At 44.5% G+C, this 72,089-nt stretch overlaps 1 protein-coding gene and 1 pseudogene across 2 annotated transcripts; one reads left to right on the plus strand and one right to left on the minus strand.

Moving 5' to 3' along the window:
- The first annotated feature begins 34,896 nt into the window (after positions 1–34,896).
- LOC125522524 (glyoxylate/hydroxypyruvate reductase HPR3 pseudogene) lies at positions 34,897–38,312 on the plus strand (annotated as a pseudogene).
- LOC125529926 (protein ENHANCED DISEASE RESISTANCE 2) lies at positions 38,043–48,076 on the minus strand. Of its 2 annotated transcripts, none has more exons than XM_048694357.2 (22): positions 47,661–48,076; positions 47,025–47,278; positions 46,871–46,924; positions 46,488–46,553; positions 46,056–46,162; positions 44,840–44,913; positions 44,632–44,748; positions 44,503–44,543; positions 44,316–44,416; positions 44,125–44,220; positions 43,670–43,734; positions 43,486–43,557; positions 43,223–43,378; positions 41,118–41,335; positions 41,003–41,042; positions 40,771–40,925; positions 40,547–40,648; positions 39,960–40,004; positions 39,265–39,405; positions 38,995–39,090; positions 38,722–38,823; positions 38,043–38,632 (listed from the first exon to the last, which is right to left on the minus strand). In XM_048694357.2, the coding sequence occupies exons 2-22, from the start codon at positions 47,253–47,255 to the stop codon at positions 38,534–38,536; spliced, it is 2,178 nt and encodes a 725-aa protein (XP_048550314.2). In that variant the 5' UTR covers positions 47,256–47,278; positions 47,661–48,076; the 3' UTR covers positions 38,043–38,533. The 2 variants fall into 2 exon arrangements, with proteins under 2 accessions (XP_048550314.2, XP_048550313.2); XM_048694356.2 differs by having other exon boundaries at positions 47,656–47,846.
- Positions 48,077–72,089: the final 24,013 nt, after the last annotated feature.

Raw genomic sequence — 72,089 nt, forward strand, 5'->3', positions numbered from 1 at the left:
AGCTTGACGATATTCCCATGTGTCTTTGGGAGCGCTTTTCCTTATATAAGAGTTTGTCCAGGCTTGTCCTTTGCTACAAAAAGGATTGGGCCACCTTGCTGCACTTTATTTACTTTTGTTACTTGTTGCTTGTTACAAATTATCTTATCACAAAACTATCCGTTACCACTTATTTCAGTACTTGCAGAGAATACCTTGTTGAAAACCGTTTATCATTTCCTTCTGCTCCTCCTTGGGTTCGACACACTTACTTATCGAAAGGACTACGATAGATCCCCTATACTTGTGGGTAATCAAGACCCTTTTCTGGCGCCGTTGCCGAGGAGTGAAGCGCCTTTGGTAGGTGGAATTTGGTAAGGAACAATTTATATAGTGTGCTGAAATTTACTGTCACTTGTTACTATGGAAAGTAACCCTCTGAGGGGCTTGTTTTGGGGTATCTTCACCCCAACCAATAGAGCAAAGAGTTGCTCCTCAACCTACTGAACCTATTGAAAATGAATATGAAAATGAAATTCCTTATGAGTATCCTTCGGGTATGATAGAAAAACTGCTAGCTAATCTTTTTACAGGAGATGGAACAAAGCATCCTGATGAACACCTAATCTATGTGGATGAAGTTTGTGGATTATTTAAGCTTGCAGGTATACCCGATGATGTTGCTAAGAAGAAGGTCTTCCCTTTATCTTTGAAGGGAGACGCATTGGTTTGGTATAGGCTATGTGATGATACGAGATCATGGAATTATAGAAGATTGAAATTGGAATTTCATCAAAAGTATTACCCTATGCATCTTGTCCATCGTGATCATAATTATATATATAATGTTTGGCCTCGCGAAGGAGAAAGCATCGCTCAAGTTTGGGGGAGGCTTAAATCAATGTTATATTCATGCCCCAACCATGAGCTTCCAAGAGAAACAATTCTTCAAAAAATTTATGCTCGGCTTTCTGATAACAATTGCACCATGCTTGATACTTCTTGTGCTGGCTCTTTTATGATGAAGACTATTGGATTTAAATGGAATTTATTGTATAGAATTAAACGCAACTCTGAAGATTGGGACCTCGACAATGGTAAGGAGTCAGGTATGACACCTAAGTTTGATTTTGTTAAATCTTTTATGGATACCGATATTTTCCGTAAGTTTAGCACTAAATATGGACTTGATTCTGAGATAGTAGCTTCTTTCTGTGAATCTTTGGCTACTTATGTTGATCATCGTCCCATAGAAGTAAAAGTAGTTGCACCTATTAAAGTTGAAGAAAAGGCTGTCACTTATAATGATCCTATTGTTCCTACTTCTTATGTTGATAAACCACCTTTCCCTGTTAGAATAAAGGATCATGCTAAAGCTTCAACTGTGGTTCATAAAAGCAATATTAAAACATATACACCTCCTGAGAAAGTTAAAGTTGAACCTAATATTGCTATTGTTAAAGAGCTCTTGTCTGATAATATTGATGGGCATGTTATTCAGTTCTGCGGTGAAACTGCTAGAATTGCTAAACCTTGTGCTAGAGATAAACATAGACATGTGGTAGGCGTGCCTATAATTTCTGTTAAAATAGGAGATCATTGTTATCATGGCTTATGTGATATGGGTGCTAGTGCTAGTGTTATACCTTATGACATGTATAAAGAAATCAGGCATGAAATTGCACCTGATGAGTTAGAAGATATTGATGTCACAATAAAACTTGCTAATAGAGATACTATTTCAGCAATGGGAATTGTTAGAGATGTTGAAGTCTTGTGCGGGAAAACTAAATATCCTGCTGATTTTCTTGTTCTTAGTTCCCCACAAGATAGCTTTTGTCCCATTATATTTGGTAGACCCTTGTTGAACACTGTTAATGCTAAGATAGACTGCGAAAAGAATGTTGTTACTATTGGCTTGGATGATATGACTCATGAATTTAATTTCTCTAATTTAGTAAACAACACCATGAAGAAGAATTGCCTAGTAAGGATGAAATTATTGGTCTTGCTTCTATTGCCGTACCTCCTAGTGATCCTTTAGAACAATATTTGCTAGACCATGAGAATGATATGTTTATGAATGAAAGAAGAGAAATAGATGAAGTATTCTTTAAACAGGAACCTATGCTGAAACACAATTTGCCTGTTGAAATCCTAGGGGATCCTCCTCCACCTAAGGGTGATCCCGTGTTTGAGCTTAAACCGCTGCCAGATAATCTTAAATATGCTTATCTTGATGAAAAGAAGATATATCCTGTTATCATTAGTGCTAACCTTTCAGAGCATGAAGAAGAAAGATTATTGAAAACTCTGAAGAAGCACCGTGCTGCTATTGGATATACTCTTGATGATCTTAAGGGCATTAGTCCCACTCTATGTCAACATAAAATAAATTTGGAAGCAGATGCCAAACCAGTTCCTGATCCTCAACGACATCTGAATCCTAAAATGAAAGAAGTGGTAAGAAAAGAAATACTAAAGCTTTTGGAGGCAGGTATAATTTATCCCATTGCTGATAGTCAGTGGGTAAGTCCTGTTCATTGTGTCCCTAAGAAGGGAGGTATTACTGTTGTTCCTAATGATCAAGATGAATTGATTCCACAAATAATTATTACAGGTTATAGGATGGTAATTGATTTCCGCAAATTAAATAAGGCTACTAAGAAAGATCATTACCCCTTACCTTTTATCGATCAAATGCTAGAAAGATTATGCAAACATACACATTACTGCTTTCTAGATGGTTATTCTGGTTTCTCTCAAATACCTGTGTCAGCTAAAGATCAATCAAAGACTACTTTTACATGCCCTTTTGGTACTTTTGCTTATAGACGTATGCCTTTTGGTTTATGTAATGCACCTGCTACCTTTCAAAGATGCATGATGGCTATATTCTCTGACTTTTGTGAAAAGATTTGTGAGGTTTTCATGGACGACTTTTCCGTCTATGGATCTTCTTTTGATGATTGCTTGAGCAATCTTGATCAAGTTTTGTAGAGATGTGAAGAAACTAATCTTGTCTTGAATTGGGAAAAGTGCCACTTTATGGTTAATGAGGGTATTGTCTTGGGGCATAAAGTTTATGAAAGAGGTATAGAAGTTGATAAAGCCAAGGTTGATGCTATTGAAAAGATGCCATGTCCCAAGGACATCAAAGGTATAAGAAGTTTCCTTGGTCACGCCAGATTTTATAGGAGGTTCATTAAGGACTTCTCAAAAATTTCTTGGCCTCTGACTAATTTATTACAAAAAGATATACCGTTTGTATTTGAGCATGATTGTGTAGAAACATTTGAAATACTTAAGAAAGCATTAGTCTCTGTACCTATTGTTCAGCCACCTGACTGGAATTTACCCTTTGAAATTATGTGTGATGCTAGTGATTATGCTGTAGGTGTTGTTCTAGGGCAAGGAGTTGATAAGAAATTAAATGTTATCCATTATGCTATTAAGACCCTAGACAATGCTCAAAGAAATTATGCTACAACTGAAAAAGAACTTTTAGTAGTTGTATTTGCTTGTGATAAGTTCAGACCTTATATTGTTGATTCTAAAGTAACTATCCACACTGATCATGCTGCTATTAAATATCTTATGGAGAAGAAAGATGCTAAACCTAGACTTATTAGATGGGTTCTCTTGCTACAAGAATTTGATTTGCATATTGTTGATAGAAAAGGAGCTGAGAACCCCGTTGCAGACAACTTATCTAGGTTAGAGAATGTTCTTGATGACCCACTACCTATTGATGATAGCTTTCCTGATGAACAAATTAATGTCATAAGTACTTCTCGTAGTACCCCTTGGTATGCTGATTATGCTAATTACATAGTTGCTAAAGTTATACCACCTAGCTTCACATACCAACAAAAGAAAAAGTTCCTCTATGATTTGAGACATTACTTTTTGGATGACCCACATCTTTATAAAGAAGGAGTAGATGGTGTTATTAGACGCTGTGTACCTGAGCATGAACAGGAACAGATCCTACGCAAGGGCCACTCCAAAACTTATGGAGGACACCACGCGGGAGATAGAACTGCACATAAGGTATTGCAATCCGGTTTTTATTGGCCTACTCTCTTCAAAGATGCCCATAAGTTTGTCCTATCTTGTGATGAATGTCAAAGAATTGGTAATATTAGTAGACGTCAAGAAATGCCTATGAATTATTCACTTGTTATTGAACCATTTGATGTTTGGGGCTTTGATTATATGGGACCTTTTCCTGCCTCTAATGGATATACACATATTTTAGTTGATGTTGATTACGTTACTAAGTGGGTAGAAGCTATTCCAACTAGTAATGCTGATCATAACACTTCTACTAAAATGCTTAAAGAAGTTATTTTTCCGAGGTTTGGAGTCCCTGGGTATTTAATGACTGATGGTGGTTCACATTTTATTCATGGTGCTTTCCGTAAAATGCTTGCTAAATATGACGTCAATCATAAAATTACATCTCCGTATCACCCACAGTCTAGTGGTCAAGTAGAATTGAGTAATATAGAACTCAAATTAATTTTGCAAAAGACTGTCAATAGGTCTAGAAAGAATTGGTCCAAGAAACTTGATGATGCATTATGGGCCTATAGAACTGCATATAAAAATCCTATGGGTATGTCTCCGTATAAAATGGTATATGGAAAAGCATGTCACTTACCTCTCGAACTAGAACATAAGGCATATTGGGCTATTAAAGAGCTCAACTATGATTTCAAACTTGCCGGTGAAAAGAGGTTATTTGATATTAGCTCTCTTGATGAATGGAGAACCCAAGCTTATGAAAATGCTAAGTTGTTTAAAGAAAAGGTTAAAAGATGCCATGACAAAAGGATACAAAAGCGTGAGTTTAATGTAGGTGATTATGTATTACTATACAACTCTAAGATTTTTTGCAGAAATTTCTCTCTAAATGGGAAGGCCCCTATGTTATCGAGGAGGTCTATCATTCCGGTGCCATAAAACAACAACTTCGAAGGCACAAATCCGAAGGTGGTAAATGGTCAAAGAATCAAACATTATATCTCAGGTAATCCCATAAATGTTGAAACCAATATTATTGAAACCGTAACCCCGGAGGAATACATAAGGGACACTTTCCAGAACGTTTCAGACTCCGAAAAGGAATAGGTATGTGGTACGGTAAGTAAAGCAACTCCAAAACAATTTTTAAGGTAATATTTCTCCGTTTTGGAATATTTAGAAAAATAGAAAAGTAAGTAGCAGTCCGGGAAGGACACGAGGGCCCCACAAGGGTGGAGGGCGCGCCCTACCCCCTGGGCACGCCCCCCTACCTCGTGAGCACCTCGTGTGCCTTCCGGACTCCGTTTTCTTGCACGATACATATTTTGGTCGGTAAAAATTCACTATATATTCTCCCAAAGGTTTTGACTCCCGTATCACGCAATTATCCTCTGTTTTTGTTTTGAGTTGTCCCGCTGCAGATTAGATCAACATGTCTTCCCAGGATTCGGAGGGAGAAAGCTAGGATGATTACTTAGCTAATCCTAAGGTCTATGGAGATGTGGAGCATGATGGTTGGACCACGGAGGAAGAAAAGGACCATGAACCCTATGGGAAGGAGGAGACGAGCTTAGATGAAGATGAAGCCCCATTACCTCAACCTGGGGATATGCACGTGGAGTTCAAAAAGTCAAGTCTCCCTGATAGGGTAAAGAAACCAAAATTCAAGTTTATCCCTTTTCGTCTCTTGCAGGAAAATAAGCAGGACCTATGCAAAAAAATATTAACCCTGGAGTGGGAGATTGATGATCTGAGGGATCAAAATGTCATCCTCAAGCGTAAATTAAGGGAGAAGTCTATGCCATCAACTAAGCCAACAACACCTCCACCTTCTTCACCAACCAAGGAGATATAATCACATGGGTATGGGCACTCCCCTTAGCAACTGCCAAGCTTGGGGGAGGTGCCCCGGTGTCGTATCACAATCAAAACTCCTATCTTTACCGTTTTTCTTAGTTCGATCCTTTTGGTAATATTTTTATCTAGTAGAATAAAGTTTATGGCATGATCTAGTTTTAAGTTTTGCTTTATGATCTCTCTATGTAATCGAGTCCGTGAGCTATATAATAAAGTTTAGTGCTGAGTCAAGGGCTTGATTTTCTTGCTATGATCTTGGGTGAATAAAAGAAAAGAGAAAAAGAATAAGAAGAAACAAAAGTTCATATTGACCGTATTGATAGTAATGACTTCACATAGAAAGAGTGTGATGATTAAAAGTTGTTGGGAGTTGGCAGACATAGCTTTGGTCATCGTTGCAATTAATAGGAAGTAATAAGGAAAGAGAGGTTTCACATATAAATATACTGTTATTGACATCTTTTATGATTGGGAGCACTCATCAAAATATGACATGCTAAAGAGTTGATGTTGGACAAGGAAGACAATGTAATGGGTTATGTTTTCTTATATCTGAGATAAAGTATGTTGTCATGGATCATCCAACATGTTGAGCTTTCCTTTCCCCCTCATGCTAGCCAAATTCTCAGCACCAAGTAGAGATACTACTCGTGCTTCTAAATACCCTTAAACCAGTTTTGCCATGAGAGTCCACCATATCTACCTATGGATTGAATAAGATCCTTCAAGTAAGTTGTCATCGGTGCAAAGCAATAAAAATTTCTCTCTAAATATGTATGATTGATTGGTGTGGGAGAAATAAGCTTTATACAATCTTGTGATGTGGAAGTAATAAAAGCGACGGACTGCATAATAAAGGTTCATATCACAAGGGGCAATATAAAGTGACATTCTTTCGCATTATGATTTTGTGCATCCAACCATAAAAGCGCATGGAAACCTCTGCTTCCCTCTGCGAAGGGCCTATCTTTTATTATTATCTTCCACCTTATGCAAGTGTCATGGTGATCTTCACCTTGCCCTTTTTCATTTTATCCTTTGGCAAGCATAGTATGTTGGAAAGATCCTGATAGATATATCAAATTGGATGTAGGGGGGCATGAGTTATTACTGTTGACATTACCCTTGAGGTAAAAGGTTGTGGGGCAAAACTATAAGCCCCTATCTTTCTCTGTGTCCGATTAAAACCCCGTAACCATAAGAATTGCGCGAGTGTTAGCAATTATGAAGGACTAGATGATAGTTGAGTATGTGGACTTGCTTTTTAGCTCTGACATAGACTCTTTCTGATGTTATGATAAATTGCAATTGCTTCAATGACTGAGGTTATAGTTTGTTGGTTCTCAATAAGGTTTCTGATTCATACTTTTGCATTGTGAATAGATCATCACTTGAACATAAGTAATCATATGACAATATCTATGTATGTTGCTGTTACGAGAATAATCATGATGCCCTCATGTCCGTATTTTATTTTTATCGACGCCTCTACCTCTAAACATGGGGACATATTTATTGTTATCGGCTTTCGCTTGAGGACAAGCGAGGTCTAAGCTTGGGAGAGTTGATACGTCCATTTTGCATCATGCTTTTATATCGATATTTATTGCATTATTGGTTGTTATTTCACATTATGTCACAATACTTGTGGCTATTCTCTCTTATTTTACAAGGTTTACATAAGGAGGGAGAATGCCGGCAGCTGGAATTCTGGGCTGGAAAAGGAGAAAATATTAGAGACCTATTCTGCACAACTCCAAAAGTCTTGAAACTCCACGGAATACCTTATAATAAATAATGAAAAATCCTCGCCAAAGATGAAGACCAGGGGGCCCACACCCTTCTCACGAGGGTGGGGCGCCCCCCTAGGGGGCGCACCCTACCTCGTGGGCCCCCTGGTGGCTCTCCGATGACCATCTTCTCCTATGTGAAGTCTTTCCTCGAGAAAAAAATAAGAAGCTACCTTTCGGGACGAAACTCCGCCGCCACGAGGCGGAACCTTGGCAGATCCAATCTAGAGCTCCGGCAGAGCTGTTCTACCGGGGAAACTTCCCTCCCGGAGGGGGAAATCATCGCCATCGTCATCACCAACGCTCCTCTCATCGGGAGAGGGCAATCTCCATCAACATCTTCATCAGCACCATCTCATCTCAGAACCCTAGTTCATCTCTTGTATCCAATTCTTGTCTCCAAGTCCGGGATTGGTGCTAGTAGGTTGCTAGTAGTGTTAATTACTTGTAGTTGATGCTAGTTGGTTTAATTGGTGGAAGATCATATGTTCAGATCCTTTATGCATATTAATACCCCTCTCAACCGAAGGGTTGTAGTCCGTAGGCAATCAACTCCATATACAACAATCATACCATAGGCTAGCTTCTAGGGTTTAGCCTCCTTGATCTCGTGGTAGATCTACTTTTGTACTACCCATATCATCAATATTAATCAAGCAGGACGTAGGGTTTTACCTCCATCAAGAGGGCCCGAACCTGGGTAAAACATCGTGGGTAGCGGCCTGCACTTCGGGTAACCTTTTCTCTTACGCCGCCGCCGACGCTGCACCGCCCACGCCGCCCCGCCCACGCTGCCACCGACGCCGCCCCGCCCACGCCGCCGCCGATGCCGCACCACCCACGACACCGCCGATGCCGGACTCGACCTCAGCCCCGACCTTGACACCGGCCACCGACCCTGTTGGGGATATTACTACTGGAGGTAAACCGGCCTTATGTAGCCGGGTTAACTCCTTGAAGATTAGAAGCCCACGAAGATGCAAGGATGATGGCGCTTCACGAAGGCCCAAGGCCCAAAGGCGGGTTACAGCCTGTAAATGCAAACCGACCTAGTCATGTAACTTGTATTGTAAGATAGGAAGAGTAGAGACCGAACCGGACACGTTTATGATCCGGCTTCGGGACTCTGTAGCCCGGCGGGCGTCAACCTATGTATATGAAGGGACGACCTGGCAGCGGTTTAGAGACAGACAACAACTCGAGAGCCAGACAAAGCGGATTCGCTCCCTGGCCTTCAAAACCCTAGCAATACCAATCACAACTAGATGTAGGCTTTTACCTTCCTTGAAGGGGCCGAACTAGTATAAAACCCCCATGTCCCCTTGTCCGGTTTAACCCCTTTGAGCTAACCCGTAGCGATGGCTCCACGACTAAGTCCTTTCACAAGGACATCTGCCGTGACAAACCCACGACAGTTGGCGCCCACCGTGGGGCTATCGCACGATGGTTTTGAGTTCTTAAAGGACAGCTTTGATGGGCTTAAGGGATACGTTGTGGGCCGGATGACGAAGATTCGTCTCGGCAAGCTCTAAATCGACAATACAGGATGGGGTCCCGACGCCGATTGAATCGAGTACGGGTACCGGGTCCCCTTCGGTGGGATTCACGTCTTCATCGGCAAGATCGGCGAACCGGCCCCTGAGCCGGACATGTGCATCGACATCATCGAAACGGCTCGGCGTGCAAGTTCTTCGCCGGTTCAACCTGAGGCAAGGCATGTTTTCGTGGGTGTCATCCATGAATCGAGATACGAGGACGGGCCGGTGTCCGACGGAGAGACCGTGGTCTGTTCTGATGACGAGTCTTCTGGAGAGACCGAATCGCTTTATCGGTTGTAGGACGGCCGGATTGATGGAGGATCCGAGGGCAAAAGTATTCCGGATTCCCCTGATCTGCCAAACCGGGCCGCCATCTTCATGGACGGCACACAATCAGCGCCTCATTCATGGACCACCGCAGCAATACTCTCCGGTTCAACGACGGCTACACCGGTAGGGGCAGGAAGCTCTGCGCCGCCTCTAGCCCAAGTCCTGTCTGATTTGTTCGACGCTTTGGCAACGTTGATGGCCGCAGAGGTGGATGCAGCAGCCAAGGATCAGCACAATGCAGATATTGAAAAGGTGAAAGATCATATAGCTCAGGCTAAAGCGGACCTGGCGGCAGAGAACGTTAGGATGGCTGTAGCGCGGGCTGAATTGGAAGCACGGGCCTACCGGATTAGGCTGGATCAAAATGCTTCAGAGGAAGTCATGAGAAGAAGGTACCGATCGCGTCTCCCATCGGTTTATGAACCGCGGAATCTCTTCAACACACCAGGAGCAGGAGCTGGTAACCAACCCATACTAAACCGGGCGGAGGCACTGGGAACAGGAGCACCAGTTCAACCGCGCGCGATGGACCCTCCTCGCCAGAACAACGTTGTGCCACAGTATGTACCAACACCTCCCGGGCATTATTCCAACCCGTTGGACAATATTGTGGCCGCCGCTTCACGCCTAGCAGCCCTCCCAACCAACGGAGAGTCACCAATTGTGGTGGAAGCATGTCGGGCCAGGGATCTCCTTCAAACAGTGCTAAATCAACAGCAGGCATATTCACACAGTCGTGAGAGGATTCATTCCACTCCCCGTCTAAGCCGGAGCTATAGCAGACACGTGGAGGACGAACCGGCTGTGTCCAGCAGTGCACGTCGCCAAAATTCGCCGCGAGGAAACAACCCGGCAGGGGGAGGCACTAATGCGCAGGATGTTGTGGACCACGGCCGCGCACGTCGGGAGGCCGAGTTGGCAGCTCGACACGGAGCACGACAACATACTCCGGTTCACCCTACGGCTTCAGTAGAGCCAGGTGTGGTGTTTAGTTCCTTAGGGGTGCTGTGTCTCACCCCCGCTTTGCGTAACGTGAGACTGCCCAAGGACTTCGAGGGACCCCGTAAGGTACCAAATTACACCGCCGACTTGCAACCAGAGGCGTGGGTGGAGAGCTATGAGATGGCAATGGAGATGTTAGATGTGGATGAGGCAGTGTGTGCTAAATATTTCACCATGATGTTAGAAGGAACAGCTCGTACTTGGTTGAAGAGCTTGCCAACTAACTCTATCGGATCATGGGCCGAATTGAAGCACCGGTTTATCCAGAATTTCAAAGATACTTGTAAGCAGCCAATGTCAATCGTTGATCTGGCCGCTTGTGTCCAAGAGGAAGGGGAGTCCACGACCCATTGGGTTAAACGAGTCTCTGCGATTTTGCACTCATCAGATCGTATCAATGCAGACACCGCAGTGTTAACATTAGAGGGCAATTACCGTTTCAAGCCGCTCAAACAGAAGTTAGGAAGGCTCAAACGTCACTGCAACGATATGTCAACGCTCATGGCCGCTTTGGTTAAATACGCCGATTCAGATAATACCAAGGACCTGGATTCAGAGGAGGACAAACCGGAGAAAGGGAAAAAGAATGCCAAGGGTCAGCAGCCTAATCCGGCAGGCCATGGGAATAGCGGTAAGCGCAAGGCCGACAGCAGCTTGGACTTTGTTGCTAACACCAATGCTCAGGAGAATGGCCAGCGCCATAAGGGCAAGCAGCCCCAGAGGGGAGGAGGTTTAGGCCCCAATTTGGAGCGCCTGTTAAATCAGCCCTGTCCAAAGAATGGATCCAAGGAGAAGCCAGCATTGCATCTTTGGAAGGACTGTTATATCATGCGGGATTTCAAGAATTCCAATATGTTCCAGTATGGTAATGGCCCGCCCGGCGGTTCAGGAGGTGGTTTCCACGGGCCGGGTTACGGAGGTGGTGGTTCCGGTTCAGGGTTCCAAGGCAACCAAACCGGACACATCAATCAAGGGCACCAAAGCACCCAGGGAGGCTACAACCATCAGGGGACACTAGTAGAAAACGGGCCTATTGTCCCGGTTCGTAAGGGCCTTTTGTCCCGGTTCCTGAACCGGGACTAAAGGGTCGGTACTAATGCCATGTCCCTTTAGTCCCGATTCAATCCAGAACCGGGACAGATGGGCCTCCACGTGGCCTGTGCGCGGAGCCCAGGCAGGAGGGCCTTTGGTCCCGGTTGGTGGCACCAACCGGGACCAATAGGCATCCACGCGTCAGCATTTCTGTGGCTGTGGTTTTTGTTTTTTTTTGAACGAGGGGGGGGTTTGGGGGTTTTGGGGGGTTAATTTAGGTGTTTCATATATTGTGTTAGCTATATATAATTAATAGAGAGAAGTGTCCTCTCTTATGTCCATGCTTGGTCGACGCTACGTACTATACATACGTATAGAGAGGACTAGACACGCCAGCTAGCTAGTAAGCAAATGAAGGAAACAGAAGATCGTCATGAACATATATGCATACAGAGAGAAGTGATATCGACCACCTCTCCTTCTCCGAGAGATTGGTCGAACAACAAGTTCTCGTATATCTATCCGACACTACCGGCTACATATATACAATAATTATCTCTTACAAATATAATCTCCTAACATACGGACTCATGGTCCACATAGTATTCTCCGTCTTCAGCGATCACGTGGTTAAGAAAGAATGCCGCCAATTCCTCTTGAATTGCTCACATGCGAGCTGGTGCTAGGAGTTCATCCCGCTTCCGAAACATCTAATTTGAAGAAGGGGGTCAATACATATATATATGAATGAATGAAACTCAACACAAATGATGGTAATAAAATAAAATTGTGAATGTTGTTATTTACGCACTTCATATTGTTCGTCAGAGTAGCCCCGCTCACAGGTCATGTGGCGGATGGACTCGCAAACGTAGTATCCACAGAAATCATTCCCTTGTTCCTGCCTCAACCACTTTACAAGAAATAGAGGTCAATCAAACTGATAAGCAAGAATGCCAAATGGTATTGATGAAACTAGCGCTTGAATCACTAGGAGATGCGCGGAACATGCTACTATAGTACTTACTTTTGGGTGTCTAAATTGCAGCTTCTTCGGGAGTCCCGGAGCTTTTTTGGTGAATTTTCTCCAAACCCTGCCAGACAAAGAAAACAATTAATTGATATATCAGGAAATGAACAAAGTTGCTGATATGGTGGATAATGATCGATTTAACTTACTTCTCGAGCATTTGAGTCATGTCCGCATAGTCCTGGGGATCTTTTCGTCGTGAGTCTAAGACGGTTACTAGTCCCTGCTCAAGCTTAATCTCTAGGAGAATATAGTGGAAACTGCACACGCATGCATAACACATCAATTACATTACTATAACCTTGACTAATATATAAGGGAAACCGAATATGCACAAGACAGTAACACTCACTTGAAGTTGTAAGGAAAGAGTATTATATCTTTGTTTTCATTTATTAACAACGATCGTAGCAAGTTGGCCTCGGTATCTGCGGCATGAAATTTAACCTGAGTTGCATGTATGAGATTTGTGTTAATGAACCCAATATCACCGATTTGTCTTTTCTTCAATTCGACGATCTTCAATCTGCATAATATAGTGAGGATAATTATAAATACATGGAATGAAAGAGCTGAGCTATATAGAGAGACTTAATGACAGAAGTAGTACTACTTACAGACAGTAGCAGGTGACCGTTGCTTTATCGAGGGCCAATTGATTGGAAAACTGAAAGAACTCCTCAAATGGAACAGGCAACAGTTCAATTCCAACGAGGTCATGCTCCTTTTTAACTCTCACATACAAAGTACTCCTCCCCCCAGACTCTCTGCAGATTTTCAAGTACCAATCATGCAATCTTCGCATCATCGTTGATAGAGATCTTTCAACTTTCACGAGAGGCTTCCCGTACTCGTATCTTTGTATCTGCACCTCCATGAAATCATAATGTACATCGTCGGGCAGGTAATCTCCAAGATTGCTATAACCGGGCACCATCCTCAGATCATTAGCGACGATGTCGCTAGGCACCTTGAGCGGGGGGGCACGATTGCTTCGCTTGTTCGCCGAGCTGGGCAATTTGTTTCCCAGCTCGTCGTTCTTTCAGCCTTTGATCACTGACAGTACTTCCCGACCGCTCCACTTCGGCAAATTCCTTTCCAATAATGCGCTCATAGTTTCCTTTCGGCGGAGACTTGGGTGGTTTTGTCAGGGCAGCCAGAGTGCGCTTCGCTTTCACCGGATCTACCTTCTCCCCCGGAGGTGGATGTTTCTTTGCTCTCACCCCTTCAAAGAAGTTCCTCACTTCTTCTCACGCAATCTCGGCATTCTCCTCCGGGGTCCTCTCGTATGGTAACTTCTCTGGAGTCTTCAGAGAAGGATCGAATCTGTATGTCCTCCCGCCTCTGGCTGTACTGCTAGATGCCGACAGAGCAGATGGAGCGGTTGTCTTCTGTACCTGCTTACGAGGCAGAGGAGAAGGACTACGACGTGCCGGAGCAGCCAGAGCGGCGGCAGGTCTCTTCCGCCCTTGCTGACGAGGTGGAGAAGGATGAGGTTGGCTGCTCAGGTGCGCCGGCGCAGGCGGAGAAGGAGGCGGAGTGCCGCCACGCGCTGGAGAAGGAGCCGGCCGAGTGCCCTGATCGTCACTCGCCGGAGGAGGAGGCGGTGGAGGAGGCGGAGTGCCCTGACTCGCCAGAGGAGGAGGAGGCGTCCAGTTCGGAAGGTAGATGAGCTCCTTCCGCCATAGGCATGGAGTCTTCAGAGCAGAACCCAGCCGAATCTCCCCTTCACCGGTAGGGTGGTCAAGCTGGAGGTCCTCAAATCCCTCCGTTATTTCATCGACCATCACTATAGCATATCCTTCTGGAATCGGCCGGCAGTGAAAAGTTGCGCCGGGTTCAGTAGGAAAAACAGAGCCAACAGCCGCCTTGACCTTCATATTAATCCATTGCGTCATAAGGTGGCAATTTCGAGACTCCGTGATAGCATCCACGGGATAGCTAACAGGAGCCGTCAAGACATGCTCCGGCTGAAGCAGCTCGGTGGAAGCCATGCTGCTTCTCCGCTGAGAAGGCGGGGTAGCTTCGGGGGAAGCTTCGGCAATTCGTTTGCTGCGATTTGCTTCTCATTCCTCTATCCTTGTACCCTAGCGTGCAGCGCCTGCAGTTGGGTCTGCTCCACTTTCTTTCTCCTCTCGTGGCATTTGTAACCGCCTGCGTCCGGAAACCCAGCCTTCCACGGAAAGGAGCCTGGCATGCCTCGTGTCCGTCCAGGGTGCTCAGGATTCCCGAGGGCCATTGTGAGCTCGTTGTTCTCTCTGTCTGGAACGAACGTCCCTTGCTGCGCTGCTTTGATATAGTGCTTAAGCCTCTTGACTAGTATTTCCATTTGATCGTCCGTCCAAATGCACTTTCCTGATACAGGGTCCAAGGTTCTGCCAGCCCCGAAGAACCAAGTCCAGCAACAGTATGGCCAGTTAATTGTCTCCGGTTCGATCCCTTTATCAACCAGATCATTCTCAGTCTTGGCCCACTTAGGCCGGGCTGCGAGGTAGCCACCTGACCCCGTGCGATGGTGATGCTTCTTCTTCACAGCATTTTGCTTGTTTATCGCCGACATCTTCTTACTCTTTTCCGATGTCTTGTGGGCCACAAATGTGGGCCAGTGATCTCTGATCTTCTCATATCTGCCCTTGAATTCTGGTGTCTCTTTATTTTCGACAAACTTATTCAGCTCTTTCTTCCACCTCCTGAATAGTTCTGCCATCCTCTTAAGAGCAAAAGACTTGATTAATTGCTCTTTAACTGGCTTCTCCGGATCATCCTCTGGCGGTAGGGTGAAATTTGACTTCAGCTCAGTCCAAAGATCATTTTTCTGCATATCATTGACATAAGACACCTCAGGGTCTTCTGTAGCCGGCTTTAACCATTGCTGGATGTTGATCGGGATCTTGTCCCTAACCAGAACCCCGCACTAAGCAACAAATGTGTTCTTTGTCCGAATGGGTTCAATCGGTTGGCCGCCGGGCGCGATTGCTATGATCTCAAACCTTTCATCCGAGCTCAACTTTCTCTTCGGGCCTAATCACTTTACCGAAGTTGTGTTCGATCCGGAGGGCTAGAAAAAAGAACAAAGATTTAATTAATATGTGTACAAACCAAAACAATGAATGCATCAATTAGCTAGTCAGCACAAGCTTAACTAATATATATACCTGGCCGGACTCGATTCGGTCACCGGAGACGTTATCACGGTCTCCTTCTTGCATCGGCATTGGGTCACCGGAGCCGTCCTCACGGTCTCCTTCTTGCACCAGCATTAGGTCACCAGAGCCATCATAATCATAGCCAGTTGCTTCCAGACCATCGGTGTTGTTGAGAAACAACGAGCAGACGGCATCACTTCCTCGTGCGATTATGTCCCCCAACAACTCTTCTTGTACTTCGTCTCGGGCGGTGTCCATAGTTTCTACAAATATTTACAACATGGCAATTATTATTCAAACATGACAGATGGATATATTAGTGGCAAATGTAGAACTAATATTAATTAGTGGCCTCGACGCTGCTTCTCTAGGGTTTGGGGTGGCCTCGACAACGCTTCAAGGATAAAAAAAGAAGAGGAAGAAGAAAAAAAAGAGGAGAAGAAAGAATAGAGGTGTAAGAACTCCTCTATTCTTTCTTCTCCTCTTTTATTTTCTTCTTCTTCCTCTTTTTTTTATCGGGAACGAGGGTCGTCGAGGGTCGCCGAGCGGTAGAGGAAACCCTAAATAGCAAGTATCGTGGGTGTGAGATACATGTGGCCGTCGGTGTCGGACACTACATCCACGTCCCACAAGTGATGTGGGCGTCGAAGCCCGCGTCACTTGTGGGACGTGGATGTAGTGTTCGACACCGACGGCCACATGTATCTCACACCGACGATGCTTGCTATTTAGGGTATATCGACCCCCCCCCCCCCTCGTGTTGAAGTTATCGGGAGGTGGTATATATATCGACCCCCCCTCGTGTTGAAGTTATCGGGAGGGGGTATATCGACCCCCCCCTCATGTTGAAGTTATCGGGAGGGGTATATCGACGACGACAGACCCGATAAAACATAAGAATATGAAGAAGAAATAAAAAGAGGAGAAGAAGAAAGGAATAGAGGAGAAGATCGAAGAAAAAAAAGAAGAAAAAAAAGAGGAGAAGAAGAAAGGAATAGAGGAGAAGAAAAAAATAGAAAAAATTTCTATTTTTTCTTCTTCTCCTCTATTCCTTTCTTCTTCTCCTCTTCCTTTTATTCCTCTCCTCTTCTTCTCCTCTTCCTTTCCTTCCTCTCCTCTTCTTCTCCTTTTTCCTCTTCTTATTTTCCTTTTTCCTCTCCTAAATATATAAAAAAATTCTAGAAATGAAACTAACCTAAAATGTACTAAATCAGAGAACATATATAGATAATCCTTTTCTAAATATTTAAATCTAACTTTTGCATATATGAACATATATACACAAAGAACATACAAACATATATACATTTTTATAAAAAAGCAAAATATAAAATACAAACATATATATGAAAAAAATCTGAAAAGAAGCAATATACACAATATATATACTGACATAAATACATAATATACACAAAGAAGCAATATACACAATATACACAAGCATATAATATATGAAAAAAACAGGGGAGGGGCGCTAGCCGGACCAACGGAGGGGCAGGGCGACGGCGACGGGCGGGGCAGGGCAACGGCGACGGGCGGGGCAGGGCAACGGCGACGGGCGGGGCGGGGCGGGGCGGGGCCACGGTGACGGGCGGGGTAGGGGCGACGGCGACGGGCAGGGCAGGGCGACGACGACGGGCGGGCCGGGGCGTGCGACGCGCGTCGGGGCAGGGCGGCGAGCGGCGACGGCATCGGGCGAGGGCACGGCCGACGGCGAGCGGGCGGCGACGGCGACCTCGGGCGGCTAGGGGAGGCGACGGCGACGTCGGGGCAGGGGCCGGCGTCGAGGAGCAGCGCAGCAGCCTGGCGGCATTGGAGAAGAATGGCGGGTGGTGGGAAATTTCCCAAGTGTTTGGTTATATAGGAAAGGCTTTGGTCCCGGTTCGTGGCACAAACCGGGACCAATGCCCCCCTTTAGTCCCGGTTGGTGCCTTCAACCGGGACCAAAGGCCTCTTTTCAGCAGCCCAAAGGGCGGGAAGCGGCGGCCTTTGGTCCCGGTTGGTGGCACCAACCGGGACTAAAGGGGGGCATTGGTCTCGGATGGAGCCACGAACCGGGACCAATGGCCCCCTTTAGTCTCGGTTGGAGCCACCAACCGGGACCAAAGGCCTGGCACGGTGCGGTGGGAAGTTTAGTCCCACCTCGCTAGCTGAGAGAGCTCAGCACCTGTTTATAAGCTGCGTTGCAGCTCAGGTGCTGAGCTCCTCTCTAATATGCAGGCAGTACTGGCCTACCCTTGTCACTGCCTTGTTGGGCCTATTGGGCCTGCGGGCCTGCATCCTGGCCCATGTACAGATGGGTTTCTAGTCGTATGCAGGCCGTGTGGCCCAATAGGTGGCATTTTTTTCCAGTATTTGTTTTCTTTTTTGAATTATTTATTTTCTTTTGATTCTTGCTTTATTTTTTTATTCTTTTTGCTTTTAGTTTTAGAAAAATTATAAACTTTCTATTAGTGCCATTAGTTTTCAAATTTGAATAGTTAAAATTTGAATTCTATGAAATTTATGTGAATCACAAGTTTGTGATTAACTTTACTAGAAAAATAGTTTTTTTTTGTTTTGTTTTCTGCATTATTTATTTTCTTTTGTTTTTTGCTTTATTTTTTAATTCTATTTTGCTTTTAGTTTTAGAAAAATTATGAACTTTCTGTTAGTGCCATTAGTTTTCAAATTTGAAAACACTTTTTTTGTTTTATTTCTTTGTTGCTTTATTTATTTTATTTTGTTTCTACTTACAACAAAATACTTATTGTTTCTATTTTTCCAGTTTTTTTGTTTTGTTTTCTGCATTATTTATTTTCTTTTGTTTTTTGCTTTATTTTTTAATTCTTTTTGCTTTTAGTTTTAGAAAAATTATAAACTTTCTGTTAGTGCCATTAGTTTTCAAATTTGAAAACACTTTTTTAGTTTTTTTGTTTTCTTTGTTGCTTTATTTATTTTATTTTGTTTCTATTTACAAAAAAATACTTAATGTTGCTATTTTTACTTTTTTCTAGATTTTTTGTTTTGTTTTCTGCATTATTTATTTTCTTTTGTTTTTTGCTTTATTTTTTATTTCTTTTTGCTTTTAGGTCAGCAAAATTATAAACTTTCTGTTAGTGCCATTAGTTTTAGAAATATTAATAAACTTTCTGTTAGTGCCATTGGTTTTCAAATTTGAATAGTTAAAATTTGAATTCTTTGAAATTTGTGTGAATCACAAGTTTGTGATTAACTTTACTAAAAAAATGAACATAGATGCACCTATAGAGAAAATTCGACCTAAATTCATAGTTTTCAAATGAACTCTGAAAAAGTTGGCATAGCATACTCGTGTGTTACAAAGTTGGCATGGTATCATCATAATAGTTGCGGGAGAAAGTCTTCACTTTTTCTTCGCTTGTGTCATTTGCTTATTGCACCGTAACCATGGATAATCTTCATCGTTTATCAGGATGCTTGGGTCAGCCTTGACATTGAAGGGAGGAATTTCATGAAACTTTTCATAATCTTCACACATGTCTGTCTTGCCCTCCACTCCCAGGATGTCCCTTTTTCCTGAAAGAACTATGTGGCGCTTTGGCTCATCGTATGATGTATTCGCTTCCTTATCTTTTCTTTTTCTCGGTTTGGTAGACATGTCCTTCACATAGATAACGTGTGCCACATCATTGGCTAGGACGAACGGTTCGTCAGTGTAACCAAGATTTTTCAGATCCACTGTTGTCATTCCGTACTGTGGGTCTACCTATACCCCGCCTCCTGATAGATTGACCCATTTGCACTTAAACAAAGGGACCTTAAAATCATGTCCGTAGTCAAGTTCCCATATGTCCACTATGTAACCATAATATGTGTCCTTTCCGCTCTCGGTTGCTGCATCAAAGCGGACACCGCTGTTTTGGTTGGTGCCCTTTTGATCTTGGGCAATCGTGTAAAATGTATTCCCATTTATCTCGTATCCTTTGTAAGTCAATACAGTCAAAGATGGTCCCCTGGACAACAAGTACAGCTCATCACAAACAGTGTTGTCACCTCTGAGACGTGTTTCCAACCAACTGCTGAAAGTCCTGATGTGTTCACATGTAATCCAGTCGTCGCACTGCTCCGGGTGTTTGGAGCACAGACTATTCTTGTGTTCATCGACATACGGGGTCACCAAGGTAGAGTTCTGTAGAACTGTGTAGTGTGCTTGAGACCAAGAATATCCGTCCCTGCATATTATTGAGTCACTTCCAAGAGTGCCTTTTGTAGTCAGTCTCCCCTCATACCGTGATTTAGGGAGACCTGTCTTCTTAAGGCCAGGAATGAAGTCAACACAAAACCCGATAACATCCTCTGTTTGATGGCCCATGGAGATGCTTCCTTCTGGCCTAGCGCGGTTACGGACATATTTCTTTAGGACTCCCATGAACCTCTCAAAGGGGAACATATTGTGTAGAAATACGTGCCCCAGGATGACAATCTCGTCGACTAGATGAACTAGGATGTGCGTCATGATATTGAAGAAGGATGGTGGGAACACCAGCTCGAAACTGACAAGACATTGCGCCACATCACTCCTTAGCCTTGGTACGATTTCTGGATCGATCACCTTCTGAGAGATTGCATTGAGGAATGCACATAGCTTCACAATGGCTAATCGGACGTTTTCCGGTAGAAGCCCCCTCAATGCAACCAGAAGCAGTTGCGTCATAATTACGTGGCAGTCATGAGACTTTAGGTTCTGAAACTTTTTCTCTGGCATATTTATTATTCCCTTTATATTCGACGAGAAGCCAATCGTGACCTTCATACTGAGCAGGCATTCAAAGAAGATTTCTTTCTCTTCTTTCGTAAGAGTGTAGCTGGTAGGACCTTTATACTGCTTCGGAGGCATGCCGTCTTTTTCGTGCAAACGTTGCAGGTCCTCCTGTGCCTCAGGTGTATCTTTTCTCTTCCCATACATGCCCAGGAAGCCTAGCAGGTTCACGCAAAGGTTCTTCGTCACGTGCATCACGTCGATTGAAAAGCGGACCATTAGGTCTTTCCAGTAGGGTAGGTCCCAAAATATAGATTTCTTCTTCCACATGGGTGCGTGTCCCTCAGCGTCATTCGGAACAGCTAGTCCGCCGGGACCCTTTCCAAAGATTACGTGTAAATCATTGACCATAGCAAGTACGTGATCACCGATACGCATGGCGGGCTTCTTCCGGTGATCTGCCTCGCCTTTGAAATGCTTGCCTTTCTTTCGACATTGATGGTTGGTCGGAAGAAATCAACGATGGCCCAGATACACATTCTTCCTGCATTTGTCCAGGTATATACTTTCATGCACATCCAAGGAGGAAGGTTATACATACATAGAGTCACGGGCCAGGTGCTGTGATTGCTGCTCTACTCCCCGAAAGGATTAATGCCATCCGCGCTTAAAGCAAACCATACGTTCCTTGGGTCCTTTGCGAACTCATCCCAGTACTTTCTCTCGATTTTTCTCCACTACGACCCGTCAGCGGGTGCTCTCAACTTCCCGTCTTTCTTACGGTCCGCACTGTGCCATCGCATCAATTTGGCATGCTCTTCGTTTCTGAACAGACGTTTCAACCGTGGTATTATAGGAGCATACCACATCACCTTCGCAGGAACCCTCTTCCTGGGGGGCTCGCCGTCAACATCACCAGGGTCATCTCGTCTGATCTTATACCGCAATGCACCGCATACCGGGCATGCGTTCAGATCCTTGTATGCACCGCGGTAGAGGATGCAGTCATTAGGGCATGCATGTATCTTCTCCACCTCCAATCCTAGAGGGCATATGACCTTCTTTGCTGCGTATGTACTGTCGGGCAATTCGTTATCCTTTGGAAGCTTCTTCTTCAATATTTTCAGTAGCTTCTCAAATCATTTGTCAGCCACAGCATTCTCTGCCTTCCACTGCAGCAATTCTAGTACGGTACCGAGCTTTGTGTTGCCATCTTCGCAATTGGGGTATAACCCTTTTTGTGATCCTCTAACATGCGATCGAACTTCAGCTTCTCCTTTTGACTTTCGCATTGCGTCCATGCATCGACAATGACCCGGCGGAGATCATCATCATCGGGCACATCGGCTGGTTCCTCTTGATGTTCAGCAGCTTCACCCGTTGCAGCATCATTTGACACATCTTCTGATTCCTCTTGATCTTCAGCAGCTCCCCCCGTTGCAGCATCACCGTATTCAGGGGGCACATAGTTGTCATCGTACTCTTCTTCTTCGCCGTCTTCCATCATAACCCCTATTTCTCCGTGCCTCGTCCAAACATTATAGTGTGGCATGAAACCCTTGTAAAGCAGGTGGGAGTGAAGGATTTTCCGGTTAGAGTAAGACCTTGTATTCCCACATTCAGTGCATGGACAACACATAAAACCATTCTGCTTGTTTGCCTCAGCCGCATCGAGAAACTCATGCACGCCCTTAATGTACTCGTAGGTGTGTCCGTCACCGTACATCCATTGTCGGTTCATCTGCGTGCATTATATATAATTAAGTGTCCAAATTAATAGAAGTTCATCATCACATTAAAACCAAAGTGCATACATAGTTCTCATCTAACAACATATAGCTCTCCAGAGCATCTAATTAATTAAACCATACATTGAAACTATGTAAAACATTTCAATGCGAAAACAAATGCGATCATAATCGCAACCAAGGTAACAATTGATCCAACGACATAATGATACCAAGCCTCGGTATGAATGGCATATTTTCTAATCTTTCTAATCTTCAAGCGCATTGCATCCATCTTGATCTTGTGATCATCGACGACATCCGCAACATGCAACTCCAATATCATCTTCTCCTCCTCAATTTTTTTTATTTTTTCCTTCAACAAATTGTTTTCTTCTTCAACTAAATTTAACCCCTAGACAATAGGGTCGGTTGGCATTTCTGATTCACATACATCCTACATAAATAAAATCTATGTCACGTTGGTCGGCATAATTTTCATAAACAATAAATGAACCAATTGTTATAAAGATAATATATCTACCACATCCGAATCATAGACAGGACGAGGGCCGACGGGGGCGGATACCAAAACCATCGCACTATATAAGATGCAATAATAAAAGTAAGAAAATAATACAACTATCTATGTAAACATACAAGTAAGTGTTGGGGATCGTAGCAGAAAACAAAAAAATTCCTACGTTTCACCAAGATCAATCTCTGGAGTCAACCAGCAACGAGAGGAGAGTGCATCTACATACCCTTGTAGATCGCGTGCGGAAGCATTCAAGAGAACGGGGATGATGGAGTCGTACTCGCCGTGATCCAAATCACCGATGACCAAGTGACGAACGGACGGCACCTCCGCGTTCAACACACGTACGGAGCGAATGATGTCTCCTCCTTCTTGATCCAGCAAGGGGGAAGGAGAGGTTGATGAAGATCCAGCATCATGACGGAGTGGTGCTGGATGTAGCAGTGAACGCAGCAGGGCTTCGCCGAGCTTCTGCGAGAGGGAGAGGTGTAGCAGGGGAGAGGGAGGCGCCAAGGCTTGAGGTGCGGCTGCCCCCCCTCCCCCCCCTTTATATAGGCCCCCTAGGGGGTGCGCCGGCCCTAGGAGATGGGATCTCCTAGGGGGGGCGGCGGCCAAGGGGGTGGAGTACCCCCCAAGGCAAGTGGAGGCGCCCCCTCCCCTAGGGTTCCCAACCCTAGGCGCATGGGGGGCCCAAGGGGGGGCGCACCAGCCCACTATGGGCTGGTTCCCCTCCCCACTTCAGCCCATGGGGCCCTCCGGGATGGGTGGCCCCACCCGGTGGACCCCCGGGACCCATCCGGTGGTCCCGGTACAATACCGGTGACCCCGAAACTTTCCCGATGGCCGAAACTACACTTCCTATATATAATTCTTCACCTCCGGACAATTCCGGAACTCCTCGTGACATCCAGGATCTCATCCGGGACTCCGATCAACTTTCGGATTACTGCATACTCATATCTATACAACCCTAGCATCACCGAACCTTAAGTGTGTAGACCCTACGGGTTCGGGAGACAAGCAGACATGACCGAGACGACTCTCTGGTCAATAACCAACAGCGGGATCTGGATACCCATGTTGGCTCCCACATGCTCCTCGATGATCTCATCGGATGAACCACGATGTCGAGGACCTAATCAATCCCGTACTCAATTCCCTTTGTCAATCGGTACGTTACTTGCCCGAGACTCGATCGTCGGTATCCCAATACCTTGTTCAGTCTCGTTACCGGCAAGTCACTTTACTCGTACCGTAATGCATGATCCCGTGATCAACCACTTGATCACATTGAACTCATTATGATGATGCATTACCGAGTGGGCCCAGAGATACCTCTTCGTCATACGGAGTGACAAATCCCAGTCTCGATTCGTGCCAACCCAACAGACACTTTCGAAGATACCTGTAATGTACCTTTATAGTCACCCAGTTACGTTGTGACGTTTGGCACACCCAAGGCACTCCTACGGTATCCGGGAGTTGCACAATCTCATGGTCTAAGGAAATGATACTTGACATCCAGAAAAGCTACAGCAAACGAACTACACGATCTTTGTGCTATGCTTAGGTTTGGGTCTTGTCCATCACATCATTCTCCTAATGATGTGATTCCGTTATCAATGACATCCCCATGTCCATAGCTAGGAAACCATGACTATCTGTTGATCAACGAGCTAGTCAACTAGAGGCTCACTAGGGACACATTGTGGTCTATGTATTCACACATGTATTATGATTTCCGGATAATACAATTATAGAATGAATAATAGACAATTATCATGAACAAGGAAATATAATAATCATTTTATTATTTCCTCTAGGGCATATTTCCAACAGTCTCCCACTTGCACTAGAGTCAATCATCTAGTTACATTGTGATGAATCGAACACCCATGGAATTCTGGTGTTGATCATGTTTTGCTCTAGGGAGAGGTTTAGTCAACGGATCTGCTACATTCAGGTCCGTATGTACTTTACAAATCTCTATGTCTCCATTTTGAACACTTTCACGAATGGAGTTGAAGCGACGCTTGATATGCCTGGTCTTCCTGTGAAACCTGGGCTCCTTGGCAAGGGCAATAGCTCCAGTTTTGTCACAGAAGAGAGTCATCGGGCCCGACGCATTGGGTATGACTCCTAGGTCGGTAATGAACTCCTTCACCCAGACTGCTTCGTGTGCTGCCTCCGAGGCTGCCATGTACTCCACTTCACATGTAGATCCCGCCACAACGCTTTGCTTGCAACTGCACCAGCTTACTGCCCCACCATTCAAAATATACACGTATCCGGTTTGTGACTTAGAGTCATCCAGATCTGTGTCGAAGCTAGCATCGACGTAACCCTTTACGACGAGCTCTTCGTCACCTCCATAAACGAGAAACATTTCCTTAGTCCTTTTCAGGTACTTCAGGATATTTTTGACCGTTGTCCAGTGTTCCATGTCGGGATTACATTGGTACCTTCCTACCAAACTCACGGCAAGGTTTACATCAGGTCTGGTACACAGCATAGCATACATGATAGACCCTATGGCCGAGGCATAGGGGACGACACTCATCTTTTCTCTATCTTCTACCGTGGTCGGACATTGAGCCAAGCTCAATCTCGTACCTTGCAATACAGGCAAGAACCCCTTCTTTGACTGATCCATTTTGAACTTCTTCAATATCTTGTCAAGGTACGTACTCTGTGAAAGACCAATGAGGCGTCTCGATCTATCTCTATAGATCTTGATGCCTAATATATAAGCAGCTTCTCCAGGGTCCTTCATTGAAAAACACTTGTTCAAATAGGCCTTTATGCTTTCCAAGAATTCTATATCATTTCCCATCAACAGTATGTCATCCACATACAATATGAGAAATGCTACAGAGCTCCCACTCACTTTCTTGTAAATGTAGGCTTCTCCATAAGTCTGCATAAACCCAAATGCTTTGATCATCTCATCAAAGCGAATGTTCCAACTCCGAGATGCTTGCACCAACCCATAAATCGAGCGTTGGAGCTTGCACACCTTGTCAGCATTCTTAGGATCGACAAAACCTTCCGGCTGCATCATATACAATTCTTCCTTAAGGAAACCATTAAGGAATGCCGTTTTGACGTCCATTTGCCATATCTCATAATCATAGAATGCGGCAATTGCTAACATGATTCGGGCGGACTTCAGCTTCGCTACGGGTGAGAAAGTCTCATCGTAGTCAACCCCTTGAACTTGTCGATAACCCTTAGCGACAAGCCGAGATTTATAGATGGTCACATTACCATCCGCGTCTGTCTTCTTCTTAAAGATCCATTTATTTTCTATGGCTTGCCGATCAACGGGCAAGTCAGTCAAAGTCCATACTTCGTTTTCATACATGGATCCTATCTCGGATTTCATGGCTTCCAGCCATTTGTCGAAATCCGGGCCCGCCATCGCTTCTTCATAGTTCGAAGGTTCACCGTTGTCTAACGACATGATTTCCAAGACAGGGTTGCCGTACCACTCTGGTGCGGAACGTGTCCTTGTGGACCTACGAAGTTCAGTAGCAACTTGATCTGAAGTTTCATGATCATCATCAACAACTTCCTCTCAAGTCAGTGCAGGCACCTCAGGAACATTTTGTTGAGCTGCGCCACTTACCGGTTCAAGAGGTAATACTTCATCAAGTTCTACCTTCCTTCCACTTATTTCTTTCGAGAGAAACTCTTTCTCTAGAAAGGACCCATTCTTGGCAACAAAGATCTTGCCTTCAGATCTGAGGTAGAAGGTATACCCAACAGTTTCTTTAGGGTATCCTATGAAGACTCATTTTTCCGACTTGGGTTCAAGCTTTTTAGGTTGAAGTTTCTTGACATAAGCATCGCATCCCCAAACTTTTAGAAAGGACAGCTTAGGTTTCTTCCCAAACCATAATTCATACGGTGTCGTCTCAACGGATTTCGACGGAGCCCTATTTAAAGTGAATGCGGCAGTCTCTAAAGCATAACCCCAAAATGATAGCGGTAAATCAGTTAGAGACATCATAGATCGCACCATATCTAATAGAGTGCGATTACGACTTTCGGACACACCATTACGCTGAGGTGTTCCAGGCGGCGTGAGTTGTGAAACTATTCCACATTTTCTTAAGTGTGTGCCAAATTCGTGACTCAAGTATTCTCCCCCACGATCTGATCGCAAGAACTTGATTTTCCTGTCACGTTGATTCTCAACCTCACTCTGAAATTCCTTGAACTTTTCAAAGGTCTCAGACTTGTGTTTCATTAAGTAGACATACCCATATCTACTCAAGTCATCAGTGAGGGTGAGGACATAACGATAGCCACCGCGAGCCTCAACACTCATTGGACCGCACACATCAGTATGTATGATTTCCAATAATTTGGTTGCTCGCTCCATTGTTCCTGAGAACGGAGTCTTGGTCATTTTACCCATGAGGCATGGTTCGCACATGTCAAATGATTCGTAATCAAGAGACTCTAAAAGTCCATCTACATGGAGTTTCTTCATGCGTTTGACACCTATGTGACCAAGGCGGCAGTGCCACAAGTATGTGGGACTATCATTATCAACCTTACATCTTTTGGTATTCACACTATGAATATGTGTAGCATTATGCTCGAGATTCATTAAGAATAAACCATTCACCATCGGAGCATGACCATAAAACATATCTCTCATATAAATAGAACAACCATTATTCTCGGATTTAAATGAGTAGCCATCTCGTATTAAACGAGATCCTGATACAATGTTCATGCTCAAAGCTGGCACTAAATAACAATTATTGAGGTTTAAAACTAATCCCGTAGGTAAATGTAGAGGTAGTGTGCCGACGGCGATCACATCGACCTTGGAACCATTCCTGACGCGCATCGTCACCTCATCCTTCGCCAGTCTCCGCTTATTCCGCAGCTCCTGCTTTGAGTTACAAATGTGAGCAACCGCACCGGTATCAAATACCCAGGAGCTACTACGAGTACTAGTAAGGTACACATCAATTACATGTATATGACATATACCTTTTGTGATGCCGGCCTTCTTGTCTGCTAAGTATTTGGGGCAGTTCCGCTTTCAGTGACCACTTCCCTTGCAATAAAAGCACTCAGTCTCGGGCTTGGGTCCATTCTTTGGCTTCTTCCCGGCAGCTTGCTTACCGGGCGCGGCAACTCCCTTGCCGTCCTTCTTGAAGTTCTTCTTACCCTTGCCTTTCTTGAACTTAGTGGTTTTATTCACCATCAACGCTTGATGTTCCTTTTTGACTTCTACCTCTGCTGATTTCAGCATTGCAAATACTTCAGGAATGGTCTTTTCCATCCCCTGCATATTGGAGTTCATCACAAAGCTCTTGTAGCTTGGTGGAAGCGACTGAATGATTCTGTCAATGACCGCGTCATCCGGGAGATTAACTCCCAGCTGAGTCAAGCGGTTATGCAACCCAGACATTTTGAGTATGTGCTCACTGACAGAACTATTTTCTCCATCTTACAGCTGAAGAACTTGTCGGAGACTTCATATCTCTCAACCCGGGCATGAGCTTGGAAAACCATTTTCAGCTCTTCGAACATCTCATATGCTCCGTGTCTCTCAAAGCGCTTTTGGAGCCCCGGTTCTAAGTTGTAAAGCATGCCGCACTGAACGAGGGAGTAATCATCAGCACGTGTCTGCCAAGCGTTCTTAACGTCTTGGTTCTGTGGGACGGGTGCGTCACCTAGTGGTGCTTCTAGGACATAATCTTTCTTGGCAGCTATGAGGATGATCCTCAGGTTCCGGACCCAGTCCGTATAGTTGCTGCCATCGTCTTTCAGCTTGGTTTTCTCTAGGAACGCGTTGAAGTTGAGGACAACGTTGGCCATTTGATCTACAAGACATATTGTAAAGATTTTAGACTAAGTTCATGATAATTAAGTTCATCTAATCAAATTATTCAATGAACTCCCACTTAGATAAACATCCCTCCAGTCATCTAAGTATAACATGATCCGAGTTGACTAGGCCGTGTCCGATCATCACGTGAGACGAACTAGTCAACATCGGTGAACATCTTCATGTTGATCGTATCTTCTATACGACTCATGCTCGACCTTTTGGTCTTCTGTGTTCCGAGGCCATGTCTGTACATGCTAGGCTCGTCAAGTCAACCTAAGTGTATTGCATGTGTAAATCTGTCTTACACCCGTTGTATGTGAACGTTGGAATCTATCACACCCGATCATCACGTGGTGCTTCGAAACAACGAACTGTCGCAACGGCGCACAGTTAGGGGGAACACTTTCTTGAAATTATTATGGGGGATCATCTTATTTACTACCGTCGTTCTAAGTAAACAAGATGAAAAAACATGATAAACATCACATGTAATCAAATAATAGTGACATGATATGGCCAATATCATATAGCTCCTCTGATCTCCATCTTGGGGCTCCATGATCATCTTGTCACCGGCATGACACCATGATCTCCATCATCATGATCTCCATCATCGTGTCTCCATGAAGTTGCTCGCCAACTATTACTTCTACTACTATGGCTAACGCTTTAGCAATAAAGAAAAGTAATTACATGACGTTTATGTTGACACGCAGGTCATAAATAAATAAAGACAACTCCTATGGCTCCTGCCGGTTGTCATACTCATCGACATGCAAGTCGTGATCCCTATTACAAGAACATGATCAATCTCATACATCACATATATCATTCATCATTCATCACAACTTTTGGCCATATCACATCACAAAACACTTGCTGCAAAAACAAGTTAGACGTCCTCTAATTGTTGTTGCAAGTTTTTACGTGGCTGCTATAGGTTTCTAGCAAGAACGTTTCTTACCTACGCCAAAACCACAATGTGAATTGCCAATTTCTATTTACCCTTCATAAGGACCCTGTTCATCGAATCCGATCCGACTAAAGTGGGAGAGACAGACACCCGCCAGCCACCTTATGCAACTAGTGCATGTCAATCGGTGGAACCGGTCTCACGTAAGCGTACGTGTAAGGTTGGTCCGGGCCACTTCATCCCACGATGCCGCCGAATCAAGATAAGACTAGTAGCGGCAAGCAAATTGACAATATCGACGCCCACAACTACTTTGTGTTCTACTCGTGCATAGTAACTACGCATAGACCTAGCTCTGATACCACTGTTGGGGATCGTAGCAGAAAACAAAAAAAATTCCTACGTTTCACCAAGATCAATCTATGGAGTCAACTAGCAACGAGAGGAGAGTGCATCTACATACCCTTGTAGATCGCGTGCGGAAGCGTTCAAGAGAACGGGGATGATGGAGTCGTACTCGCCGTGATCCAAATCACCGATGACCAAGTGCCGAACGGACGGCACCTCCACGTTCAACACATGTACGGAGCGAATGACGTCTCCTCCTTCTTGATCCAGCAAGGGGGAAGGAGAGCTTGATGAAGATCCAGCAGCACGACGGCGTGGTGGTGGATGCAGCAGTGAACGCAGCAGGGCCTCGTCGAGGTTCTGCGAGAGGGAGAGGTGTAGCAGGGGAGAGGGAGGCGCCAAGGCTTGAGGTGCGGCTGCCCTCCCTCCCCCCCCCCTTTATATAGGCCCTCTAGGGGCGTGCACCAGCCCTAGGAGATGGGATCTCCTAGGGGGGCGACGGCCAAGGGGGTGGAGTACCCCACAAGGCAAGTGGAGGCGCCCCCTCCCCTAGGGTTCCCAACCCTAGGCGCATGGGGGCCCGGGGGGGGCGCACCAGCCCACTATGGGCTGGTTCCCCTCCCCACTTCAGCCCATGGGGCCCTCCGGGATGGGTGGCCCCACCCGGTGGACCCCCGGGACCCATCCGGTGGTCCCGGTACAATACCGCTGACCCCGAAACTTTCCCGATGGCCGAAACTACACTTCCTATATATAATTCTTCACCTCCGGACAATTCCAGAACTCCTCGTGACGTCCAGGATCTCATCCGGGACTCCAAACAACTTTCGGATTACTGCATACTCATATCTATACAACCCTAGCGTCACCGGACCTTAAGTGTGTAGACCCTATGGGTTCAGGAGACAAGCAGACATGACCGAGACGACTCTCTGGTCAATAACCAACAGCGGGATATGGATACCCATGTTGGCTCCCACATGCTCCTCGATGATCTCATCGGATGAACCACGATGTCGAGGACCTAATCAATCCCGTACTCAATTCCCTTTGTCAATCGGTACGTTACTTGCCCGAGACTCGATCGTCGGTATCCCAATACCTTGTTCAGTCTCGTTACCGGCAAGTCACTTTACTCGTACCGTAATGCATGATCCCGTGATCAACCACTTGATCACATTGAGCTCATTATGATGATGCATTACCGAGTGGGCCCAGAGATACCTCTCCGTCATACGGAGTGACAAATCCCAGTCTCGATTCGTGCCAACCCAACAGACACTTTCGGAGATACCTGTAATGTACCTTTATAGTCACCCAGTTACGTTGTGACGTTTGGCACACCCAAGGCACTCCTACGGTATCCGGGAGTTGCGCAATCTCATGGTCTAAGGAAATGATACTTGACATCTAGAAAAGCTACAGCAAACGAACTACACGATCTTTGTGTTATGCTTAGGTTTGGGTCTTGTCCATCACATCATTCTCCTAATGATGTGATCCCGTTATCAATGACATCCCTATGTCCATAGCTAGGAAACCATGACTATCTGTTGATCAACGAGCTAGTCAACTAGAGGCTCACTAGGGACACATTGTGGTCTATGTATTCACACATGTATTACGATTTCCGGATAATACAATTATAGCATGAATAATAGACAATTATCTTGAACAAGGAAATATAATAATAATTTTATTATTGCCTCTAGGGCATATTTCCAACAGTAAGAATATTTTACCTTTCAGAAAGAAGATAAGAACAAGAGGCTCACCACGGTGGTGCCGGCGATGAGCTCGGCGCGGGTGATCGAAGGCGGTGAAGACGGGGACGGGGCGTGACGGACCGCTAAATCTAGACAAATATTGAGGAAAATGGAGCTTGGAGGTCGAGCTTGGAGAGGAGAAAGCTTAAGTAGTGTGGCTCGGGCATTCCATCGAACACCTTGTGTGCATAGGAGGTGAGCTAGAGTACCACCAAGCCCTCTCCCCCTCGGCCAGAAAAAAACAGAGCAGTGTGATCCGCTCTTACGCGAGGGGGTATATATAGGCACCTCATTGAACCGGGACCAAAGAGGGTCCCGGTTCAAGCCACCAACCGGGACCAATGGTGGTGGGCAAGGAGCGAGGCCCATTGGTCCCGGTTCGTCCCACCAACCGGGACCAAAAGGTCCAGATGAACCGGGATCAATGGCCCACGTGGCCCGGCCAGCCCCCTGGGCTCACGAACCGGGTCCAATGCCCCCATTGGTCCCGGTTCTGAGCTAAACCGGAACTAATGGGCTGACCCGGACTGGAACAAAGCCCTGTTTTCTACTAGTGACTATTTTGATCAAAAATTTGTCTTTTTTTAAAACGAAGTCAAAGGGGGATTTTATTTTTGTGAAAATTTTCTCACAAGTACAATGTAAGGTCAGGTTTATTTCAAAAATATTTTCAGAATTTTTTAACTTTTTGTTGAATTACTAAATTATTTTCTCATATAGGGTGTATATGTCCCATAGACCAAAAGGTCATCTCTCTCTCTCTCAACTGGTCCATACAAAAAAATTAGTGGTGCACAACGGGCACACAACACATTTATGTCAATGTGACGGAGCGGACAGTTGTGGGAATCAGAACACAACAGTAATGATAAGCAGGATTGCAACAGCGAGTGGCGGAAGTTGTAGTTGGACTGGGTACGATGTGGTGTTTATGTGACGATGATGCACAACCACCATCTCCAGCACCTACTCTTACTTATGAAGCTTTGTGTGTGCGCGCGCGTCGGTGTGTGCCAAGCAAAGTTTGTTACTCCCTCTGTCTAGGTGTATAAGTCATCTCACGAAACCAAATAATCCTAAAACACTTAGGCATGATGTATTAACTCTCATCTCGTTTCTTATTTTTGACATATCAACCAATAAGTGATGTGGGATGTGCATGTTTTCAATGACTCAAGACTACCAAACACGACATGCAGTGGTTAATTCATTGCATGCAATGCTATTAATTAGCAAATAAACATTAAGTTCTCTCGTTTTCCCTTCCTTCTTGGTCACGGTGTACAATCTAAGATGACTTATTCACCTAGACAGAGGGAGTAGCTACTTTCTGTCGTACTCCCTCCTTTTCAGTTTATAGGGCTTATCTCAAAATTTTAGTTTTTCCATTTTATAAGGCTCAATTTGGTTGTTCCCCATCACAAGTTTAGATTCCAAGGTGCATTCAATCATTCCATGCAAGTATTAAGAGAAAATTGACCAATGCATGTACTTTATGCATGCATGCATTGTAATTAATGCATTGGTAAATATAATTTTTTGAGAAAAACAAGATCATTAATTGAGTCCTTTTGCAAACTACAAAAAGTATTCCACCACTCACCATCTACCTTGATTGGATGAGATTTTTGAGTTGAGCCCTATAAACCGGAAAGGAGGGAGTATACACAATAATCTCATTTATGGAGTACTTAATGTTGCAAATTTTGGCCAATCAGCAATTGCCAGCAAATCCTGTTACGCTCATTCTGATAATCAATCTATATGCTCTAAGTAGTGAGGGTGGACAAGGTACATTGTGTGTTTTACACAAACTAAACTCGTGTTTGTTGTAGCATGGTCAAATTGCCACGCACCACACATCAAATATGTGGAATTTGTTGTGCACACAACCATCACGCTGGCCACCCGCTATTTCAGCAAAACTAGTATGGCCTGCACAAATGGGCGGGCATTTGTTTTTTTGATCTATTATCTTTTTGAAATAATTCCATGACTCCTCAAAATAATGTAGTGTTTTAAAAGCTGTTGTGAAGAAACTCTTTTCTAAACCAATAAAAATATGAGTTTCACTTGCCCCAGTCAATCAAGATAATCCAAAAATATTGATCATGTTGATAAAACAAGGTGGACCTTGTGCCACGTAATCCCTCATGTGCTAATTTTTCGTCTAGTTGCATAGTCACCGTGTCTCAAATTCTATTCCATTCTCTTTTCATGTTCCATTTAAAACCTATGTGGCATCCAATGGTGGTCTGTGGGCCGGGGGGGGGGGGGGGGGGGGGGGGGTGTTATACCATGTATTTCTTGATTTTATGTTCATCTGAAGTGAATGACATGCAATTCATGTTTTATTCATCAACTAAAATTAAGAATCGCCTACTTACTAACATTTGTTGCCCATTATTTTCCATTTCTCTTATGATTTTTCTTCTCGCTCCAAGGCTCTTCCTTGTGATATTATATACTTATGATTTAAATACTATTGCATCTCTTTGTTTTGACCTCTACACCACAACATCATCTAATTGACAAAAAAATACCATGCCAATGAATAAGTATTGCCCCAACTACCACCATTTCCCTCTCATTAGAATGCATTGTAAAAGTCGTGAAATGCGAGAAGCCATATCCACACTTTTGAGTCCTTTTATCACGCCAAATACTACACGCGTTCATACATTTGAGTCTTTAACCATACTAAATAGGACACATACGTATTTTTTAGTAGGTTTATCACACACAATGGAAGGGCTTCATCTTTAGTGTGTTGAAAGTGCAAATTAACTATTTTTAAATGGTGCAAAGTGGAACAATCTCCTAACTTAAACATGCATGAAAACAAAATGACAGCATGTGATAAAGATACGGTTCATACTAAAATTTAGTCCCTACACAAAGTAAAGTCGTGTGTTATAGCCACCGACACTTCTACAGAGTAACATGTAGGCATGGCATTTGCTGTCCCCACAATGTGCAATCATGACGCTGGGCCACAAGTTAATTTACCGACAAAAGTTTCCTTGCATGGAATGGTATCTTGTAAGTTTTTTACAAAAGAAGTGTAAATAATAGGCACTCGCATCCCCGAAAATGTCTTTGGTGACCGAGCTCACTGGAGGTCACCAAATTCAAATTTCAAATTTTATCAAAATTCATATTTTTACATTTCAAAAAAATCTGAAAAAAAGTACAGATATACATGAAGGCATAACACACATGTGCGTAATTTTTTATGGCAAAATACTTTGAGGGCTGTGCAAAAAAGATAAATCTGATGATGTTTAACACATGATACTATTCATCCTCATAGACCATGAATTTGTCTTTTTTATGCAGGTCATATTTCAACGTATTTCATCATGAAATTTTACACACATATGGTTACGTCCTTACATACACGCATATTTTTTCAGAATTTTTTGAAACATAAAAGTTTGAATTTGAATTTTTCAAAAATAAAGGCCTCCAAAACGCCATTCTCCTCGCATCCAACATATACAAGCTAGGGACAGCATGGACGGCTTTAGTTCCCCCGCCATGGCACCCACAGTCCGCAAACCAGCGGCCCACCCGGCCGTCCTCGTCCTCCGCCGGCTGGACGCGCCGTTCGCCGCCGCGCTGCACGAGCACTTCCTCCTCCTGGACTTCCACGCGTCCGGCGAGCCCCTCCCGGCTTTTCTAGCCGCGGCAGCGGCAGCCCCCGAGCCCCCGCGCGCCGTGCTGGTGGTGGGCGGCGGAGCCATACGCGTGGACGCCCCGTTCCTCGACGTCGTCCAGTCCGTCCGGTGCGTTGTCACCACGGGCACCGGCGTCGACCACATCGACCTGGCCGAGTGCGCGCGCCGCGGCGTGGCCGTCGCCAACGCCGGGAAGGTCTACTCCACCGACGTGGCGGACCACGCCGTGGGCCTGCTGCTCGACGTGCAGCGGCGCGTGTCGGCGGCGGAGCGGTACGTCAGGCGCGGGTCCTGGCCGGCCCAGGGCGACTACCGGCCACTCGGCTCCAAGCTCGGCGGCAAGCGCGTCGGCATCATCGGCCTGGGCAACATCGGCTCGCTCGTCGCGAGGCGGCTCGAAGCCTTCGGCTGCGTCATCCTGTACAACTCGAGGAGGCGCAAGGAGGAGGGCTCGTCCCGCCGCTACACCTACTTCCCGGACGTCCGGGGCCTCGCCGCCGCGTCCGACGTGCTCGTCGTTGCCTGCGCGCTGAACGAGGAGACGAGGCACGTCGTGGGCAGGGAGGTGCTGGATGCCCTGGGGAAGGACGGCGTGCTCATCAACGTCGGCCGAGGGGCGAATGTCGACGAGGCGGCGCTGGTGGCGGCGCTCAAGGAGGGGAGGATCGCCGGCGCCGGCCTCGACGTCTTCGAGGACGAGCCGAAGGTGCCGGCGGAGCTCCTGCCCATGGACAATGTGGTGCTGACCCCTCACGTGGCGGTTCTGACGCAGGAGTCCAGGTCGGACCTGCGCGCGCAGACCATCGGCAACCTCCAGGCCTTCTTCTCCGGCCAGCCATTGCTCACTCCCGTGCCCTGCCATCGTGCCTAATGTTTTGATATAACTTGCAAATTTTCATAATAACCAGATGACATTGGTGGAAAACGTGACAAAAAAAGAATCGATGATCTAAAATGTTATTTTCAAACGCATTTTGGAGCATCGATTTTTCTTTTTTGCCATGTTTTCCATCAATGTCATCTCATGATGAAATTGTGCAAGCTATCTGGACATTTGTCAATGCTTCATAAAAAAAAAGTCAGACGTCTAGATCTGCATCTCGATCTGGTGCACCTGTACAGTGGTGTGGCCCCGAAACGGCTCATTGGCAGATTGGGCCAAGCCGTGTGTGGTGTCGGTGGCAACTGTATGCGACGGGTTCTGCTCAGCATGTTGTGGCTGTACGACATGCATAACGGGCGTCACGCGTAGCCGGGCTTGGTGGATGTCTGTGATGGCGCACGACGGTTGCAAGGTGTAGATCCATCCATGGCGTCCCCCGGGCCGATGAACCTGGGTAGGGCTATCTCCGATGGGGTGGTAGTCAATTGTGGTGTGCTCCACCGTCAGTGCTGGTTCATGTAGTAGGACTAAAGTGTCACCCTCGCTGCGGATTACGATGATCACTGAAAGGTCTATGCTGATGGTTCCTCCCTCCAGATGCAAGCAGAAGGCTTCTTTATGGATTTTGGTAACTCCCACTCCAGCTAGTTTGCCTTCGGAAGTGAATTCGAGCTATGTACGATGGCTTGACGCGGAGGGAAAAGTTATCCAATGATGATGGTGTTATTTCTAGCCCAGCGCATGTAGCTGCTGGGATCGTAGAAAAGTGGTGGCGACAACACATGTTGACTTCGAGTGGTGCTTCTCGATACCTGGTTTTGAGCTCCGGGGTGAAAACCATAGGTATGACCTGAGTTGGTTATATCTGGCAATGGTGATGTTTTTGCTACCTTATTGAAGGCATTGCTCGGATATGTTCAGACTTGTTTTTTTAAGGTGAAGATCTAGAATTTTACCTTTTATGGTCGAATTTGGTGAGGGTGGTGCTTCGGCGTCGCTTCCTTCCTTAAGGCGTTGTAGTTGAAGAACCAGCGTTGTCGTTCAAGAACCTCGTGGTCCTTATGGTGTTAAGAAATGGTTGGTGCGAATATGATCGTGGTAATAATTTCTCGATCGCTGTTTTGATCACTTTGGGGTTTCTCCCCTCGCTTAGGCATCACTTTGGTCTTGTAAGACTTTGCTCTTTGCCGACGTGTTTTATATATGGATGCATTACTGTTGGTTGTGGGCATCCTAGCTATGTAGAGGTCGGGTGTATTCTCATTTTGAGTAATTAAAATGTGAAAAAGAACCCTTAAACCACACACGACACAAGTGTAATCAGGGATGAAAAAACTTTTGACGCTGCAAGAGCTCCCTAGTATTCATTCTGCTATCTATCTTGGAGACCCAAATAAGATCTTGTATTGTCGCTACAAGACCCAGCAGCATGTGCGCCATTTGATAGCAGGAATGGCATCTACTCGTCCAACTATAGAGGTACCTATAATTACAACAAGAAAATAAAGATATATGGATCAGTGATCGGCTCATAACAAACCCAAATTCCAAATGAATAGATGAATATTTTTTTTGAGCATCAGTACAGACACAAGCGCTCATATACACGCGCATACACTCACCCCTATGAACGCACACACGCATACCCTATCCCTATGAGCACCTCCGAGAGACTGAGCCGGCATATCATTTTGAGATTTACGAAGTCACCGTAAGCGCCTCGTCGTCGACAGGAACGTCTCCTCCCACTGAAAGCGCATCGCCGAAAATCCTGAAATAAATCCAGGAATAATGCAAGCCCGATGGGTTGGGAATACCACTGTCCACCTAACCAACTCAACCATAGGTTGATTCGCATTCCAAAGGAATAGACCACGTAAGCATCCTGCAAATCAGTGGCACGATCTTATATTGCAGTCTCAAGTTACATATTAGTACATGAACAATGGCTTGTGTGGTTTCAACTTTGAACTTGGAACTGTCATCTCAGCCCCTTTCCTACAAGTTCCAAACAAAGCAAACACATGGCTTTTTTATTCGCGCTGAACTGGCCCTCACCTGGGCCTCGCCCAGTCTCCTAGCCCTAATTTCGGTATCTTCTTTTTTTCTTTGCTGACACAATTCTAACACCTACGAGATTGCCATCACATCACCGAATTATGATGTGCAATACATAATTACATACACATAAAAATTAATTGCTTCTCCGCGTTCAGTATGTCGTTGGCATGGCACGAGCGCCAACCCTTGGTTCCCTGCCTGTATATATGTATACCCTACTGTGTCTTGTCAAGACTGAAATAGAGGAGATGGATGCCGACGTTGCAAGCATCACTTGGACCAAATGAGCAATAGTAGTGTAATTTGGTTAATCCTCAAGCACAGGAACAACCGCAGATGATAGTTCTATGTGCGACATCCGAACGGCACCGATCAGTCGTTCCGGGAGCTCCTCGTATGTGTGGCCCTGCCAACAATAGTCAGTTTAGCCAACGGTTACATCCTGCATCAACGAAGTGATTGAGAGAGCATTTCTTAGATGGCAAATGTATGTACCTGGACAAGAAAAGCCATGTCCACAACTAGCGTCGTGATCACGCCACACACAAGCCCCAAGACTCCATTTGCCACCGTAGACGAACCTATGTCCACATCTATCTGCACGGGTCAATCATCACACTGTACCGTAAGACACCAATCAATTTAGCCAGATCATGATCCAGCTCTTTCCCTAATCTTTTAAGAAACACAGGGCAAACTCATGTCCTCATTTTCACTTAAAAAGAAAGGAACCCTAAGGGAGAAATAAAAGATACACTGCAATCTTACTTCCAAATAATTTGCACCACGGATATAGGTGATGTCAACTGCTTTGCCCAGGAGACACGGTGTGCTGCCAACACTTTGGCGGACAATCCATGAGCCCTGAAATGCAAGATGTGTAGTTAGACACACGGACTATAACCCACCACACCAGCAAGGGATCAAGACACATCTTACCCTCCCCTCTGTTCTACTAACTCTTCTACCAAATAGAGCGTTTCTTATTTATGTTTCGCATCAAACCTCATAGAGCGTTAAGGATGGCGAGACCCATACCTTCGGTACAGATGGGATCAGCTTGAACCTACTATTGCGGAATTCATCATCGCCATCAACAAAACGTTGCAACAAGGAGTTCGGTATCAGTTTCTTTGATACAAAGTAGAAAACCATACTATAGTTCGTTGTGCCAGGAACCTGCAATAGCAACCTTAATCAGCAACAGACTATATGCGAAATGCAACAGTACGCAGCAAATTGGTATGCAGTATCATCTACAGTTGCTGGGTCACGGTAAGGACAAACAATGATGGTACAAGACATCAGTGGCAGTGCCAGGAGCAAGGAGATGTGGTGCCACTCCCTTTAAGGTCCATGATCTACTGAGTCCAACTTATTGGAAAGATATTTATGTTTTTTCCCATGGCGTACTAAAATAAACTGTGGTGAAATTCCTCTGGCATTTGATCCTATAGGATTCGAGATGACATGATTTTGTAATATATGTTTTTGCTATTCCTGCATTTTCAGAATCATGCGAACCAAAGAAGCCCTAATAAGAAATGACCATGCATACCTCTATTATATGGCATACTATATCAAACTTAATCCATCTGACAGCATTTAGGCAAGAATATATGCAATAAGCCGAACCCTTGGTTCCCTGAATACACAGGTATTCTGAAACAGACTACTGAGGGTGTGAACAGTTATAGTGAAAAGGGAGGGGGTAATTTTATAGGAATTCTTACTTGTAGATTTATTGCCAATGAAAAAAGACCCTTCTCGGCAGCAACCTACAACAGAAGCAAAAAGGTTATAAAGAAGAAAAGGATCAACTAGCAGGTTATAAAGAAGAAAAGGATCAACTAGCAGGTGACTGGTGACATGCTTCACCTCATTAAACATATTCATGGTTAGACAACATAAGACATCAACAAAACGAAGAGTCTGCAACAGAAAATCTTTACCATATACATACGAAAGGTATACATTTGTACAGTGTTATAGTAATGAATAAAGTATGGCTCTTTGACTTGGTGTTCTTATTTTTTAACCTTTTTCGACAACATGCAAAGCTGGTATCTTCATCCAAAGAAGCAACCACAATAGAGTGTTTGCCACCGAATAGAAAAGGATGAAAAAAGAAATCCTGGTGTTAAAAATGACTCCCGTGTACAACCCTGGCACACAATATGCACAATATAACCATCAAAGACTGCAATGTTTTGTCCTTGACATGCTAATCACATCAACAGTCCAGTTTCACAACCGTATGGTTATTTACTTTCTTTACTGCAGGCTGATCAATAATATCAAGCATGAAATATGAACTCACTTGAACAGCGCATCCTTTTCTTTTAGCAACATGATCCATTCGTTTCACGTCTTTAAACCAGTCAACAGCAACAAGCTCCATAAGAGGCTTTCCAGCAGGAACCTATAAACAAATAGTAAATATTCATAACGAACAGAGTCTAGAAAACAGCCAAAATGATTAATGATTATGGAACACTCCTAGCAAGATGATGAGTGCAGTCTACTGCTGCGAAAGATCAGAACCTTGCTTTTATCATATATGAAGTTCTTGCTTCGCACTCTGAAGTTATTTCCATCAGATATTCTCCAACAATCACGACTGTTATCACGGTCATCCCGGCGTAAATTTCCAGAAAATCCAGAAAAATCAATCTCACCTGAATCTTCCTCATCCAACCCTGTAATAAAAAACATGTTATATGCAAACTAGTCCTGTTGTATACATAACCACACGGCAGATGGAATTACAGTATACCTAGTAGTTTACCATCTGCATCGAGCTCACGAGTTGATGGCTGCATAAAAAATAAAAGATTATTTTAATATTGCAAGGAGAGAGGAACCAGAAAAATTATAAGCAAGTCATTAACCTCTAGCTCAGATTCAGGTAACTGGAATTCTTCATCTTCGTCAGACTCCTCCTCAACCGTTGAATGTCTACTTTCATCCGCCGGAAGGCTGGTTTGCACAGTATTATCCTGTGTTTTTGTGCCTTTCTTAGAAGAAACCGATAGGGCCATATTGTCCATAACAGGAATCCTAGGAAGTATTTGACTTTCATCACTTTGTGAAAACCATTCCCTGAGCCCTGGCAGCAGTAAAAAGGAGGCAAAATGTAAAGCATATATCAACTACCCAGAATATCATAATTCATGTTGGACATCTGTGTAAAAACAAATGAAAGGGGGTACCCAAAGTAGCACCTGAGACAATAAAATATATACAAAAATCTCTTCAAAAAATATATACCAAGGTACATCTTATATGCTAAATGGTTCCAAGGTTAGACAACAATTCGAGTTAATCATACAGCACAAGTTTCTTATTGCAAATATCTAGCAAGCATAAATAGTACTTCCTCTGTTCATTAATATAAGACGTTTTAGAGACTTGCATGGTCAGTCTAAAACGTCCTATATTGGTGAACAGAGGGAGTAGGCTTAATTATTGGTTCTCGAGATAAAGAAAAGGCCACAGATGCCGTGGCCGGCGAATGTTAGTCTACCACATGATGCAGAATGAGAAGGCTACGAAAGCTGTAAGAATCCTACAGTGATGACCTGGTAAGACCTAAGGTAGAAATAGACTTAACATGATTTATCGCAAACATCGCCACTTCATTCACCCAGGACAGAAGAGATTTTATTGACACCTTGCACTCACTTAAGTAGCAGGGAGTATAAGTTAAATATAGCCATCCATACAAGGGTATTATGAGGAAAGTAATAGTGTGGACCAAGGCACATGTGCTCCCAGTTCTTTTAACCAAAGATTAACTAATCTAGATTACTGTAAACTCTAAAGAAACCAAAGTTATTTGCATTTTGCTGTCATCTAACTTTACCATTTTTCATGGAATACATTAAAATGTCCCCTATGTAAAAAAAACATTGTTATGCAAGAAAACATCACAGAAATCTAACTTCAGTCTAGCACAGGACAAGCAGTGGTATATCCATACTAGCACAATGCCCATACCCACACTGGCACGCACAATGCCTGTGCATTACTAAAGTTTTAAAAACTATTCTACATGTTTAAGATCTTTAATTGTACCACCCATGCAATATCAAAAATATTCATATCCGCTCTCATCGCAAACATATGTGGTGTAAACAAAAGGTGAATGGACCACCACTACCAATTGCATCTTTATAGGAGTAAAGATACATTGAATAGGAACTGAACATTTGGCCATTATTATAGAGTAAACTAAGATGTCGCATGTGTGAAAGATTGTTATCATGGATGAGAAGATGACAGTCCAACTTCTATCTAGCACAGGATGACAAAAAATTGTACCCTAGAACAAATATTCAATATTTGGCTGTAGCGTAAAATTTAGTACTGCTTCTCCAAGAACTAGTCCTATACTATAAAAATGTCAATTCCTTGTGCAAAAATATGCTTAACATGATGACGTGCATACACAGCATCAAGGAATTAACGCAGGGAGGAATGCATGGCGTCATTTAGGCAGGATCAAAATTCAAGTGTTCTTTATAATCTGACAATTGTGAGAGAGACGGCTCGCTCAACTCCAAGTCAATTAAAATGAATTACCCAAAAGTCTGGACAGCACTAGCAGTCTAAAATAATAATACCATCTATACCAATATAAAAAGACCCAAAGGGGCAGATCCAACAGATCTCGACCATCGAACTAAGTTAATCCAACGACCTAGACTGCTCCAATGGCGAGCGTTAAACGTGTTTAACGTGCAATTAATATCATACCAAATATTGCACTAATCACAGAATTAACACACAAATAGCATACCTACTATCCGCGTGGAATTAATATATTGCCTAAATATTAACGTGCGTTGCACGTGCGCATTTACTAGTTCCAATCAAATGACACTCAGATTTATTTGGAGACTGCACTACTGCTTAGGAATTAAGGCACAGAAAACTAATAGGAATATATTAGAAATGTTGTCCAGAAGGTTATTCCAAACACAAAAAATTGTACCGGCAACGCTGTTCAACATATGAAGGAGGCTATGTTGTTGAAATGAAGGTAAGTAGCCAACCCCCCAACCCTTCAAATCAATCTGCATAAGATGCTGTACTTGTGTTCGGACTCTCCCATTACGGGATTTCAGTGGAGAAATGTTGAAACCACCACCTAAATTAAAATTAAAAAGAAAATGTTACACATCAGAAATTTGATACCTACAGTAAATCAACATACATGCAAATGATGTATTGAATTCATCAGAGTCGGTTCATTACTCTCAATGTGTGCCCTAACAAATCCTGGTTGTGGACCACAGTTTGGGTGCTCTCTTGATTGAAATAGCACAACTGCAAACAAAAATTACAAGATGCGATCATCAATAGGACTCATGAGAAAAGGTTTACATGTGTCCAGTGCATGTACACATGATGAGATGTGTAGAACTACAAGAATACCAACCATAACTTCCATCGTCATTACGCCGCCAATATCGTACATAACAAAGATCACGAGGCCAAGTAAATCTGTTAAGATGTTCATCAAAGACGTGACTTCAGTAATTAAATAAATGGCTGGAATTCATCAAACTGAGATATCTGGTTTAATGATGAAAAAAATAATAGTTACTCTGTATCTTCAAGGCACAATATCAGAAAATGTTAAGTTGTATTAGTCTGTGTTCCACTGGGCTACATTTCAATTAATTTAGACCAATAAATTGACATAATTAGCCTAAATAAGAGTTACAAGTATCATCTGCAGAACAAAGTAAGTAGGCATATGTTAAGAATATACGATAATGACATCTTTGTTTGTAAATCATAGAAAGATATCTTGTGGCTTCCATCTTTCCAATGGGTTCACACTTATGCAGCACAGAAAGAAGGAAGGTTCTAACAGAAGATAAAACATACGCTGAAAACCAATCCAGTTGTAGCCTATGGTACAGTATTGCTGTGTGGCCATCGACCTCCTCCACTAGACTGCCATACTGGAAACTGCAGTCCCACCTTAAATAACAAGAGAAAAACAGTAAGAAAATTTTTGTAAGGAAAAAGGAACACATAATTGATGAGTTGATTTATCAAAACAACAGAAAATGTACTCAAAGCGGGTGGTGTCCATGCTCATCACAAGCTGAAATATAGCCTCACACGAAGCCTCAACAACTCCAACAGCCTTCATTGCTCTGCTACAGCTCCTTGCCTATGAAAGGTACACAAGCATCAAGCACGAATGGTCAAGGCCAAAATATTCAAACTACCAGTTCATGCCCACAACCACCAACTTACAAGGTAATCAACATCCTGGAGCTCCTCAAAAATGCGGAGACCTGAAGTAAAGTTCAAATTTAACACCCCATCAAACAAGCAGCCTGGTTACAACAGAGAACCAAAGCAAGGGACAAAGAAAGTTCTTGCCATTCTGGCATCTGACAAGGCGCCAGTGTCCTCTAGAGAAAACTTGGGCAGGGCTTCCCTGATCAGATATTCCTGTATCGTTTCCACGAGTCCAATCATGCAATGATTCCGGAGGACCTACAAATGCCAAGAATATAGCAATCCTTTAAGTACTGGAACGAAAAACATATATGGACGGAACAATTAACAAACAGACCATGTCACTGACCATTCCCAATTGTTGTTCTTCGCATCAATGATCGGTGATTGTCCTCCTCCTCTTCTTCCTCTTCATGACTATACCTGATAAAAGAAATTAAGGGAACCGTCATTTTACAACAAACAATATTCTACCATGTTACGATCGAACAAATGTAAACAAAGTTACTCAGAAGAATCACCAGACATGCATGAGGTGTATCAGTTATACAAACTTGAAGAGTTCAGATTTTTTTAGAACAGGGCTACAAAGGGTTTATCGTGAATATTTTATAAGCAAATTATTAAGGCATTTAAAACGGTTCCAAATCATGTTCCCTTCTTTCTTCAGACTTGATTAAATCCTAGGTTCATAGTGTCATAAGTTACAGAAATAACCAAATGGTCCCTCCGTTCCAAATATAAGGTGTATTTTGACTGTCCAAATTCATACCTTGACCATAACTATCTCATACAATATTTAGTCGATGGTTATAAAATCACTATCATATGAAAGTGCTTTTGAATATAAATATAATGGTGTCCATTTTGTGGAGGATAAACTACATATTACTGGACTAGTTGTTGATCAAAAGCATGAATTTGGGCAGTCAAATAAACCTTATAGTTTGGAACAGATGTAGTAAATAACTACGACCATGTAAAATGTTGACAAGGTAGAACATGCAATAGGATTTCAGAACAGATATCATGTAAATATACCACGGAAGTACAGAATCAAATTCCTCAACCACTAACAAAAACTATTAACAACGAAGAAAATTATCACAGTGAATCATGTGCTGGCTAGAATACTCCTCCCTTAGTGACCTAAAAAGTCTTATATTAGTTTACAGAGGGATAGTAGTGATCTAAAAAGTCTTATATTAGTTTACAGAGGGATAGTAGTGATCTAAAAAGTCCTGTATTAGTTTACAGAGGGATAGTAGTGATCTAAAAAGTCTTATATTAGTTTACAGAGGGAGTAGTTGTCAACTGACAGGAAGACAAGTGACACATCCATAGCATTTTAAAATTAGTAAGAAGAAAACGCTGGCAAGTTTGTATAAGAATATCAACACATGAGTTCTCAGGAGAAAGCTAGTTATATTATAACAACAGAAAGTATACATAGAAGTGCACAGAAAAACTAGTGTAAAGGAACTAAATGGACGAAGTGTACAACACACGTAGAGTGCAAACAGAAGGCGTAACTGGAAAATGAAACGCAGTTATCTGCCACTTACTGACTGTCACGATCAGAGGAAGAAGATTTCCTTCCATTTTCTACACCAGCATTTTGCTGCGATGAGCTAAAGGCTGTATTACCATCGGGCGACACTACACCTTGTTGCTGCATCAGTTTAGATTAGAAGAATCAATTTAGGTGCATTTGTGCGTATGCAATGAAATAGATTATTCTCAAGCTGTGAAGGAAAAATAAGTACTCCTCCAATCCATAGTAATTGTCTTTGTACTAAATCAGCGACAAATAATATGGATCGGAGGGAGAAGTGGCCTTTGTCATAGACTCCTGATTAATTTCATAAGCAGTAATAGGGGTGCCAATATTGTGTATGTTTGCATATTTTTAATTGGTGATGCCTTGAGCAACAAAGAACCTCGGGCGGTTACTATAACCATTTATATGCGAGATTTAGGATCTGCAAATGTTAAACCTGATCGATGACCATCTCAATTTTCTCCTTCCAGATTAGAGCCTCCTGGATATTGAATGCCGCCATCTGGTATAAGTTACAGAAAGGTAGCGTCAACTTAACATCAAGGACATGAATTGTAGGATTATTAAGGATTCACATTTGGAAAACTCAGCAGACTTGCAGGGCATGTTTCTTTTTCTTGCCAATAGAAGAAGTTCCTCTAAATGAATAAATCATACAGCAGCGGCAAATAAAGTAGTAATAGTCTAGTGGCATTTCAACAGCAATTGCAATAACAGTAGGTTGATAGCTTAAATGGATGTGCAATAACAAAACAAGCTGATTATTATGGTTAAGTGTATGATGAGAGGAATAAGGAATAGAATGGATGGCTTTGGTACCGTGATGCGATGGTGCTTCTCCCTTTTGTTGTAGACACTTAAGACATAAAGCATCTGCAGTATAATAATTGATCAAGGGAAATAATCAGTGTGCAACGCCAAAGATCATACTGAGAGGAAGGAACTGCAAGCATGTGACAGAGGAGATGCATACATGGCCATGGTGCATCTTGAGGCCCCTGTCCTCGACCCTGCAGTTGCCATCGATGTGGAGGGACTTGATGGGGAGCTTGGGCATCTTGTGCTGAGGCTTGCGCTTGAAATACGAGAGAAGCCGGGTCTCCAGCACAAAGTAGCGCATGTGGATAAAGGAGCGGCCGATCTTGCGGCGGCCATGCCGGACCATCCACCCCTCATAGACCACGGTCGAAGAAGACGACGACATCCCTGACACCCTCCCAGACAGCACTGCACAGACAGACATAAAACAGCATTCCATAGGTCAGTCAGCACTCAACAATAACATCAGTGAATAGAGTCCACCTGGATCAACCACTGGCCTAAATGGCTTGCCCAGCATTTCATCATTCACCTTGCGCACCATTTGCTTGCAGACACTATGCTATAGAGCCTTGTTCCAGATCACCCAGGTTGATCAGAATATTACAATTCACCTTGACCATAGCCTACTATACTTTGTACTAGCAATTAAGCATTTCAACTGGTAGGAACAGACTGGAAGCGGTCGCACAGTCAAATTGGCACGCGGTCTAACCTCCAATCACTAATCGACGCCGAACCAGGAACCGTCCAGCATACACACGCTCCGGGTGGGGGAAACTAACCTTACCTTGCAGCCCGGCCGCGGCGAGGCGAGGAGCAAAGGGGCAGCTCCCTCGGGGACGAGGACGGCGAGGCGGCCCCTGAAGACGAGGGGGGGCGCCTACGAGGGCCCGACGACGCCGGGGCACCAGCGGGGCGGGACGCCGGGATCCGAGGTGGGGCGGGCGGCGGCAAGCCGAAGGGGAGAGGGCGGGGCCGCGGGCGCCGAGGTCGCCCAGATCCGGAGATCCGGGTAGGTGGGGGCGAGGCCGCGCGGCGGGGGAGGACGCGGCCGGCCGACGGCACGGGGAGGAGGAGCGGGTGGGGGTGGAGAGAGAGTGGGCAAGTCCAACCCGGGAAAGGCCGGGGACGGGGGAGGGGAAGCACGTGCCTCCGCTTTCTCGGCGCGGCCTTTTTTCCGGCTTTGGCCTGCTGCGGCTGCGCCACCAAAGCGGCCGCGGCGACAAAACTGATGTAAGCGGTTTGTTTGGCGAGAGCGGCTCTCTAAGGTGAGGAAAAAGTCTAAAATGCCCCTGGAGTGTCAAATAAAAGGCATGAAATGCCCCTGGGGTCTCCGTAGGGTGTCGCAGCGGTGTGTTTTGAAATGAAAGAAGGGAGAGAACGCCCCGGTGCTTGTCGTGTGCTTGGGAAGGTGAATTTGCGGTGGTTTCCACGAGAGGTTAGGGGCGACGTCGCGATTAGTTGCGGCTCGGGTACCGAAGTGCCTTGGGAGATGGTTGTGGGCTATGTAACTAGAGGCGGCTTTAGATTGTGGCCCCGCGGCCGGTTGAACGGGTGTTTCGTTGGGCTTTGACTCCTCGACTTAACGTCTCCTTTGTCGGCCTTGGGATACGATTGAAGCATCGTTGGCGATAAAGATTCTGCGATGGCCGGGGCGAGTTGTGAAAGATGTGGACTGTGGTGAAGAATGTGACGACAGATGGTAGAGTGTGGTGCAATCGGAAGGTGGGAGCGGCAACCGAAGCTCATACTAGAAGATGATGGAGACGCAGAGGCAACGACCGAAATTGGGGAGAGGCGAGCGGTGATGGAAGATAGGGATGTTGGGGAGAGGATCAGGTCAAGGTGGGTGAACGTTCGAAATACGGTGGCAATTGGCTTGTAAATTAAACAAAGAATGATTTTTTAAAGGGTATAACTAATGGAGAAGCTCAGTAAGCATCTTTCCCCTGGAATAAAGGGGGTCTTCAAAATTAAGTTGAACTAAACTTAAAAAAAATGTTTGCTTTGATTATTTTCAAGAAAAATCTCAAAAGAACTAACCCTTAGATAGAAGGAAAGCTCGTCGTATCTTCTTTCTCAATGAGATCAAACTAAGCTAAAAACTTGGCAGAAACAACTCGGTGTTTGGACTGGGCTCGGGCTCCAGATTTTCGTCGAAAGGCTAGGCTCAGAACCCAAAAGTCTGAATATGAAATTGAATTTTATTTTGAAAGGAGGAGCATTTTTATTCTAGAAATGGTTATGCTAATACATTAAAATAAAAATTGATGTTTTTTCCTAGACCACTAAAATAAAATGTCATCACGCATTAATTGAAAAACGTCATGTAACATGCACCCATGAGGGACAAAAATGCATCATTTAATATGGTCCAGAAAATTGTGAAAATTGGCATGGGCTCATATTATTTTGACTTCATAAAACTCGGAATGTACATTGTTTTGTTGTTTGATACATCTCCAAAGATTCATCATCTCTGCTATTAAAGGATAGCTAGTCGTTGTATGTTCACCTTCATCTCCACACCCCCCCCCCTCCCACGTCCCCTCTTCTCCCACGTCCTGAATTAGTTCAATCAAATCAAATCTTACAAAAACCTCAACTAAATAAAAAAAATACCTTCCCCTAGTCCGACCTGAATTAAATAAAATCTTACCAAAACCTCACCTAAATCAATACGTTCCTTCTTACTCATACTCAATTCAAATCAAATCTTATCAAAATCTAGAATATGAATGATGTAAGATTAGGTCGAACACGACTGATGTTGAACAACTAGAATATGTATGCCCCTATTGCAACGCACGAGCAATTAGGTAGTATCATTTAAGGCAAACTATGAAGTTTACACTTTATAAAAAAAAATTAGCTTTACTTTAAATTTAGATTGCAACTTTATTGATCATGAGCATTCACAAATATACCTTCATATTCCATCTTGATATGTACTAATTTGTATTTTTCCTACTCTGGTGGTTTGGAGGGAAGTGGGTTGTAGTTTGAAAGAAAATAGGAAAAACACTAGTATACACACACTCTTTGGTGCGACCGGTCCTTTCCAGGGCCTTCCTGAGCTATTGTTGCTACTTGTTCTAAAAAAAACTGCGGCTAGTTGTTGAAAACCTATATACCTCATCCGTTCCTTTATGTAAGGTGTATTTGTTTCGGCATGGTGATCAAGGGACAAAAAATTAGAGAATTTGGGATGAAATTATCCTTGGCTAATTCGTTGGTTAGCGGCAGGTAAATCAATTAGGCCAGAAAGGGAAGAGATCCATCCAATCGGGAGAGATATACTTTTCTTCTTTTCGTAAAAGGAGATATACATCCAATCAAGAGAGAGATATTTTCCTTCTTTCCAGAGGGTCAAAAAAGGAATTACGAGATATTCGAAGAAATGCACCTTCTTTTGTGTTTAGTATGCAGCATTCAAAGCGACGTCATCAATTTCCAACATGTTCTGACATCATTTGTTGTTTTTCGGTCATTTATCTAATTGTTTAGAGAGCTAAATGACCGTGAAATTGAAAATCACTACAAAATGAATTCTGAAAATGTTGAAACTTGGCATGGTATCACCATTTCACCCGCATAGCATGTGCGAAAGAGTAGAGAGGGTCACGGCAAAAACTGGACGCACTTCGTGTACAAACTGGACAAACTCTTTCGGAGTATCAGGGTTTCGGACGAGAACTCATCTGTTACATGGGCACTTCAATGTTTTTTAAACTTATTTGAACTCTGGACTTCTTTTGTGTTTAGTATGCAACATTCAAAGCGACGTCATCAATTTCCAACATGTTCTGACATAATTTGTTGTTTTTCGGTCATTTACCTAATTGTTTAGAGAGCTAAATGACCGTGAAATTGAAAATCACTACAAAATGAATTCTGAAAATGTTGAAACTTGGCATGGTATCATCATTTCACCCGCATAGCATGTGCGAAAGAGTAGAGAGGGTCACGGCAAAAACTGGACGCACTTCGTGTACAGACTGAAAATAGAAGAAAAGAAATAATGCAGAAAAGAAAAAAATTATACAAAAAAATTACTCAAAAATAAATAGAAGAAAATAAATAATTCAGAAAAGAAAAAACTATATAAAAAATTACTCAAAAATAAATAGAAGAAAATAAATAATGCAGAAAAGATAAAACTATATAAAAAAATTATTGGCGCGCTGCCCAATGGGCCTGCCAAACCTAGAGTGTGCAAATGCAGGCCCAGAAGGTCCAGCAGACTCACAGGGCAGCGCGCCCTAGTTAGGCCCAGAAGCCTGCTATATAGAGAAGCTCGAAGGAGCAGCTGCGGCTGGGTTTATAAACCAGTGCGGCTGCCCTTCGCTCGGCGAGGTGGGACTAAACATTTGTGCACCGCCGGTGGTAGCGCACAACCATTAGTACCGGTTGGTTGCTCCAACCGATACTAAATGGGGGGTCTTTAGTACCGGTTCGTGGCACGAACCGGCACTAAAGGGGTCGTTCCCCGCCCCTTGGCCTGGCGAAAATTGGCCTTTAGTACCGGTTGGTGGCTCCAACCGGTACTAAAGACCCCTCCTATATATATTTCATCGACCACCAGTACTTATTCTCGATCCAACTTCTTTGCCGCGCCCGTCTCCCATCGCGCGCCGCCCTCGCCGCCCCCGCCGCCCGTCGTCGCCGTCACCGCCGTCGCCGACGCCACCCGTCGTCGCCGTCACCGCCGTCGCCCCCGCCACCCGTCGTTGCCGTCACCGCCGTCGCCCCCGCGCGCCGCGCCTCTCGCCCCCGCCGCACCCGTCCCCGTCGTCGCCCACCGCCGCCCGTACACCACCGCCCCCCGCTCGTACACACACACATACACACACACAGACACACACACACACACCACACACACCACACACACACATACACACACACATTGTTTTTACTTATTTTCTATTTTCTGTTGTTTAGATTAATGTTAGATAAATTACGTAGATAATAATGTTAAATGTTAATGTTAGATGAATTATATGGAAAAGATGTTAAATATTAATGTCAAATATATTTTACATGAATTAGAACAAGTTGAACTAGTTGAATTAGTATAGCTAGATATTAATTAGGTATATATATGAGATTTGAACTAGTTGAATTAATATAACTAGTTTATTTTTAGTATGAAAATTAATAGAACAAGTTTATTTTTAGTAAGAAAATTTAGGTATATGGGATTTGATGATCTAATCAAAATATTACTATATAGAACTACCTACTTTATTTTAGTAAGAAATTAATAGAACTAGTTTATTTTTAGTAAATGTTTAGTTGAATTAATAGAACTAGTTTATTTAGTTGAATTAATAGAACTAGTAAGTGTTTAATGTTTCACCTATATATGAACATATATGTTAGATATTTGATATAAATTATATGTTAGATATATATTTAATTTAGTTATATGAGATTTCATTATCTAATTAACATTTTATTATATAGAACTAGCTACCTTATTTTTAGTAAGAAAATTAATAGAACTAGTTTAGTTGAATTAATTAGTTGAATTAGTTCAATTAATTAGGTATATTCTTCGTAAGTGCTTAGTTGAATTAGTTCAATTAATTAATTGAACTAGTTGAATTAACAGAATTAGTTGAATTAATAGAACTAATAAGTGTTTAATGTTTCACCTATGAACATAGGAATGTCGTCTGACGACGAATACGATTTCATTATGTGCGAATACTGCAAAGACCAGCGCGGCCTGTGCGACAGAAATTTTCTAATTAATGATAGACGCTTCAACATCAAGCTGGATGAAAACTTCGAAGTGGATACAGTAAGTCAGAACGACAAGTCTTTTTTCGTAATTAAGCATGACTTATGCTTCATTTGCTTCACATTTTAATTTTAATTTTTCACTATTCTACTAGCGTATCCCCTGCCATGCAAGAATTTTTGTCTTGGATAAGATAGGTTTCAGTCCTAAAGAAACTATGGAGGTAAAAAGAGTTTACTTGAAGACCGAGCATGGTTATACCTTCAACGTCAAATTATATAATGCAGACACATACACCTATTTTGAATGCAAAACTTGGCAAGCACCATGCAAGGCTTATGCATTTGAGCCTGATATGGTTATCACCTTTGATATTCATCCGGAAGATGATATTGAAGGTAATAGAGACATCTGGGTCGATGTGCAGACGCCTCTAGTTCTACCATTATGTGAGTTTCTCAACCATATTTATGTCTTCGATATGAGATTATTTGAACCAGTTGAATAATTAATAGATCTCAATTTATATTGACAGCTTACTTCCAATCAAGCAAACATGTCTGGCGCTTGGTAGACAGGACCGTCCACTGTCCCGGGGCTGAACTAAACAGCGAGGAGACAAGTCATTATGTTTCATGGCTTGAGGATCTTGATGCTGTCAAGACAAATTTCTTTCCTGCACTTAGAAATGTTAGTACTCAAAACGTGCGACCAATAGTGTTTGTACTGAACTACGGTCACATATATTTAGGAAAGATGATAAGATTTCTATTATTTCTCCTCAGTGCATCTTTTGCATACATTATTTTTTTAAGTTAAACTTCATTGCTAAGTATGTTACTATACGATGTTCTTCAACAGGGACTCCCGATGAATGTTGTGCCTGATTGGATCGAGACTAAAGGTACCATGAATATTGTTAGCTTACGGCCAAGATATCCTACAATACACTTTAGTGCATTCAGGATTTCTAATAGCGAGGAATGCTTAATAGTAAAAGATTGGAGCAAAATTGTGAACAATCATAGATAAGTACTAGGGGGCAGCAATCAGAAGCGCAACCCACGATTAGGAGACAGGTTCATCTGCATGCCCCAATATGATGAATCAGCAAAGCTATACATGTTCTATGCTATTTTACCTGAGAGAGAGCAGCATGAGTGATTAATTAGCTAGTTCATGCTCTTAGTACTTGTCCTCTCATGTCCGTGTTCTTCGTCCTGAACTTAATCTCAAAGAGTGATTTGCTTTTGTGGTGTTATGAACGCTTATAATATCATTACCATGTTCAACTCGATGATATCTTTGCTATGAAAACCGTTGGTGATGATATATATGATGCAAGAGTTTTTATATTAATTAATATGATGATGATGATGAGTTATTATATCATTTATGAAAGAAATTGCATATTAGTTTCAACTGGATGGATTCTAGCTAAGTGATCAAGTATATGCCATATCCATATTACCTCGATCACTTAAGTAGGTGATCAAGTATATATAATATGGATATGACATATACTTGATGACTTAGCTAGGATCCACACGCATCCAGTCAAACTAATCACCTAATGATTTAACAACTCATTATAATATAAAACAATCACTAAATTAAATTGAAAACACAAAATTAAAGTAAAAATAAAAAATAAAACCAAAACACACCAAAACATTTAGTACCAGTTGGTGTTACCAACCGGTACTAATGTCCTACGCGCCCACGGAGCTGACTCGTGCCACGTGGTTGCCCTTTAGCATCGGTTCGTGCTGAACCGGTACTAAAGGGGGGGGGGCTTTAGTGCCTACAATTTAGTGCCGGTTACCGAACCGGCACTAAAGGCCCTTACGAACCAGTGCTATTGCCCGGTTCCGCACTAGTGACATGTCACCTCCTCGCATATACCACCTCATCAACTCAACTATTTTTATTTCTCTCAACATGCATGCTTGAAAAATGCTAGCTAGACTAATTCTCTCAACACGCACACATCCCTCTTTTTCGATATATTGCTCTCCTACACTGACACATGGTCCCACATTTCAGCGGGCCTCGCATGCCAGACGAAGAGCATGTGAGCGAGTCTCCTATGTCAGCATCGTAATATTTATCATTTTCCAGCCTACGATGGTTGTCGAGAGTTCATTCATAAAACGTCACTCCTCTGAAGCTTTTAAGCTTATCGCTCATCCTTTTCTTCCTAATTAATGAAAGGTATGCATGCTATGCGTATTCGAGAAAGCTTGTTGCTCATCCATGACAAAAATATGGGGATCATTGTAGATGATACCATATGCATGGCAACGTTTGAAAATGTTACTGATATTCCATCATGGATCACCATCTTTGTTGTAGCGGCTTGGCATTTCAAGGTTGGGCTTAGCATTGTGCGGTTGAAACGCAACCCGTCCCTAGGTATGCCCATTTTTAGTTTGAACAATGGGTGCATAGAGTGTGAGTGTGACAAGTCGTGTTGCAAGCAAAAAAACATCATTTATGTTGCTAGATGTCAGAAGAAAAAAACATTTTGGTTGAGCAAAATGTGTCTACAATCTTTCAACTTATGCTTGATGTCCAAAACAGTTCTCCGGCCCAGAAAGTGCACCACTATTTGTCTCTAAACTTGAGGGGGTCCATGGTGTCATTTTAGTCTAGTCACGATATTTAATTACATGGCATCGTATGTGCTCCAATGTGAGGGGGTATACAATGGATTTGCTCAAACTCGTGGGTATGAGTTAGCACAAGCCTATGATCTTTCATGTGTCATGTACCAAAAAACTTTGTGCCATCAAGGGAGAGGTTTTGGGGCGAATGATTAAACATGATACATAAGCTCCCTAGGGATCTTTTAGTATATTACCATGACCTAGCTAGATATTTCCTTCTCGGTGAACAAGGTTTGTCAACACTTGCATTATTCTACTACCTCGCATTGGCCGGTTGTGAAAAGGATCATGAGGTACCTTTCGCATACCATAATCCTTGGAATGAAGATCATGAAATTACCATCAACCTTGGTTAATGCTTCCCCTTATTAATGTCATGGGCAAAATTATTTTTGTGCGGTGATTTCTTCGAGAGATTGATATTGCATAGTCCACGACCGCAGATGGCTTGACCAAACCTCTTCCAGTCAAGCAACTCGAAGCATTCGAACACAATCGCAATGTAGATGAACTGTTTGTGCAGGAGTCGTACATGGTTTGGATTCATAGCTTATCATTAGGTTTAAAACCATGTGGATAAACTTGCGTCTCACATTTAGATGAACTGTTCATAGTTGTACGTATCAATCTGATATGATATGCTTGTAACAACATGTCCCTAGCAGCTCTTGATGCACAGTTGATTGCCTAGAGGTTCTAACAAGGTAATTCAACCATGGACCTTATACACATTGCTGGAATTGTCATTCTCCGCATCATACGCCATTGATCAAACACTCCCATAGTAAATACATGACGACATGTGGAACAATCTCTACTTGGTAGGCCCCGATAATTCCGCTGTGAAACCCCAAACCCTAAATGTGGGCACTCTACGATTCAAATGATTAACCTGGTCAAAAATTTCTGCAAATGATTCTCCAGAGATGTAGCAATTACATTTCAGGCTAAAATAAACAATTCATTTTTATCACAAAGGAACAATGCACTATCTATAATTGAACAAATGAATTAGTGAGGATGGAACCAATCATAGGATGACATATAGATATTGATGCTGGTAAATCAAGAGATTCCAGAACTATCATATGAACAAGCACATTAATTCACACGTGACAAAGTTTCAAATTAACCAGTAGTATTAATGGTACAAAGTAGGAATTGGTTTCTTGAAGTCTAAGAAAGACATATATAAGTCAACAGATCCCCTCCAGATCTTCACGAAGACTCGGACTGATTACCCTCTTCGCCGTGTCTAGGAAACTGCCGTTCTTCGAGAGGCTTGAATCCAAGCTGAACACATACATATCAAAGCAAATACAAAACCACATATAAGCTATATATATATATATTCAAACCATGCTATACAAATAGTGTCATTTGAAATATCACCAATTATATCTCAAAAAAATATATCACCAATTAATTAAAAACTCACCACTACTCGAGTAAACCAAGGAATATATCGAGGCCCACACAAATCTAGCACAAAAGCCCCAAAAAGTGTAAGCTTAAGAAATAGAAGTGATGCTCGAAGAAGACGCAAGGTAACCCGGTCATACACCTGCGCCCAAATACATTATATTCCAGTCAGCAGGTTCGTCCCACCGAAATATACTGGGCAACAGATTATGTAAAGTATGAAAAGCATACATCGATAGCTTTCTTCGCCTTCTCCATCGCCTTCTCCCCAAAGGTCATTAGATAACTTATACCATTCTGAAACAAAATAATTAAACACACGTTAACTAAGGATGTAAACCGGGTCACACTTAATCCCCTTTAAGCCCACTTATAGTCTAACAGTTCAATAAAGCTTTTTATAGGAAAATGAAATATCGAGCTAGCTAAAGCTAACTAAATGTGACCTTTTTGAAAAAGGAGGATGAACCCCGGCCTCTGCATTTGGAAGATGCATTCGGCTATCTTATTAATTATTCACAGAGACCATACAAAGTAATACTTCAGTGAGCCTGAAGCCACCATCTAGGCAACACCTGTTGCTACTCCTATCCCATTGATGAAGGTGTGTCGAATATCCGGGCCTAATACCAAACGGACATCGCACCAAACCCTAACATCTAAAGCCGGATGCCCTAATCCAGCCACATACCGAGACTGGGTCCCATACTGGACTGACACACTGTTAGAGGCTGCCGCCGCCATCTTCCACCAGTCCATCTCCAGAGCGGCAACTAACCCATCGACCTTGCCTAGCATGCCGTCGACGCTACCACGACGCCAGACAACTCCACCATCCTGCACGAATCCGTCCACATGCGCCCGTCGCCGAACCTCCGTAGCACCATGCCACCGGGATCCGCCATCGGCCTTGGGGTGGATGAGACACCGCTCTTCCACTTGTCCACAACTAAACGAGACTTGTGGGTGCCGTAACATTAACACAATAGCTCTAATCTAAAAAGAAACATAGCAACACTAACCCTAACTATTTGGCAGCCGGCTTTGGCTGCTTAGTAATCTTGTTAGGTGCAAAAGGGTCTTTTATATTGTATACTCCAATAAAGTCATACAATTGTGGACAATGCTGATTTCTCTTGTCTTTATTTGTTGTATAGTATTCCTCAAAAAAGATTGTTTTCTTAGCTTGCTTGCACTCCTTAATTTCTCTTGTATGAACGGACACCATCTTTATATTAGACCCTAGATCGAGCTATATGCACGCATCACAGCATGCTTAGTCGGGCGAATCAAGGGTAAGGCGAGAGAAAGATCTGATTTTCTTTTTATACTACGAGCGAATCACTTACATGGTAGTAGGAGGAAAACTGGCGAGGACACGTGCGCCCTGCCATGAGCAGCCGCCGTTGCTCCTCCGCGAGAGGGAAGGTGCGGCCTGCCGCCGCCGACGAACCGCCGTGCAGCAGCCGCCGCAGTGGCTGCTCCGCGACGGCCGCCCTACGCGTCAACGCCGGCGGCCGCTGGCTTGCGAGCCTCCTTGCCGCGTGTCGCAAAGCCGCCGCCGCCATCGCGATTCTTCTACGGGAATACGATCGGCACCAGAGAGGTTTCAGCTTTTGGGTCGCGATCGACTGGTTATCAGTTTTCGGGCTCACGGGGCAATAGGTGGGCCTAGGTTTTTCCAGCGGAAAACCCGGTGCCTCCAGATTGGCGATTAGGGTTTCACGCGTGGACTTGGCGGCGCCCGGCGATCTCATCGACGGTGCGAGCCCTCATCGTCGGGAGAGGATGGCCTCGTCATCATCAACCGGCGGGCATGGTGCTGCTGGCCCCCTATCACCCAAGTCCGCAAGGGCGAGGCTGGCGGAGGCCCTCGGGAAACTTGATATCACTGAGGAGGAGGCTACACCTTTGGTGATTGACGATCGGGAAGAAGGCGACAATCGGAGATGGATGCTGGCGGGAAAAATACTGAATCGCAACACGCTACACATACAGACCATCTCCAATGCTCTTTGTCCCGCTTGGGGAAACCCTAGAGGACTCGAGTTTCGATTTGTTGGTACCAACACGTTCGTCGCCGAGTTTGCTAATGTAACGCCCTGGATGCGGCTATATCTCCTACGTGTCGAGGCACGACTTAGAGGCATAACCGCATTGAAAGCAATGTCGCAAGTTAGGCAATCTTCACAACATCCCATGTAATATATAGATAATAAAAGGGGAGAAACATAGTTGGCTTACACTCGCCACGTCAATCAAAGTACATAAATAGCATTACATCAATCAAACACTCATGGCCCGACTACGGCGCCAAAATAAAAGATCAACCCAACATGCGACATGGTCCCGATTGTCCCAACTGGGCACCACTACTGATCATCAGGGAAAGACACATAGTAACGGTGTGAGTCCTCGCCGAACTCCCACTTGAGCTCAAGCATGTCATCTAGAATGGAGTCGTCAGGCCCTGCATCTGGTTTGGAAGTAATCTATGAGCCATAGGGACTCAGCAATATCGCACCTCGCGATCAAGACTATTTAAGCTTATAGGTAAGGCAAGGTAATATGTGGAGCTGCAGCAAGCGACTAGCATATATGGTGGCTAACCTGTTCACAAAAGAGAGCGAGAAGAGAAAGGCAAAGCGCGAACGAGTAACTAGAGAACAACCTGCGGCAAGCATTACTCCAACACCATGTTCACTTCCCGGACTCCGCCGAGAAGATACCATCACGGTAACTCACACAGTTGATTCATTTTAATTAAGTTAAGGTTCAAGTTATCTACAACCGGACATTAACAAATTCCCATCTGCCCATAACCGTGGGCACAGCTTTCGAAAGTTCAAATCCCTGCAGGGGAGTCCCAACTTAGCCCATGACAAGCTCTCACGGTCAACGAAGGAATAGACCTTCTCCCGAGACATTCCGATCAAACTCGGTATCCCGGTTCTACGAGACACTTCAACAAGTTAAAACAAATCCAGCAACACCGCCCGAATGTGCCGACAAATCCTGATAGGAGCTGCACATATCTCTTTGTCAGGGCACACTCAGATTGTCCTAGGTACGGGTAGGCCAGCCCAGAGTTGCCCCTGGTGGCCACCGGCAGCTGACAGGTGGACCAACACTCAGAGGAGCACTGGCCCGGGGGGGGGGGGGGGTTTAAAACAAGATGACCCTCGGGCTCCGGAAACCCAAGGGAAAAAAGGCTAGGTGGCAAATGGTAAAACCAAGGTTGGGCATTGCTGGGAAAGCTTTATTCAAGGTGAACTATCAAGGGGTTCCCATTATCACCCAACCGCGTAAGGAACGCAAAATCCGGGAATATAACACCGATATGACGGAAACTAGGGCGGCAAGAGTGGAACAAAACACTAGGCAAAAGGCCGAGCCTTCCATCCTTTACCAAGTATATAGATGCATTAAGATAACAAGATAATATAATGATATCCCAACAAGTAAATAATGTTCCAACAAGGAACGGTCTCCAATCTTCACCTGCAACTAGCAACGCTATAAGAGGGGCTGAGCAAAGCGGTAACATAGCCAATCAACGGTTTGCTAGGACATGGCGGGTTAGAGGTTTGAAATGGCAATTTGGGAGGCATGATAAGCAAGTGGTAGGCATCGTAGCATAGGCATAGCAAAAGAGCGAGCATCTAGCAAAGCAAAGATAGTAGTGATTTCGAGGGTATGATCATCTTGCCTGCAAAGTTGTCAGAGTTGACTGGATCCTCGAAAGCAAACTCAACGGGCTCCTCGTTAGCGAACTCGTCTCCCGGCTCTACCCAAACAAGACAAACAAGCAAACGGAGCACAATCAACCACGCGCAAAGCTCAAACATCATGATGCAAACATGGTATGCTATGCGGGATGCGATATGCGATGCATATGCACGATTTGACAAGGAATGACTGAACCTGACCTCAACTTGGAAATCCAAGTGTGCCACTGGAAAGGTGAGATGAAATCGCTTGAAAACGATATAAAGATCACCGGAATCGGAGTCACGGTTTGGAAATGGCAAGCAATTCAAATATGACAACGGTCTGCGATATACATCAAGTAGCCATCTAAATGCAACAAGATGAACATGCTACAGCACTCAAACATGGCAACAAAATACATGGCAGGGATCCATTCATGATGCTTAACAAAAGATGAACACTGAGCTACGGCCAATTCATCCATTAACAGGTTCAAACAAGCATGGCAAAAATGCAATTGGTAAACAGATCTTAGACTTAGTGAAATTAACACTTGTCTGGAATTTCAGATCAGATAGCACACTTTGGAGCATGAAAACTATAAGCTACAGGGCCTGAACATGGCAAAGTAAAGCATGGCATGGAGCTACTCAAAGAGCTTAACAAAAGCCCCTTAGTGACCTTGAGCCCAAAGGGATCAGAAAGTACAATTGGAAGCATGTGAACATGGCAAAAATATAATCAGTTCTCAGACTTGGTGAAACTGGAGCATGCAAAAACAGATATCAAGTAGGCATGTTTACGAGCTCGATGCACTCACTACAGAGCAAGTCATGACAATCTAAGCATACACCCATCAAGAATACACAATATACAAGCTATACATGGCAAGAACAATAACATAGCATGCACGGATCAACTACAACATCCTCGGCAAAATCGCTAACAAGTAGACAATCTGCCCAGATTCACGAAATAGCAAAAGTAGAGCTCGATTGACTCAAGCTGGGGTGCTCCATAAATGCAAAAAAAGACATGGATGGATAGAGCACTACAAGATTAACAAAACATCCTTACTGATCATCCTCAAAAGAGGCACGGATCACTAGGAAACAACATGAACATATGGCATATTGAGATAAACAGATCAAGGACTTAGTGGAATTGCTAAGTCCCTGAAATCAGCATTAACAAATGCACCACTTTGCAAGCTTGTGCTAGTCACCACACACATCACAAAAATACATGGGTTGCACCTCTGGATAGATGGCAAAGCATATAACAAAACACATGTAGAGCTCAGGGGCATATCATGCACACATTAAACATGGCAAAAATGACAAATATCTAATTGGAGCAGCAGATCTGACAATTATCTCAAATAGCACTCTTCCAACAGCATTTCGGGCATCAAGATGACCTCAAAAGAAAATGATGCAATGAGATGAAATGATGTGCTCTCTGAGCCGACATTTTGATATGCTATATGCCCAAAACGGAGTTACGGATGCGGAGATACGACACGACGAACATAGCAAAATAATTAGGGTTTCGGGGCAAAAAGTCAACTGAGACAAGCTCAGATCCAGATCCGGCGCAGGTTACGAGGTTCGCCGACCGGAGTTACTGTTCACCGGAGTCGGACTTGCCGACCGGCGCGGACGTCGAGGAGGGCGGCGCGGACGTCGAGGAGGGCGGTGAGGCGGCGCCGGAGCAGGACTCGCCGGGCGGCGCGGCGGAGCTCCGTGCGGTGGTGGGGCGGACGCGGCGGCGGCCGGAACGGGGGTTCGCCGGCGCGGGCGCTGCGGTGGAGGAGAAGTGGCGGCGCGGTCAGGCGATGAGGGAGGCAGGCGGCGGATCCGGCGCGCGGGCCTCGGGGGCTCTCCTCGGGCACGGTGGGCCTTGGCGGCGGCGGGTCTGCGGGCGCCACGTGGCGCTACGCCACTGGTGCGGGGCGGCGGCGCGACTTCGTCCGGCCGGACCGGACGTGTCCGGCGCGGCACGAGGTGGTGGATCTAGGGTTTGGAAGGAGGGGATCCGGAATTTCGAGAGGGTGGTGTATTTATAGACATAGAGGGAGCTAGGAGAGTCCAAATGAGGTGCGGTTTTCGGCCACGCGATCGTGATCGAACGCTCTAGATGATGGAGAGGGTTTAGGTGGGTTTTGGGCCAAATTGGAGGGGTGTTGGGCTGCAACACACACGAGGCCTTTTTGGTCCCTCGGTTAACCGTTGGAGCATCAAACGAAGTGCAAATGGTATGAAACTTGACAGGCGGTCTACCGGAAATAAACCAAGGCCGCTTGGCAAGTCTCGGTCCAATCCAGAAATGTTTAACACCCACACACGAAAGAAAGGTAGAAATGACCACCAGTGGAGAACGGAGCGCCGGAATGCAAAACGGACAACGGGGAAAATGCTCGGATGCATGAGATGAACGCCTATGCAAATGCAATGCACATGATGAAATGATATGAGATGCATGACAACGACAACAACACACGGAGACAAAAACCCGAACCCGAGAAAATAAAATAACTTAAGGCCGGAAACGGCAAGAGTTGGATTACATATTAGGTAAATCATATCCGGGGTGTTACAACACTCCACCACTACGAAAGGATCTCGTCCCGAGATCTAGGACTGGAAGAACGCCGGGTACTCAGAACGGAGGTGATCCTCGCGTTCCCAGGTGGCTTCGCGATCGGAATGGTGTGACCACTTGACTTTGAGGAATTTGATTGACTTGTTGCGAGTCTTGCGTTCAGTCTCTTCAAGAATAGCAACGGGGTGCTCATGATAAGAGAGATCTTCTTGGAGATCAATGTCTTTGAAGCTGACGGTGCGGTCAGGAGTCTTGAAGCACTTGCGGAGCTGAGAGACATGGAACACGTCATGCACATTTGCAAAGTTTGAAGGAAGCTCGAGTTGATAGGCGAGATCTCCTCTCTTGCTGGCGATCTTGAAAGGTCCCACGTATCTAGGGGCAAGCTTCCCTTTGATGCCGAAGCGACGAGTACCTTTCATAGGAGAGACGCGGAGGTAAACATGATCTCCGATCTCGAAAGCCAAATCACGGTGCTTACTATCATAGTGGCTCTTCTGGCGGGATTGGGCTGCTTTGAGGTTATCTCGAATGACTTTGCACATTTCCTCTGCCTCTGTGATTAAGTCATTACCGAGAAGCTGCCGTTCACCGGTTTCAGACCAGTTGAGAGGGGTACGGCACTTCCTGCCATACAGAATTTCAAATGGGGCCTTGCCCGAACTTGCTTGAAAACTGTTGTTGTAGGAGAATTCAGCATATGGAAGACAATCCTCCCACTTCATGCCGAAGGAGATCACACAAGCCCTGAGCATATCTTCAAGAATCTGGTTGACACGCTCGACTTGACCGCTAGTTTAAGGATGGAAAGCTGTGCTGAAGCGGATGTTGGTGCCCGTGGCCTTCTGAAAAGAATCCCAAAACTTGGAGGTAAAGATGCTGCCACGGTCTGAAGAGATCACTTGTGGAATACCGTGCAGAGAGACAATTCGAGAGGTATAGAGCTCCGCCAATTGAGCTGCAGTGATAGACTCTTTGATAGGCAGAAAGTGAGCCACTTTAGTGAGTTTGTCGATAACAACAAATATAGCATCATTGCCACGCTTGGACTTTGGAAACCCAGTCACGAAGTCCATCTCAATGTGGTCAAACTTCCATTCTGGAATGGCAAGAGGTTGGAGGAGACCAGCTAGCCTTTGGTGTTCTGCCTTCACTCTTCTGCAGAGATCACATTCATTCACGAACTGAGCAATCTCGCGCTTCATTCGAGTCCACCAATAAGCCTGCTTGAGGTCCTGATACATCTTCGTGCTCCCAGGGTGGATAGAGAGGAGAGAATTGTGAGCCTCTTTCATGATCACTTTACGAAGGTCACCTTTGGGCACAACAATACGATCCTCGAATAAGAGAGTATCCTTGTCATCAAGGCGGTAGCACTTGTACTTGGGTTGACTCTTGGCAATCCCAATCTTCACCTTTTTCACCATAGCATCAAGAAGCTGAGCTTGGTGAATCTGGTCTTCCAAGGTAGGAGAGACTTGAAGGTTGGCGAGGAAACCTTGAGGAACAACTTGCAGATTAAGTTTGCGGAAAGCTTCACAAAGCTCGGGTTGATAAGGCTTGAGAATCAGACTGTTGCAATAAGCCTTCCTGCTCAATGCGTTAGCAATCACATTGGCCTTGCCTGGAGTATACTCAATACTCGGATTATACTCTTGAATCATTTCGACCCATCGAGTCTACCTGAGGTTGAGATTAGGCTGAGTGAAGATGTACTTGAGACTCTTGTGGTCAGTGAAAATGTCCACTTTTCTTCCCAATAAGAGATGTCTCCAAGTCAAAAGAGCATGCACAACTGCCGCCAACTCGAGGTCATGAGTGGGGTAGTTCTTCTCGTTGGGCTTCAACTGGCGAGAGGTATAAGCCACTACTTTCTTCTCTTGCATCAACACTGCACCGAGACCTTGGAGAGATGCATCGCAAAAGACCTCGTACAGTTTGGATTCATCAGGAGGAGTCAGAACTGGAGCAGTGACCAATTTCTCTTTCAAAGTGTTGAAAGCAATGTCACACTCCGGAGACCAAACGTACTTGACGTGCTTATGGAGAAGATTTGAGAGAGGCTTCGCGATCTTTGAAAAGTTTTCAACAAATCTTCGACAGTAGCTTGCGAGACCGAGGAAGCTACGGAGTTGCTTCACGTTCTGAGGTGGTTCCCAATTCACAATTGCAGACACCTTCTCAGGATTCACCGCAATGCCCTTGGTAGAGATGATATGCCCAAGATAAAGAACCTCATCGAGCCAAAACTCGCACTTTGAGAACTTGGCGTAGAACTGATGTTCCCTAAGCTTATCGAGCACCAAACGCAAGTGCTTTGCATGATCTTCCTTGTTCTTCGAAAAGACCAGAATGTCGTCGAGATAGACCAAAACGAAGTCATTGGTGTAGGCGTTGAAGATGAAGTTCATCATGCGAGAGAAAGTCGGAGGAGCGTTGACGAGGCCAAAAGACATGACAATGTATTCATATGAACCATAGCTTGTCCTGAAAGCCGTCTTGGGAATATCTTGCTCACGGATTCGAATTTGGTGATAACCCATACGGAGATCAAGCTTGGAGAATACTTGGGCACCATTGAGTTGTTCGAATAGCTCATTGATGTTGGGAAGTGGGTACTTGTTCTTGATAGTCTTCTTGTTCAATGGATGGTAGTCAACACAAAGTCGGTCCGTTCCATCCTTCTTCTTCACAAAAAGAACACCACAACCCCACAAAGAGGAACTAGGTCGGATGAGACCCATTCGCTCTTGAATATCGAGTTGCTTCTTTAGCTCCTTCAACTCTTCAGGTTCGAGCTTGTAAGGACGCTTGCACACTGGTTCCGTGCCAGGCTCAAGATCGATGACGAATTCAACTGGCCGGTGCGGAGGCATTCCTGGAAGCTCTTCTGGAAAGACGTCTTGATATTCGCAAACAACTGGAATTTGCGAGATAGCATTCAGTTCACCCTTCTCATTGAGGGAAAACAGACGGATTGTATCATCACGAGCGGCAAAGACAATTATAGACTCAGACGAATGAGTCAATTGAATCTACCTGGCTGCACAATCAAGCTGAGCCTTGTGCTTAGAAAGCCAATCCATTCCGAGAATAAGATCAATGTCCGAGTCACCAAGAACCGTTGGAGAAGCCAGAAACTTGTAGTCACCCAAGGTGATAGTAACATCCGGAACGATGGAGTCAGCATGCATGCGCTTACCGGGAGAGACAACTGCTAACGGACTAGGCAAAACTTGCAAAGTCAATTCATGCCTAGATGTAAACGATCTTGAGATGAAACAATGCGATGCACAAGTGTCAAAAAGAACTTTTGCAGGAATATCATTAATAGGAAGGTTACCCATGATGACATCTGACGAGTCCTCTGCCTGAGCTGCATTCATCAAATTGACCTTGGCGTGCTTGGGGTTATGCTTGACCACAGCTGTACTTGCCGATCTCACAGGAGGAGGAGGAGGGAGACGCCTCTGATTGAAGCATTTGTTGGCATAGTGACCCTTCTGTTGGCACTTGTTGCACGTGACCTCTGAAAGCGGACGGTGATACGGAGCACTCGATCTTGGAGCTTGAGACGAAGTCTTGTTCTGAAAGCCAGGGTTGGGTGGGTGGGAAGATCCATTGCCACCTTTGCTCTTCTGCTGATACGGCTGACGAAACGGAGGAGGAGGAAGCCAATACTTCGGCTGCTTGGCCACTTGAGTAGAGGAAGAAGGAGTAGCATCCCTGACTCGCTTCTTGGAAGCATCACACCTCAGTTGAGCAGCCTCTTGCTTCAATGCCATGTTGTAGATCTCATTGTACCTCAAGGGCTCAAAGAGAACAAGAGCTAGCTGGATTTCTTCTCTGAGACCACCTCTGAACTGGTATATCATGCTCTTCTCGTCAGGGACGTCCTGCTTAGCAAAGTGGGCGAGCTTCTGAAACAACTTGTTGTAGTCATAGACAGACAAAGAGCCTTGCTTCAGGTTGCGGAATTCCTCACGCTTGCTTTCAACCACGCTCTGAGGAATATGATGAGCTTTGAAATCTTGACGGAATTCATCCCAGGTAATCACACGGCCTCCTCTGGAATCTTTGTACTGCTGTAACCATTCTGCAGCTTGGTCTTTGAGTTGGAAGGAAGCGAACTTGACAAAGTCCTCAGGCCTGACGTTACTGCACTTGAAATGCTTGCACAGATCCACAAGCCAATCGTCAGCATCAATTGCCTCAACACAATTGCTGAAAGTCTTTGGCCCGTTAGCAAGGAACTGGTTGAGTGTAGCAAAGTGATTCTGATTGTTGCCTTGGTTGTCTTGGTTCGCTTGATTGCGCTCTTGAAGAATTTGCATGATCAACTGCGTGTTTGCATTGGTTGCGGCCATCACAGTTTGCCATGCCTCCGGAGGAGGGGGAGGTGGTGGCGGATCCTGATTCCGATTCTGATTGCTGCTCTTAGCGGGAGCCATCCTAAAGAGGGTGACAACCGTCAGCACATTGACAGATAAAATGAAGCTGAATCAAGTGGGTTGAAATTGCAACATATAGTCTTCACATCCGAACAAAAGAACGAATGCATTCCACTTGAAATGGTCACATATCCATAAATTGAGAAGCCACTTAGAATTTAGGTAGAGGAATAAATCAACAAGGTACGGATCAAGAACGAATACTCGGTAAGAAATCCCAATCTCAAACCAAATATCCGTGGAAGAAGAACTAGAGCTACAAGAATTCCCACCTATGAAACTCCCGAACCTTTCCGTTTATGCAATCAGGTGTTGGGGATACAGGGGAAGCATAATATCTCACCCAAATCTAGCAAGTCCTACATCAAGCTGTATCCATCACATAACCGAGAAAAACTTCGGAAACCACCTACCTCAACCTTCAAAAAGCATCCGTTATACAAGTTATGGCAATACTCCCGAACTCCCGCCCCAGTACTGGGTGGCATCGAGGTTATCAATGAACTGCATAAAAGAGATTTTCGATGTCGGCGTACTAAACTCAGGTATTCCAGAACCGCAACGATAAAATTGTGACGACAACACCTCGGAGCTCAACTCCCCGGGACACTGCCACAATCCCTAAAGACAGGAGGCACCAAGAACAATGTTCTCATCACAAAACCATCGAAACGATTCCAAGATACCCGCGTGATCCTAAATTTTTTTTAGTGAAATTTGAGAAGAGAAAAGTCAAAACTCTACATCAGGATGCCTTACCAGAGCGATGAGGAGACTGGGGAGTAAAAAGAATTCCTAAACTCTCTGATATATAATTCCTAAATGACTCAAAACAATTTTCTAGACACAACTCGGCCGCTAAAAACGATCAAGCAAAGGGGATCCTAAGGTCGGGGAAGGCTCTGATTATCAACTTGTAACGCCCTTGATGCGGCTATATCTCCTACGTGTCGAGGCACGACTTAGAGGCATAACCGCATTGAAAGCAATGTCGCAAGTTAGGCAATCTTCACAACATCCCATGTAATATATAGATAATAAAAGGGGAGAAACATAGTTGGCTTACACTCGCCGGGTCAATCAAAGTACATAAATAGCATTACATCAATCAAACACTCATGGCCCGACTACGGTGCCAAAATAAAAGATCAACCCAACATGCGACACGGTCCCGATCGTCCCAACTGGGCACCACTACTGATCATCAGGGAAAGACACATAGTAACGGCGTGAGTCCTCGCCGAACTCCCAGTTGAGCTCAAGCGCGTCATCTGGAATGGAGTCGTCAGGCCCAGCATCTGGTTTGGAAGTAATCTGTGAGCCACAGGGACTCAGCAATCTCGCACCCTCGCGATCAAGACTATTTAAGCTTATAGGTAAGGCAAGGTAATATGTGGAGCTGCAGCAAGCGATTAGCATATATGGTGGCTAACCTGTTCGCAAAAGAGAGCGAGAAGAGAAAGGCAAAGCGCGAACGAGTAACTAGAGAACAACCCGCGGCAAGCATTACTCCAACACCGTGTTCACTTCCCGGACTCCGCCGAGAATAGACCATCATGGTAACTCACACAGTTGATTCATTTTAATTAAGTTAAGGTTCAAGTTATCTACAACTAGACATTAACAAATTCCCATCTGCCCATAACCGCGGGCACGGCTTTCGAAAGTTCAAATCCCTGCAGGGGAGTCCCAACTTAGCCCATGACAAGCTCTCACGGTCCACGAAGGAATAGACCTTCTCCCGAGACATTCCGATCAGACTCGGTAACCTGGTTCTACGAGACACTTCGACAAGTTAAAACAAATCCATCAACACCGCCCGAATGTGCCGACAAATCCCGATAGGAGCTGCACATATCTCTTTCTCAGGGCACACTCAGATTGTCCTAGGTACGGGTAGGCTAGCCCAGAGTTGCCCCTGGTGGCCACCGGCAGCTGACAGGTGGACCAACACTTAGAGGAGCACTGGCCCCGGGGGGGGGGGGGGGTTTAAAACAAGATGACCCTCGGGCTCCGGAAACCCAAGGGAAAAAAGGCTAGGTGGCAAATGGTAAAACCAAGGTTGGGCATTGCTGGAAAAGCTTTATTCAAGGTGAACTATCAAGGGGTTCCCATTATCACCCAACCGCGTAAGGAACACAAAATCCGGGAACATAACACCGATATATAAGTCAACAGATCCCCTCCAGATCTTCACGAAGACTCGGACTGATTACCCTCTTCGCCGTGTCTAGGAAACTGCCGTTCTTCGAGAGGCTTGAATCCAAGCTGAACACATACATATCAAAGCAAATACAAAACCACATATAAGCTATATATATATATATATTCAAACCATGCTATACAAATAGTGTCATTTGAAATATCACCAATTATATCTCAAAAAAATATATCACCAATTAATTAAAAACTCACCACTACTCGAGTAAACCAAGGAATATATCGAGGCCCACACAAATCTAGCACAAAAGCCCCAAAAAGTGTAAGCTTAAGAAATAGAAGTGATGCTCGAAGAAGACGCAAGGTAACCCGGTCATACACCTGCGCCCAAATACATTATATTCCAGTCAGCAGGTTCGTCCCACCGAAATATACTGGGCAACAGATTATGTAAAGTATGAAAAGCATACATCGATAGCTTTCTTCGCCTTCTCCATCGCCTTCTCCCCAAAGGTCATTAGATAACTTATACCATTCTGAAACAAAATAATTAAACACACGTTAACTAAGGATGTAAACCGGGTCACACTTAATCCCCTTTAAGCCCACTTATAGTCTAACAGTTCAATAAAGCTTTTTATAGGAAAATGAAATATCGAGCTAGCTAAAGCTAACTAAATGTGACCTTTTTGAAAAAGGAGGATGAACCCCGGCCTCTGCATTTGGAAGATGCATTCGGCTATCTTATTAATTATTCACAGAGACCATACAAAGTAATACTTCAGTGAGCCTGAAGCCACCATCTAGGCAACACCTGTTGCTACTCCTATCCCATTGATGAAGGTGTGTCGAATATCCGGGCCTAATACCAAACGGACATCGCACCAAACCCTAACATCTAAAGCCGGATGCCCTAATCCAGCCACATACCGAGACTGGGTCCCATACTGGACTGACACACTGTTAGAGGCTGCCGCCGCCATCTTCCACCAGTCCATCTCCAGAGCGGCAACTAACCCATCGACCTTGCCTAGCATGCCGTCGACGCTACCACGACGCCAGACAACTCCACCATCCTGCACGAATCCGTCCACATGCGCCCGTCGCCGAACCTCCGTAGCACCATGCCACCGGGATCCGCCATCGGCCTTGGGGTGGATGAGACACCGCTCTTCCACTTGTCCACAACTAAACGAGACTTGTGGGTGCCGTAACATTAACACAATAGCTCTAATCTAAAAAGAAACATAGCAACACTAACCCTAACTATTTGGCAGCCGGCTTTGGCTGCTTAGTAATCTTGTTAGGTGCAAAAGGGTCTTTTATATTGTATACTCCAATAAAGTCATACAATTGTGGACAATGCTGATTTCTCTTGTCTTTATTTGTTGTATAGTATTCCTCAAAAAAGATTGTTTTCTTAGCTTGCTTGCACTCCTTAATTTCTCTTGTATGAACGGACACCATCTTTATATTAGACCCTAGATCGAGCTATATGCACGCATCACAGCATGCTTAGTCGGGCGAATCGAGGGTAAGGCGAGAGAAAGATCTGATTTTCTTTTTATACTACGAGCGAATCACTTACATGGTAGTAGGAGGAAAACTGGCGAGGACACGTGCGCCCTGCCATGAGCAGCCGCCGTTGCTCCTCCGCGAGAGGGAAGGTGCGGCCTGCCGCCGCCGACGAACCGCCGTGCAGCAGCCGCCGCAGTGGCTGCTCCGCGACGGCCGCCCTACGCGTCAACGCCGGCGGCCGCTGGCTTGCGAGCCTCCTTGCCGCGTGTCGCAAAGCCGCCGCCGCCATCGCGATTCTTCTACGGGAATACGATCGGCACCAGAGAGGTTTCAGCTTTTGGGTCGCGATCGACTGGTTATCAGTTTTCGGGCTCACGGGGCAATAGGTGGGCCTAGGTTTTTCCAGCGGAAAACCCGGTGCCTCCAGATAGGCGATTAGGGTTTCACGCGTGGACTTGGCGGCGCCCGGCGATCTCATCGGCGGTGCGAGCCCTCATCGTCGGGAGAGGATGGCCTCGTCATCATCAACCGGCGGGCATGGTGCTGCTGGCCCCCTATCACCCAAGTCCGCAAGGGCGAGGCTGGCGGAGGCCCTCGGGAAACTTGATATCACTGAGGAGGAGGCTACACCTTTGGTGATTGACGATCGGGAAGAAGGCGACAATCGGAGATGGATGCTGGCGGGAAAAATCCTGATCGCAACACGCTACACATACAGACCATCTCCAATGCTCTTTGTCCCGCTTGGGGAAACCCTAGAGGACTCGAGTTTCGATTTGTTGGTACCAACACGTTCGTCGCCGAGTTTGCTAATGTAACGCCCTGGATGCGGCTATATCTCCTACGTGTCGAGGCACGACTTAGAGGCATAACCGCATTGAAAGCAATGTCGCAAGTTAGGCAATCTTCACAACATCCCATGTAATATATAGATA

Source organism: Triticum urartu, chromosome 7A, assembly GCF_056163025.1.
Source record: "Triticum urartu cultivar PI428250 chromosome 7A, HENAU_Tu73, whole genome shotgun sequence".
In the NCBI taxonomy this organism is placed as follows: Eukaryota; Viridiplantae; Streptophyta; class Magnoliopsida; order Poales; family Poaceae; genus Triticum; species Triticum urartu.

Excerpts from the sequence above, each read along its gene's own strand:
- LOC125529926 (XM_048694357.2), bottom strand. The coding sequence starts at position 47,255 with ATGTCGTCGTCTTCTTCGACCGTGGTCTATGAGGGGTGGATGGTCCGG. Across the intron at positions 44,749-44,839 it reads AAGAACAACAATTGGGAATG|GTCCTCCGGAATCATTGCAT; the intron begins GTCAGTGACATG and ends TGGCATTTGTAG. Across the intron at positions 44,417-44,502 it reads TCCAGGATGTTGATTACCTT|GCAAGGAGCTGTAGCAGAGC; the intron begins GTAAGTTGGTGG and ends TACCTTTCATAG.